The sequence below is a fragment of the Triticum urartu genome, chromosome 2A (genome assembly GCF_056163025.1).
Source record: "Triticum urartu cultivar PI428250 chromosome 2A, HENAU_Tu73, whole genome shotgun sequence".
Classification (NCBI taxonomy): Eukaryota; Viridiplantae; Streptophyta; class Magnoliopsida; order Poales; family Poaceae; genus Triticum; species Triticum urartu.
Genome location: NC_141874.1, coordinates 20157243 through 20229331, shown reverse-complemented (window position 1 = coordinate 20229331; position 72089 = coordinate 20157243). Strand labels below are relative to the sequence as shown.

The 72089-nt window shown below is 41.9% G+C and overlaps 3 protein-coding genes across 3 annotated transcripts; 1 reads left to right on the top strand and 2 right to left on the bottom strand.

Moving 5' to 3' along the window:
- Nucleotides 1-33616: 33616 nt before the first annotated feature.
- LOC147982996 (uncharacterized) lies at nucleotides 33617-35086 on the top strand. The gene is made up of 3 exons (XM_087539413.1): nucleotides 33617-33685; nucleotides 33807-33950; nucleotides 34511-35086. Exons 1-3 carry the CDS (start codon nucleotides 33617-33619, stop codon nucleotides 35084-35086), a joined length of 789 nt encoding a protein of 262 aa, XP_087395539.1.
- Nucleotides 35087-36096: 1010 nt separating this feature from the next.
- Nucleotides 36097-37270, bottom strand: LOC147982995 (uncharacterized). Its single transcript, XM_087539412.1, has 2 exons — nucleotides 36626-37270; nucleotides 36097-36555 (listed from the first exon to the last, which is right to left on the bottom strand). The coding sequence occupies exons 1-2, from the start codon at nucleotides 37268-37270 to the stop codon at nucleotides 36097-36099; spliced, it is 1104 nt and encodes a 367-aa protein (XP_087395538.1).
- A 287-nt stretch (nucleotides 37271-37557) lies between these two features.
- On the bottom strand, nucleotides 37558-40803 carry LOC147982994 (uncharacterized). Its single transcript, XM_087540613.1, has 6 exons — nucleotides 40556-40803; nucleotides 39480-39691; nucleotides 38989-39374; nucleotides 37998-38772; nucleotides 37689-37903; nucleotides 37558-37605 (listed from the first exon to the last, which is right to left on the bottom strand). The coding sequence occupies exons 1-6, from the start codon at nucleotides 40801-40803 to the stop codon at nucleotides 37558-37560; spliced, it is 1884 nt and encodes a 627-aa protein (XP_087396739.1).
- Between the last annotated feature and the right edge of the window lie 31286 nt (nucleotides 40804-72089).

The window sequence follows — 72089 nt, the reverse complement described above, 5'->3', positions numbered from 1 at the left end:
GGAAAACCGTTGCCCAGCTGGGAGAACAGGCGGCGCAATCGATCCCCCCGCTTGTTGTGCCAACAACACGTGACAGTACGTGCGCCCAATATTATTGTGGCCAAACAGTTTATGTTCCCGAGGTGGGCGATGTGGTAATAACCCAGGAGCATATAATGCAGGCTGAAACTCTCAAAATCACTGTTGGACAACTCCTCGAGATCGAGGACATGCCTGTGCTTACAGAGGAGGAAATAAAACGGAAATATGCCCGGGGCCAACCTTTGGTCAAGCCAGAAGAGGTCAAGAAGCTCCCAACAAGAATGTATGAATTGCACCAATGGTACATGGACATTACCAAGAGAGATCCGATCGAGAGTCCCTCGTGGTGCAAGTCAAGAAGGATCATTACTACCATGAGAAACCTGTGACCATTGAGTATTCTGAACTGTTTCAGTTATACAATCAAGACGCACTCGACAAATCTATCGTCAGTTGCTATTGTCTGTAAGTGATTTCTTTCTGTAATTTAAGTCTCAAGCTAGCTGTAGTGATCCTTTTGATCAATCACTACCTATAATTATCCTCACTATATTCTTTTTTGTGGTATTATGTAGGATGAAGATGTATGAAATGAGAAAAGGTGGACGCTATGGCATTGGGTTCATTGACCCAAACACCGTTAATGAATACACATGGAAAATAAACAAGCATCATGAAAAGCAGGTAGAGGACAGCATGCTAGAGTTCTTGAAGCGCCTCAAATACAATGAAGATATACTACTTCCTTACAACTTCCAGTGAGTCACACTTTCTTGTACTACAAATTCTCTGTTTTTGCCTACTAGCTAGCTACATGTTTTTGCTTACATATGCCCGCTTAATTAAGACATGCAAACGTGTGTGCATGCAGATTTCACTAGATCTTGTGTATCATTAAAGTTGACGCCGGAACAGTTCAAATACTGGACTCACTACTCAAAGCAAATAGTGACTATAACATCTTGTTTGGGATAGTCAACAGGTAATTTCAATCATTATTAACTATATATATCGGCCTATTTAGTTCGTCATTTCATGATATGAACTATTTAATAACCCCTTCATTCATTTTCTTTGTCGGCGGGCAGGGCTTGGGCAAGGTTCATCAGCGTCACGGAAGGCGAATGGAAACGACAGCTGAAATGGTTTCGACCCAAGGTAAGTAATTAAGTAGTACTAGCTAGCTAGCTAGCTGCCATCTCTTTAATTATCATGCTTGATTAATTATTATCTGATCAAATTAAATTCCATTCTCGTAATAAAGGCCCTAAAGCAGGCGCAGGGGACTGATCTGTGTGCATTCTGCGTTTGCGAGAACATTCGCATGATGGCGTCCGAAAGGAGCAGATCTCAAAGACAGGAATGGGTACGCTTGTCAGAACACTATTCACAATTTTTACACCATTATCGATATCTAGTCACACAACTAATACACATGCATATTGATCTCTTTCTTAACAGTTCAAAGAGGTGCGGGACAAGCTCCTAGAAATGGAGCGCGTAGAAGCACTTCAAGAGGAAATAGCGGGATTTTTGCTCGACCAGGTCATAAATCCGAAGGGAGAATACTATTACCCGCTACCGCCCCCATCGACCAGGTCGTGAACCACTTCCAATTGTCATCGTGCTCCGAAGGCACCAATTAGGCTAATGCCACTGGCTCCGAAGGCAACATGCATATGTAGGAGAAATTGTATATAGCTATACATGTGTGTATGTGTGAATTAATATGGTGGTTTGTGAGACATTGATGATATATATATGATTGGTTCTACTAGAAATTCTATATATATATATATATGCATAACGTGTACAATGTGTAGTATCGTAAAATACCAGCAAACGAAAAAGAATTAAAATGGAAAACACAAAATTAAATGAAAAAGAAATCATAAAACCAAAAAAACCACAAACATTTTAGTACCGGTTGGTGTTACCAACCGGTACTAAAGGGCTCCCGGCCCCCGGAGCTGGCTTGTGCCACGTGGTTGCCCTTTAGCACCGGTTCATGCTGAACCGGTACTAAAGTGGGGGGACCTTTAGTGACCACACTTTAGTGCCGGCTATGGAACCGGCACTAAAGGGCCTTACGAACCGGTGCTATTGCCCGGTTCTGCACTAGTGCATGGTTCTAAAAGACATATCTACATGATGGTCTTAAGTGTGTGCTTTATTCACACAAAACCATTGGCTCATTATCCTGACATCGATTTCAAGAAAATCGTATGGAGAGCTGATAACCCACAAGTATAGGGGATCACAACAGCTTTCGAGGGTAGAGTATTCAACCCAAATTTATTGATTCGACACAAGGGGAGCCAAAGAATATTCTCAAGTATTAGCAGCTGAGTTGTCAATTCAGCCACACCTGGAAACTTAGTATCTGCAGCAAAGTGTTTAGTAGCAAAGTAATATGATAGTGGTGGTAGCGGCAACAAAAGTAAAGACAGCAAAAGTAATGTTTTTGGTATTTTGTAGTGATTGTAACAGTAGCAACGGGAAAGTAAATAATCGTAAACCAGTATATGGAAAACTCGTAGGCACCGGATCAGTGATGGATAATTATGTCGGATGCGGTTCATCATGTAACAGTCATAACATAGGGTGACACAGAACTAGCTCCAATTCATCAATGTAATGTAGGCATGTATTCCGTATATAGTCATACGTGCTTATGGAAAAGAACTTGCATGACATCTTTTGTCATACCCTCCCGTGGCAGCGGGGTCCTATTGGAAACTTAGGGATATTAAGGCCTCCTTTTAATAGAGAGCCGGAACAAAGCATTAGCACATAGTGAATACACGAACTCCTCAAACTATGGTCATCACCGGGAGTGGTCCCGATTATTGTCACTTCGGGGTTGCCGGATCATAACACATAGTAGGTGACTATAGACTTGCAAGATAGGATCAAGAACTCACATATATTCATGAAAACATAATAGGTTCAGATCTGAAATCATGGCACTCGGGCCCTAGTGACAAGCATTAAGCATAGCAAAGTCATAGCAACATCAATCTCAAAACATAGTGGATACTAGGGATTACATGATAAATCTCATCCAACCCATCACCATCCAGCAAGCCTACGATGGAATTACTCACGCACGGCGGTGAGCATCATGAAATTGGTGATGGAGGATGGTTGATGATGACGACGGTGACGAATCCCCCTCTCCGGAGCCCCGAACGGACTCCAGATCAGCCCTCCCGAGAGGTTTTAGGGCTTGGCGGTGGATCCATATCATAAAACACGATGATATCTTCTCTCTTATTTTTTTTCTCTCCAAAAGCAAATATATAGAGTTGGAGTTGGCGTCGGAGGGCATCCAGGGGGCCCACGAGGTAGGGGGCGCGCCCTAGGGGGAGGCGCCCCCCACCCTCGTGAGAAGGGTGTGGGCCCCCTGGTCTTCATCTTTGGCGAGGATTTTTTATTATTTTTTCTAAGATGTTCCGTGGAGTTTCAGGTCATTCCGAGAATATTTGTTTTCTGCACATGAAACAACACCATGGCAATTCTGCTGAAAACAGCGTCAGTCCGGGTTAGCTCCATTCAAATCATACAAGTTAGAGTCCAAAACAAGGGCAAAAGTGTTTAGAAAAGTAGATACGATGGAGACGTATCAACTCCCCCAAGCTTAAACCCTTGCTTGTCCTCAAGCAATTCAGTTGACAAACTGAAAGAAAGAAAGAAAAACTTTTACAAACTCTGTTTGCTCTTGTTGTTGTAAGTATGTCAAGCCAGCATTCAAGTTTTCAACATAGATCATAACTAAACACATTTGTAATAATTCTCAGGTCTCATAATTACTCATATCAATAGCATAATCAACTAGCAAGTCATAATAATAAATCTCGGATGACAACACTTTCTCAAAACAATCATCATGTGATATAACAAGATGCTATCTCGCTAGCCCTTTCTGAGACCGCAAAACATAAATGCAGAACACCTTTAAAGATCAAGGACTGACTAGACATTGTAATTCATGGTAAAAGAGATCCAATCATAGTCACACCCAACATAGATTAATAGTGACGAATGCAAATGACAGCTGTGCTCTCCAGCTAGTGCTTTTTAATAAGAAGGTGATGACTCAACATAAAAGTAAATGGATAGGCCCTTCGCAGAGGGAAGTAGGGATTTGTAGAGGTGCCAGAGCTCGGTTTTGCAATAGAGATAAATTGTATTTTGAGCGGTATACTTTCATTGTCAACATAACAACCAAGAGATGGCGATATCTCCCATGCTACACACATTATTGGCGGTTCCCAAACAGAATGGTCAACTTTATACTCCCCTCCACCAACAAACATCAATCCATGGCTTGCTCGAAACAACGAGTGCCTCCAACATACATCAGGTCCCGGGGGAGTTCTGTTTGCAATTAATTTTGATTTAGTTTGCATAAAGTATGGGACTGGGCATCCCGGTGACCAGCCATTTTCTCGTGAGTGAGGAGCGGAGTCCACTCCTCTTGAGAATAACCCGCCTAACACGGAAGATAAGGACAGCCTTGGTTGATACATGAGCTATTCGAGCATACAAAACAGAATGTTTATTTGAAGGTTTAGAGTTTGGCACATACAAATTTACTTGGAACGGCAGGTAGATACCGCATATAGGAAGGTATAGTGGACTCATCTGGAATAACTTTGGGGTTTAAGGGATTGGATGCACAAGCAGTATTCCCTCTTAGTACAAGTGAAGGCTAGCACAAGACTGGGAAGCGACCAACTAGAGAGCGACAACAGCCATGTACATGCATTAAAATTAATAAACATTGGATGCAAGCATGAGTAGGATATAATCCACCATGAACATAAATATCGTGAAGGCTATGTTGATTTGTTTCAACTACATGCGTGAACATGTGCCAAGTCAAGTCACTTAAATCATTCAAAGGAGGATACCACCCCATCATACCACATCATAATCATCTCAATAGCATGTTGGCACACAAGGTAAACCATTATAACTCATAGCTAATCAAGCATGGCACAAGCAACTATGATCTCTAATTGTCATTGCAAACATGTTTATTCATAATAAGCTGAATCAAGAACGAGGGACTCATCATATTTACAAAAACAAAAGAGGTCGAGTTCATACCAGCTTTTCTCATCTCAGTCAGTCCATCATATATAATCATAATTGCCTTTCACTTGCATGACCGAACGGTGTGAATAATAATAAGAGTGCACGTGCCTTGGACTAAGTTGGAATCTGCGAGCATTCAATAAACAGGAGAAGACAAGGCAATATGGGCTCTGGGTTAAATCAACAATAATGCATATAAGAGCCACTTCAACAATTTAATCATGGTCTTCTCCTACTGACCCCCAAAGAAAAGAAATAAAACAATTTACACGGAAAAGCTCCCAACAAGCAAAAGAAGAACGGGAAATATTTTTGGGTTTTCTTTTTAATTATTACTACTACAGCAGAAAAATAAACTATTACTAATTTTTTAGTTTTTCTTAAGGTTTAACAAGCACACAAGAAGAAAGCAGGAAAAAGAAAATAAACTAGCATGGATATTACAATGGAAGAGTATGAGCACCGACATCTAGCAATGAGTGGGTGTGAACATAAATGTAATGTCGGTGAGAAATATGTACTCGCCCAAGCTTAGGCTTTTGGCCTAAGTTGGTCTATGGCCAGGGGTAGTCTGGCGGATACCCGTAGGTGTAGCTGGGGTCGTACTGCGACGAAGAATAGTTGGGATCATACTGATGTGCAGCGGTTATCGCCTGCTGAGCTACAGCGTGGAGTCGAGCTGCCTCCGCTCTCCTCTCGTACTCTTCTGCCTCCTCTCTGGTAATAACATATCTCCTTTTTGTCTGTGAATCAAAGAAGGCAGGAGCAGGGAGTGTAATACGGAAAACACGTTGTTTATCAAAAATTAAACGATATAAGAGAGGTGATTCAGGCCTCTCGACAAACTGGTGCGAAGCCATAGAGTTATAATCGAAATATGCAGGAGGCAACTCCGTATCACCCTCATGAATGTCTATCTCAAGAAAATGAGCTAAGCGGGTTGCATAAATTCCTCCAAAGAAATCTCCATTATGTCTATTATGATGCAACCTACGAGCTACAATGGCTCCCATATGATAAGATTGGTCTCCTAACACAGCACTCCTAAGAATGCTAAGATCAGGGACACACATGTGACATGCTTCATCCTTAGCATTTATGCATCTACCGATGAAGAGAGCAAAATAATGTATAGCAGGAAAGTGAATGCTCCCTATAGTAGCCTGTGTTATATCTCTAGATTCCCCTATAGTTATACTAGCAAGAAAGTTTCTAAATTCAGATTTAGGGGGATCCCTAATACTGTCCCATGATGGAAGTTTGCAAGCAAGAGTGAAATCCTCTAGGTCCATGGTATAAGATTTGTCATAAAGATCAAACATGACTGAAGGAGAATTACGTGAAGATGAATACTCAAACCTCCTCACAAATGAACTTGTGAGATCATGATATTGGGGGCATTTGTTAGCCTCAAAATCCTCAAGACTGGCATTGCGCAAATATGCTTTGAATTCTTCTTTAATTCCCGCACGGCCCATAAAATTTTCCGACGGCCATTCGCAAGGCCGTACTGGAGCGTCTCTTGGTGGATCCTCGTCAACATCGCGCATAGCAATCCTGGGTCCTTGCTTCTTAGAGGAACCACCTTGGAACATCTTCCTAAGCATATTGTTTTTCTCTGAAAAATTCTGAAATTTTTAGTAACTTCAAAATAAAAGTAAACCGAACTCAATAAAACTGATAGCAACTACTCTTACAAGTGCCTAGAGCCTATATCAAGTATTAGAACTACTTGGAACCATATAAATTTGACATGCAAGCTCAAGAACATGGTCACCTATGAAGCACAAATTTGCAAAGAATAAAGCACTAGAACGAAAACTAATTGGACCAATGGAGGAGTCACATACCAAGGAACAATCTCCCCAAGCAGTTTTGCGAGAGGTGCTTTGAGCAAGGAGATCAGAAATCACAGCAATAGTGGCTGGAACTCGTGCTTGAGTTGGTTTTTCGGGTTTGTGTGAGACAGAGGAAGAAGATGGGTGCTGGGATAAGTGGAGGAGTGCCACCATGGGCCCACAAGGCAGGGGGCGCGCCCTAGAGGGGGGGCGCCCACCACCCTCGTGGCCAGGTGGCAGCTCCTCCCGCGGTAATTTTTGCACAGTAAATCCTCAAATATTCCCAAAAAAATCATATTAAATTGGCATGGCATTCTGAGGACTTTTATTTTCGGGATATTTTTATATTGCACGGGTAAGTCGGGAAACAGACAGAAAGATACTATTTTTACTTTATTTCTACTAATTAACAGAAAGTATAGAGAGGGTACAGAAGTTTGTGCTTCTAGTTTCATCGATCTCATGCTCATCAAAAAGAATCCACTAACAAGGAAGTCCGGGGCTAACGCCACTCTTAAGTTGGGTGCTTCTTTTGCGAGTAGGAGAAATACTAAAAGTTAAACTATTAGATGTATAGTAGGCTGGTCAAAGATATAGTTCTTGGGAATTATGGTTAAACATGTTAATCACTAATTCTTGGGTATTGTGAGTTAATCACAAAGATACCCGCTCGATTGCATTCTGTTGCGAATCAATGTAAGAGCTACTATGGCCTAAAAATACTAGCCAGAAATGAGGTTAAGGTATACACATGGAACATAGTAAATGTTACTATACCTTCCATCGGTGTATTGCCGTCTGTATTTATTTTCATAATTCATTTAGAGTTTTACAAACTCTAGCCCATTGCATAAGGTATCTTCCAAGAAGGTTGTGTAAATCCAGTAAGTCACCATACGACTTATTATTGTCAATACATATGGTACAACTGACATAGTGAGATCCTTATGCACAAGGATTACTCATACAATGATGATTATCCATGTTTGTGTGTCTGCAATGACGGCACTTGTAATCATCTAAATGACGGAGTTTAAAATGAAGGATTTGGGTAAACCAAAATACCGCTCATTACTACAACTTGATCACCTTCATTCATACATTATGGTATACTATGTTGTCTATATCCAAAATATATTGGAGAAATTCATTGTGGATAAATCTTATCCATCCATAACTCTCATGGTAGTTCATTCTCTAGACGTAGAGAAATATCTATTTAGACCAAGAGATGATGGAAATGAGATATTGGGACTCAACGTTCCATAATGCCATTGGATCCACCAAACACAATTGGTTGGTACTCAAGAATATCTTTCGATATCTCCAAGGCATCAAACATCTTGTCCTAGTTTTCAATTTCACAGGAATGTGAACACCGATATCATTGGATACATCGATCAGATCCCCACTATGTCAGATCGTAGACAAGCTTAGTGTTCCTACTAGGTGTGGTAGCCCTCTCATGAAGAGTCTTCGAAAATGACCTCATGGCTACATCCACCAACCATTATCTCAATGATAATGTTTCTTGTGTTGCCCAGAAGCAAACAGGTTGCATAATAATCAATATCACTATATTGCATATCTTGCAAGTCAAATCATGTGACTGATTTGTTCACCAGGTCTCTACTAACTTCTATGTTCCAGAAATGTGTTCATGGAATTGGTATATGACGACTTCGGGGTATGCAAGAATCAGGGGGAGTATCTTCCTAAATTGTTCCTGTTCAAAGCATCATATTATACTCTTTTTCCCTTCATGAGTTTATTATACATGTTCTCATAAAGGTTTTTAATGAGGTAATATCAACATGAGATCATATGTCATACTTTCTATTTTCCCCACCGGGGTTTTTAGAAAAGTATATACGACATATTTATTGTCCTCTAAATTCTATGAGTTTCTCATATTGAGTTAAAAGAGGCAATAATCATTATATGTTGCATCATTTTTCTCCTTATTTTCCCACTGGGTTTGAAGGAGTTTTAGCAACATATTAAACAATATACTCCTCATTTTTCCCACAGGGTTTTGGGGGAGTCTCTAATGAAGATGATGATATTACACTAACAAGTATAGATTAGGAGTGTTAGGATTTACTTAATCCTATTAATCCATGCTTAAGGAATAGATGGCGGTTGCCATATGGAAACCGACGCCGCCTCCTAGCACCTTCTCGAACAGACACCTTTTCACTTGGTCCAGATGGCTTCTTTCTTCATCAGCGGAAGTACGCTCACGAGCTCCTGGAGCGCGCCGGCATGCTTAATTGCAAGCCCGCCGCTACGCCTGTTGATACGAAGGCCAAGCTTTCTGCCACGGCTGGTTGTCCTGCTTCGGATGCTGCTTTCTATCGGTTTATCGTTGGTGCTCTCCAGTACCTCACTCTGACTCGACCGGAGATCCAGTATGTCATGCAGCAGGTGTGTCTTCATATGCATGCTCCTCGAGACGTTCACTGGGCTGCCGTCAAGCGGATTCTCCGCTATATCTGTGGCACTATGGATCTTGGCGTCACGCTCTTCGCCTCCGCCGACACCGCCCTCACCGCCTACTCCGATGCAGACTGGACGGGCTGCCCCGACACTCGTCGCTCCACCTCGGGCTATTGTGTCTTCCTTGGACCATCACTCACATCATGGTCGTTCAAGCGGCACCCTACGGTCTCTCGCTCCAGTGCTGAGGCTGAGTATCGTGCGGCGGCCAACGTCGCCGCCGAGTGTTCGTGGCTTCGCCAGTTGCTCCAGGAGCTCTCTTGTCCTGTGGATCGTGCTACGGTGGTCTACTACGACAACGTCTCGGCAGTCTACCTCTCCGCCAACCCGGTACGTCATCGTCGGACCAAACATATTGAGTTAGATATCATTTTTGTTCGGGAACAGTTGGCCCTTGGCCATATTCGTGTTCTACACGTCCCTACTTCCCAACAATTTGCCGATATCATGACCAAGGGCTTGCCTACAACGTCGTTTGAGGAGTTCTGATCTAGTCTTTGCGTCAGCAGCGGTGCCGCTTCGACTGCGGGAGGTGTTGAGTATATGTGTTGTGTATTGGGCCCACTTCCTAGTTCCTTGTATAGCTGAGGTCGTGGCTCACCTCTTATACATCATATATACGTGCCTTTGCACATGAGCAATACATCGTGCAATTCACATATTCTACATGTATATGATTAAAAAAAAGAGGAAGGTTATTGGAGCCTGCCCACCTGACCGCCGATCGAGCAGAGTGCCGTGGCACCGAGGGTATCGCCGTCTGAGCAATGCTACACGCACGGATTATTTTTACAGAGTATTACGGAGTCGATTGCTTGGCTGATTTTGATTGGATGAAAATAAACTGACGGGCCCACCCCCACTGAAAATCAGGAGGGGGGAGGGAGATTTGTTTGGAAACAGGCTGTAATGCTCCGTAACAGTCCGTGCGTATAGGATTTTCGTCGCCGTCTTCACCCGAGACAGCTGGTTCGCAATATACCTGGCCAAACCTCGGGCCGGGCCCGGCTTCGGGCCGGGCCTAGCCAAGCCCGAGCCAAAAAACCTGGGCCTGAGCCCGGCCCGGCCATCGGGCCTAGTTTTTGGGCCCAAGCCCGGCCCGAACATGCAAAAGCCCGACGGGCCTCGGGCCGGGCCCCTTCAGAAAACGGCAAAAATGACAGGCCCGGGCCCGGCCCGGCCAGGCCACCGGGCTCAAAATCTAGGCCCGAGCCCGGCCCGGGAGCAGCGTCGGGCCGGGACGGGTCGGGCTTTTTCGGGCCGGGCCGGCCGGGCCGGGCCGGGCTGCCCATGGCCAGGTCTAGTTCGTAATAACTCTACACTTACAGGCAATATGACACGGAAATCAGCTACGGACTCTTCTCCACCAATCTCTTCCCACCTCTGATTTCCAGTGCGGGTCCCAGCCCCTCCTGATTTTCAATGAATGTTTGACAGCTCAGCCCATAGCTATATTCAGTAGAAATCAGGGCGTAAGTGTAGCATTGCTGGGCTGGCCCGTCCCGTCCTAGACTCACTCAGTTGCTGAGTGAAGCCAACAGCCAAGCCAACATTCGTCGTTGTCTCCGTTACCAAGCCTGGCCAGCGGCGAAACTTACACGTTTACTCAATTTGCCGCGAAATGTGGATATCTGCCCGAGACCAGAACAAGGGCACTGAATAATTAGCGTGTAAACTGCTGCTAGCTACAAGTAGGAGCAGAGTATCGCCGATGTAATACATGCTAGCATAGCATGTGTTTGACAGAATCGTCGATTGATTTGGAGTACAGCGCGCGCGTCAAACTTTGTGTTCTTCCTGGGTATTCATTCGTGGGGAAACTGAACAATGGCGGACGCTCTTGCGTGCGTAGCAGCGCGGCCGCCGCCGCCTTCATCTCCCGGCTTCCGCCAGCTCCGCATCCGGTGAGCCCAGATCCGGCACCTCCATCACGCGCACTCTCTTCTACCCAGTTTTCCTCCCCATTCAACCGCCTGTGATGGCTCCCCACGCTCCGACGAGTACAGCGGCCGCCTCGGCCTCTCTGGCACATAGCTGCCGGGATCGGGGAACGAGGCAGCGACCCTCGAACCTCCTGCCGGCGCCGGCCACGCTCCGACGACGCAGGCCGCCCCGGCCCGGCCTCGCTGGATCCTCCAGCCGCAGGGATGGCTCCTGCTGCTGGCGCCGTCCCCGCCCCCGTCCGTCTGCGGTAAACATATTGCAGAGCATAGGCTCACCTCCTCTGTTTTCCCTTGAGTGTGCTATGGCGTTCCTTTCACTTACAAATGTTTTAACCCTCTTTGCATGTTCAGGTTCGGTTCACGATTATAGAGGCAGGTGCTTACAGTGTCATGCAGTACAAGGAAAAAGGGCGTTTATCTGGGCTGTTGCCTGTTGTTCTAATCCTTCCTTTTCCTATGGAGTATTTTTGTGCTAAAGTATATGTCATCACTCATCAGTACACCCTTTTCACTTAGATTTATAACAATTTCAGTTTTAAATCTGCAGGAAATAATTTGTTGTACATGAAGCCATGAGAGAACATTGTTTTTTCTGCAGCAGGTCATTGGTAACCAACCGCACCACCATTTATTTCGATTATCTTTGACAGGCCCGTACTGCACCCATGTGCAGGGTGTTCGACCGAACAGGGCCCCCAATTTAGCAGGGCCCCAATTTTCTAACTAATGACCAGTTTAGCCGTGGCTAATTCTCCCATAAAAAAGCCATGATTAGTCAATTAATCGAGTAAACACTAAGTACGTAGGAATCCACAACAAATTACTCTCAAGACCGTATCTCACGCACGGCTCCTCCTCTTCTCTCTCTGATCTCTTTCTCTTAGTGCGTCTTCCCATGGTCCTATAGCAGCTCCCGATTCTACTCCGGTAGATTAATTCATTCGCATTCTCCCCAAAACAGTCTTCTGATGCAATTTATTCGGTGTCTTCTTCAATCTGTAGTTTTAGTAGTATGGCAGCTCCATCATCGTCCATCTATTTATTCCGGTGTCTTCTTTTCCTAACTCAATTTCTCAAATCTCTCATCTACTACTTTCAATACTCTTGTTGCTTGTCGCTGGACCTGTGAGGGCAAGAGTGCTAGATCACCAATTCATCAAGAAGATCAAGCGGGCTATCAAAGCCACACATGGTGCCGCCACATGGTTCTCTTCCCAAGTTAACGAAAGGCTAATTCATCCCTCTTTGTTTCTATGTTTAGTTTTTAGTGCATGATATTTGCTTCTTAGTTTTTTTTTTCTGATTTCCTCCCGTTCTAGAATTAGAAAATTTGAGTTGCGACATGAAAACACAAGAAAAGGAAAAAAAAATTGAAAAACTCACTCGACATCAAAAAGACGTTCATGATAAGTGTTTAGTAAAAGAGTCGAATGTTTCTTCAGAAAAATCAAGGCTTACATACTAGTAGTGCTCATGAGGTTCCTGGTGATCATAGGATGAGTACTAAAACATGTCAGAAGGATGATATATATAACAAAGTCTATTTTTAGTATAGAAAATCTTGTTATATATATAAACCTGAGAAATAGTATCTTCCAGAATGCACTTATCTACTCCCTCTGTTCATCTGTCTTATATTTAGGAACCGAGGGAGTAACAGAGAAAGAACCTCTTCTGTTGGAATGGCAACACTATCAACCAGGTTTCGCGGTCCGGGGAAAGTGTTTCGATTTTACAAGGATGATGTAATCTGCAAAGTAGTTTGCTCATCCATTCCGTTGTGCGATGAAATAGAGAATCAAGTGATACCACTTGAAGACGTTGCTAAGGAGTTGTATCAAAAGCTATGTATACTCAATGATAATTACAAATCACATTATATTTACGCTTTGGGACATATAAATGAAAACTGCACGGTTTTGTTAACATGCAAGATTGATGTGTTGACTTTACCTTATTCTGATTGTTGTAGCTTGATAGGCCTGCTATGCAAAAGTTTCATCTATCACACACCATTCGTCATTTATATCTATAGTTTCGCTTCATAGGTCTCATCATATCATAGATTCATAGTAATAAACACATGAAATTCAAATTGGCTTTACCAACAGCTACCTACTGGTTGATGCTTACAGGCCGCATCTTATTCTTGAAAATAAGAGGAGCCAAATATCCAAGCTCAAGATTGGCTTTAATTTGTCCAACTTATTTATCTGATGTTGAGCAAGGTTGTGAATTAAGGCTTCTAAGCAGAATTTTGTCAGGGTTGTGCGGTGACATCACAAAACTCCAAGGGTAAACAACTAGAGTGCATCCTTGTTAGTGTTTAGCTTTATAAATGTCATATGCTAATATGTACTTGCGACATGTAACAGTGCAAATATGATGAAGGACTATTCCTCGACAACCCCCTTTTTCTTACTCTATCCTATTTCTACAGTGCAATATCACATACCATAATTGACACTCTTAGATAATCAAGATAACCTCTCGGTTATCAAGCATTGTTGGTAACCCAATAGGATCATAGGCTGATATATAATATGTCTATATTTTTATAAACCCTACTCTACAACCAGTGGCTAAATTACTCATTGCTATCACATAGTTCTTGGAATTGTTATCCAATTTAGCATTATATTTAATTTTTACAACAAAACCCTTAATGTTAGCTAAGAGTTCCGCCGCACCGCGCGGGGTGTCATCTAGTATCAACAAAGAGCAGTAACACACAATTGAAGCCCATCAAATAAGCACCATGTTAAGTTTACACACCTTCCAAAAGGAAAAGTTATACCCAGTAGTGCTGATACAGTTACTACAAAGTCAAGCTGAAACCAAGCACAAACTATGCAATGTTGATAAAATAGAGCATACATATGGGAAAGCGCAATGTGAAATTATCTGTTGCATAGTGCTGACACACACTTCTTTCCGGTGCTACAAAAGTAAACCATCAGCAGAAAGGGAAATAAATCAAGAAATTAATATTTATATAGCTAAATGCACCGATAGGAGCCGACTATTATCAAATAAATTACAATTAACTAAAATACAAGGTGAGGAACTAAAAAATTCAACATCCCTACACTGCTTGTATCAAACTTATATTCCATTAATTGTACAAGCCTGAGCGGAAGGTAATTCTAAACAGAAATTGTAACCACCCCAGCATGCTAAAGGCCATGAGCATGCTTTGTGTTGTGTGATACTAATTCATACACGTGCATAACCCAATTAGTTAAAGACAGCCTACATACCTAATTTCCGACGGAATTCAGATGTCAAACCCATAACAGAACAGTAAAGAACTAAACATGCCGAGTTTCAAAAAAAAGAAAAGAAAGAACTAAACATGCCAGTAGAAGTACCCCTATTAGTGTGACTTCTATATTCTATATAATTCAGGTGGCAATATAGCCAAGGAGGATGTTGGTTGTGAATAATTGGGGTCTAGTCCGGATAAAATCTAGTAATAAGAGAACAATTACACACAAACAGGAAAATCATGATATTAGCATAAATGAGAAGATCAATCAATTTATCATTACAAATGAAATGTTCCAGATCAAAATTGCATTGATTTTCACTAAGAACAAACAAGACAAAGGCAAAATATTCTAGATATTTTCACCAATTTACCCACAAGCTGCTTCATCTCTTCGCAACCTTCACTTTCTCTTGCAACATCGGGTGGGCAGGATGTGAAGGAGGCAGAGGGTGGGCTAGCAACAGAGAAATTACGATGTCCATGACGACGTGGCAGCTGTCGGTGGTGACGGCGTCACTCCTCCTGTCGTTGCCTCAAGGAGGTGGAGCCCGTCCGGTCGCCAGGCGGCGCAACGAAGAGGAGCAGGGGATGGGATAGGCAGAGGGCAGCAACGGGCATGAGAGAGGTGGGGGTAAGGGCTACGGGAAGGGAAGGAGGTCGGTCGTGCAGGAGATGGAGCGGTGGCTGGAAAGGGAGGGAGCGGGAGTTAATTGCACTGAAGTACTACAATTGGGCATTATCTGCGGCTTGGTACCAAGGCGTGCATGGCAACCTCCCCAGCATGGGAAGACTCCTCCATAAGCACTGAGTAGCTGGAGAGTTGTGCGGAGGACAAGCTCATCCCCGCTCGTGCTTTTGATCTTGTTAAATCGCACCAATGTGGTGGCCATATAAGTGTTTAAAATGATCTTCTGGCGAGCGCCCATCATAAACGCGCTTAAAACAGCCGAACCGTCTATCCTTGGTTTTTGCAAGGAGATTATGTGTAAACATGGTGGTATTTTACAACAAAGTCATAGAGTGATGGTTTTCTCCAGAACTATATATAGATGTCAATGTGAATAGCCCCTAATTTTGCCGGACAAATGATGGGCTGCTGGCGTGGATATCCCGACCGTGTGAAGCAAACCCGGACCGAAATGAAACGTCCAAGTCACTGGCCCCCCGGAAGTTGTTGATCTTTGTAAGGTGGATTGTATGGTTGAGTAATACTCTCTCCGTCCGGAAATACTTGTAATCAAAATGGATAAAAGAGGATGTGCATCAGATAAAAGAGGATGTACATCAGATAAAAGAGGATGTATCTAGACGTATTTTAGATTTGAATACATTCTTTTTTATTTATTTTGATGACAAGTATTTTCGGATGCTAGCTTGTTCAATGTCCTCTTCCTTTTTCCACCGGGCTATATCTTGCTTATTGCCATTGGGGGCGCTCACATCGCCGTCCCATCAAACTGGTTTGGGAAGGTTCAATAGAATGGTACATTGGTACGGACAGGTTTTAGAACCTTTCATGTCATTCTTTTTTCTTTTCCATCTTTCTGTCTTACTTTCCTGGTTTTTCATAGATTTTTTTTCCTTTCTTATATCAAGCTCTTTTTAATACACGTTGTACCTTTTTTATCGCATTGAACACTTTTCAATACATGTTACACATGTTTCAAATACACGTTGAACACTTTTTTGAATGGTATGAATTTTTAAAAATTACTCACACATTTTTTCTGCTGTATAAACATTTTTTGAAATACATGTTTGAACATTTTTTGAATATGTGTAAAATACTTGTTCAAATACAAATTGAACATTTTCTTTAAAGATGTGAAACATTTTTGTTAAACTAGGCCAACATGTTTATTATTTTATAAATATTTTTATAAAATGCGTGAACATAAATTTGAATGCCTGAACACTTTTTCAAACTGTCACGAACATATATTTGAAACGTGTGAAAGATTTTCTGATAGTCATGAACGTATTTTTGAATGGTATGAAACTATTTCTAAAAACACGTGGTTTTTTACAACGTATAAACATTGTAATAAATACCACAAATATTTCCTTTGAATAGTATGAGCATTTTCCAAAACTTCCACGAAGAAACTTTTTACAATGCATCAACACTTTTAAGTGCACGATGCACATTTAAAAATAGTATTTGACATACAGATTACCATTTATTCACAATGTAAACAAATGTAATAAATGAATAGGAAAAGGAACGAAACTAATGAACCTAACACTATCAGCGACCACCATACACCCCACTTGAGGCAAGGCCATCGTCATTCTCACACGAACCAAGACATACCCGCGGGCATATCCTATTTGGCACGTAGGTCACCAGATAGCGACCAAGCGCATAACCACGTTTCCTGCTACGTACACTTGCGCCGGCCCAACTAGCTCCTTTCAGGTTTAGGAAGGTTCTATAACTTCGTTAGACCGTCTTGTGTGTGTGTTTTATATTCGATTATTTTTGCTTTTTAATTTTCGTAGACTTATTTTTTGATTTCTGATTTTCCGTCTTTCATGTTTGCTTTTCCTTTTCTTTTTCTTTTTTATTTTCCTTTCTTCTTTTTTCATTTTACGAACATCTTTCAAATTCGTGAGCATTTTTCGAAAGAGTGAACATTTTGGAAAACATGAACATGTTTTTGGAATCACGAATTATTTAAAAAAAAATTATGATTTAAAAAAAATCTTGAAAAAAAAACAAATTCCCAAACCCTTTTCAAAGTCATTGGCATTTTTAGAAAATGTTAACATTTTACAAATTCATGAACATTTCTAAAATTTGTGTACATTTTTTTGAAACTCGTGAATATTGTTTTTAATCAACATTGTTTTTTTGAAATTCATGAACAATTGTTTATTTAAATTTTATGAAATGCATGATTTTTTTGAATTCATGAACATTTTTGTAATCAGCGAAAGTATTGAATCGACGAAATTTTTCTGAAATTCAAAAAGGTTCCCACTCGCGTTGTCCATGTACAACGTGCACCATTTTTCGCTCTTGTCATCCTTGCCCTAGACCTTTTGGTCCTGTTAGTTTGAGCTCGTACTGTTAATTAAATATAATTCATGTCATAATAAGCAAATACAATGTGAAAACCTTATACAATGTGAGTGGAAGCTCATACTATTCACCGTCGTATTTTGATGATGGCGCCAAGGCTGCACCCAGTGCGTATATAATCCTTGGAGATTTGAACAAACCCGGTGCGCTCTAGGTTGAAACAATCGATGCCACGATGAGTGTCCTGACCATATATTAAATAAGAAATACAATTGTTTTCTCTAAGCTCATGTAAGTCATGATTTTCATATGCATATAACATGCTCATGTTTCAAATATTGGTCGATATGTCTATTCATGAGTCATGACAAAAAATATAAGGTCTTAGTAATGAGAGTCGGCTATCCATATTATGCAATTTGTGAATTTGGAGAGAGACCTTGAAGCCATGCCATTCTCCGAATGAATAACTTTGGTTTCCCATCATCCTGGTATAAACTCAAACTTACCTGAAATAGTCGGTAGTAAGTTTATTTTTCCTTTCCATGTTTCCAAATTAATAAATAAAGCATGTGAATATAGATCCGATGTCATATCTGGAGCAGCTCTAGAGCAAACGAATGGTTTGCTATGAGGGATCCCTGCTCGAATGTTTTCGTTTGAAAGGACGCCCCTACCCCCACCCAACCCCGTACACGCGTGCAAGCCCCACGCCAGTTGGGCCCTTTCTGAAGCCTCATGGCACAACACAATTCCCTTTTGCATAGAAAATAAAAAAAATTCATATACAAACACAAAAAACAGGGGGGAAATCACAATGCCATATGTAGTAAGTATTGCCATGGGGTGTACAGTATTTAATTGCCATGTTATATACAAAAGAAATTGCCGACATCTAGCACATTACCAAAAAAAAGAGCATCCATAGTAACATTGCCATGTCAAATGTAGAGAGACAAAACTTGTAGAAAATTTGCCAAAATGTAGAGCAAAATAAAAACACAAAGCAGCATAAGTTTACCATGATAGTTAGGGGGGTATGTTTGAACACAATTTATGTTATCTCAATGCAATACATGAAATTTAAAAATTGACATGAATGAGAAACTAAATATGCTATATCTTAAAAACATAAAATAAAACATACCAATTATGTTTGAATCTAGCTTGCCCTTGTTCGTAAAGATGACATCATTTTTTATGGAAAATAGTATCATGGAACAAATTTGTCATGGGATGTACCAATAAATTTGTAATGATTTACAAAACAGGGTTTACAATGGTTTGTTCAACAAATTTGGCATGTTCCAAAAATAATTGACCATGCTCCAAACGAAAATTAATTTCCTGTGGTACAAAAAATAAATTTGCCATGGCCACATATATAAATTTTCCATGCTAAAGAACAAAAACTATATACAGTGGATTGTTCGATAAATTTACCATGGTCCAAAAAATGAAATTTACAATGGTTTAAAAAAATTAATTTTGCCATGGTTCATAAAGTATATTTTCCATCATACATAAAGTTCCATGGTTCGTAAAGTATATTTTCCATGGTGCAAAGAAAGAAAGTTGCAAGGTGTGTGGAACAAAATTCATATAGTTGCCATGTGAGCATTAAACTATTTTCTAAGATTTGCCATGTTTTGAAGAAAAAAGTGTTTTCAAATTGCATGTGATCATAAGAAATAATTTTTCAAAATTTGCCATGACTAGAGAACAAAATCTTTTCTTGGAAGTTTGAAATATCAAATATTTGCCAATGCAGACTTTGTAAGTAGATGCACTGGTTACCTCTAAGTTTCAGAGTAGGAACAAATCAGGTGGTACACAAGGACGGGGTTGGCTCCTGGGAGCAAATGCTCCTTGATGAATAGTACCTCAAAAAAGTGGTATTTTTTTTCAAAACATTATGAATTTTTTGTGGATGTCCGTGTTAGTGTCGCAAGCGTGCTTGACATTTGTCATGCGAGACGGAGAAGTAGTGTTTTGTCACTAAAAACAAATTTGGGTAACATTTGGTGTTCAATTTGTATTTTTTGCAGCCGCGAATTTTTTTGATCTTTTTGCCTAAAACTTTGCATGTAGAATTTGGATGTGACTATGAATACAAAAAAATGTTGGGATTCTTTTGACATTTGAAAAATCATTTTTTGCGCATAGGAGCATGTCCTCCCAAGAGACAAATTGGATTTCTGCTTGTACACTTACTGATTTTGACAAACATATGTTATTTAGTGGAACCTTGATAGTAGATCAAGCTTTGCGCAACCAAATATTTTTTGAATGCATATGAAGTTCAGCCATACATATATATCTTATACGTTTTTGAAAATGTTTAGTTTGTGTGGTGCGGAAGTGCTTGTGCATTATGATGAAAACCAGAAATTATATATTAGAAACCTCACATAAGTTTCTAAGTAGTAGTAACAAATTAAAGGAAGATCATCTAAAAGAAAAGGATGTTTCCATCACAAACATGGATGGACTCCGACAACCTTATGAGTTGCACAAAAAATAGAGCAAAGGAGAGTGTGACATTAGGGTGGCCCGAAAGCTTCATGAACAAAAAGTATAGCTTTGTCGATGCATTTTGTTGTGCTGACCAGTGTGTGGGAATCATGAAAAATTACTCGAGTACAAATCCGAATCACGCTAATAAATTACATTCTACGAAAGTATAAATTCAAAAAATTCACGCCAAGTTATGAACTGTATGATTTTGATGCAAATTGTTGAGTATGCAACCATCATATTGAATAACTATTGTCCTCTTCATGAACATAAATGGTAAAATGATAAAGAAACTGCTACTAACTACAAGCTAGAGCAGAAGCTGAAATTCAATGACAAACTACTTATTGATACTTCATAAACTCTACAATTCTCTATTTAGTTACAACTAAACTTCATAGTCTTCTATTTTATACACATATGTCAAGTTATTTAGTAGATTTCTATAGTCTAAAACACTCGACCTAGTTCTATAGATATTTAAGGATATTATTTCTATTGAGCACCATAATACATTAAGGGCATCAATGGTCAGACCACATGAAAATTTTCTCCTGTGTCTTGCATGACCCCCCCCCCCCCAAAAAACCGAAACAAATATGCGCACATTCAATTAGTGCGGAGAATACAAAAATGAGCATGTCTTAAAATTCCTTTTTTAGTCCGCGTATGATCAGGAAACGATGGTCTTCCGATCTAGTGTTTCTCTGTTACTTAATTTGAATTTGCTACATCAAAATACACTACTAGGACTTAGTCAAAAAATGAATTAAAACAAAATAAAAATGTTTAGTATAAATATGGATCATCTCCAATCAGCTGAAGCCAAAAACACTTTACCTAGCTCGAGAAGAAGAAGCTCCAATCAGCTTAGTATATTTCTAGTCTAAAACACTCCACCTATTTCTAGAGAAATTGAAGGATATTATTTCTAATGAGCACTATAATACATTAAGGGCATAAATGGTCACATCTCATGGAAAGTTTCTCTTGTGTCTTGCATGACCCCTCCCCCCTCCAAAAAAAACACAAATATGTACACATTAAATTAGTGTGGAGAAACCAAAAATTAGCATGTCTTCAAATCCGTTGTTTTAGTCCGGTATGATCAGAAAATGATGGCCTTCCAATATAATGTTTCTCTATTACTTAATTTGAATTTGCTACATCAAAATACACTATTAGCACTTAGACAAAAAATGAATTAGGATAAATAAAAATGTTTAGTATATATATGTGATCATCTCCAATCAACCGAAGTCAAAAACTCGACCTAGCTCGAGAAGAAGCTCCATAAAGTACGACAAGACGACTAGAAGACTAAGCTTGAAGAACTCACATCTCTTGACGTGAAGTAGATGTCATCCGTTGATAGGCTACATGCAAAACTAGAAGACTAAGCTTGCAGAAACTATGTAGATTCACTGTTGATAATGGAATCTAGATCTATTTTGACTTCTTTGTGTTCGATGTCCTCTCTAATGTATTGATGTGCTTGGTAGAGAAATTAATATTCATCATGTGACATAAAATGTGCTTCAAGTTCCGGCTTGATATGTTGTTGATTTGTTGCTCTGATCTGCTTGAAGATGGTATATTTGGATTATCCAACCTATTAATGAAGATGGTATTGGTCTTTTGTTTTGGTTTCTACCATTTTTCTTTAAAAGTTCACCTTTTGTGGTACTAAATTGTTGATTTTCCCTTCTCCTTATGGGCTTCTTTTTGAAATGCACTTCATTAAGCTTCGTTATGGGCTTAAGAGCACATATGATGACGTTTGAATGTTGTGCCATTACTTGGATTGAGTGCATCTGAACAACTTATAGGAACATGGACAAAGTCCATTAGTTGGATTAATGTCTTCTTTCTGTGTTCATATGCACATGAAAAAAGAATCAAAGAGTTCAAACTCAAGCCAATTTAGAGGAGCCAAAATGGTTTTTCCAGCTGCCCTCTTTCCTTGAGATGCTTTTTTTGTTATGTAACTAAACAGATAGACTATCAACGGATGTTAGATTCTAAGAATATGATCATACTCACATTCAAAAAATCTGGTGGGTTCACCAATTTTTGCAATGTTACAAACAACTATTGAACTCAATTTTGTGTAGATATATGCCATAGATACTTATTGGCAAGTGTAGGGACGTGAAATTATGGTTATGGGAGCAAGTATTAATGGTAGCAATTAAAGGAAAGGGCCTTGGTTTGAAGGTTGGAACAAGTCTATTTGCATCGGAATACATGCATTTGGAAACCAATATCAACCTACCGATATGATTATTAATGGTCTATGAAATCTTGAAATGGTTTATGTTTTTTTTAAAATTCATAGTGATTTTATACAATACACTTGTTTGATATTACTAGTAAGATGCCCGTTGATGGTGTGAAAACTGGCAGACCTTGATACGTCTCCAATGTATCTATAATTTATGAAGTATTCATGCTGTTATTTTATCATTCTTGGGAGTTTTGAAATCATTTTATAGCAACTTTATATCATTTTTTGGGACTAACCGATTGACCCAGTGCCCAGTGCCAGTTGATGTTTTTTTCTTGTTTTTTACATCGCAGAAAATCAATATCAAACGGAGTCCAAACACCACGAAACTTTATGGAGATTTTTTTTGGACCAGAAGGAATCCATTGGGCCAGAGCTGCACCTGGGGGGTGTCCCGAGGGGGGCACAACCTACTAGGGCATGCCAGGGCCCCCTGGCGCGCCCAGGTGGGTTGTGCCCACCTCGGTGGCCTCCCGCACCCCCTCTTTGCACTATAAATTCCCAAATATTCTGAAACCCTTCGGGGTTAACCTAGATCAGAAGTTTCGCCGCCGCAGGGCTCCATAGCCACCGAAAACCAATCTAGACCCATTCCGGCACCCTTCCGGAGGGGGGAATCATCTCCGGTGGCCATCTTCATCATCCCGGCGGCCACCACGATGAGGAGGGAGTAGTCCACCCTCGGGGCTGAGGGTTTGTACCAGTAGCTATGTGATTAATCTCTCCCTCTTTCTCTCTCTCGTGATCTATATCATGGGCTTTGTTAGTATAGTCGGATCATATGATGTTTCTTCCCTCTATACTCTTGTTGTGATGAATTGAATCTTTACCCTTTGAAGTTTTGTCTTGTCAGATTGAATATTCAGAGATGAGAACACATGATATAGGTCTTGCGGTATGAATACTTGTGGTGACAATTGGGGTATCTTATTGATTCACTTGATATATGTTATGGCATTCAACTCACGGATTCCTGCGGTGATATTGGGGCAATCTATGCATAGGGGTTGATGCACATTTTCATTATCTTTTCCCCGAAGGAAACTTTGGGGTCTCCTCATAGTTCTTTGTGTGGATTGAGTATTATGAATATGAATTTTCTTTGGTGTTATTCTAGTATGAACTCTAGGATAGATCGAACGGAAACAATAGTTTTGTGTTATTTTAGTACGAACTCTTGAATAGATCAAACAAAAATAATAGCTTTGAGGTGGCTTCGTACCCTACAAACAATTCCTATCTTTTGTTCTCCACTAATAGGAACTCGGGAGTGATTCTTTATGACACTTTGAGGGATAATCATATGATCCAACTATGTTAGCACTGTTGAGAGATTGCACTAGTGAAAGTACGGACTCTAGGCCTTGTTTTTAAGCATTGAAACACCGTTTTTGTGCCTGTTTACTATTTACTACCTTGCTGTTTTATTTATTCAGATTATAAAAATATATTTCTACCATCCATATTACACTTTTATCACCATCTCTTCGCCGAACTTGTGCACCTATACAATTTTCCATTGTATTGGGTGTGTTGGGGACACAAGAGATTTCTTGTATTTGGTTGCAGGGTCGTTTAAGAGAGACCATCTTCATCCTACAACTCGCACGGATTGTAGCAACCCGACCTCAGATGGTCAAGTCTCTGTGCTTAAGTGTCATCCCTGGATCGGTATTGTTGACACACACAGTACTCGAGGATTTATAACAGAGTTCAATCACACACTTATTACATCGAATGTCTCAAAAGAGAACTTACTACAATAATATGGCTGAAGGCCATCTAAATAAGATAACAGCGGAAGCTTCGAAGGTAGAAGAGTCCATCCAACTCCACGGCAAAACTGAGTGCATGACAACGACCTAGAGCACCTTACTCTTTGATAACCCACAAGCATAGGGGATCGCAACAGTTTTCGAGGGTAGAGTATTCAACCCAAACTTATTGATTCACCACAAGGGGAGCCAAAGAATATTCTCAAGTATTAGCAGCTGAGTTGTCAATTCAAACACACCAGCAAACTTAATATATGCAGCAAAGTATTTAGTAGCAAAGTAATATGATAGTAGTGGTAACGGTAGCAAAAGTAATGTTTTGGTATTTTGTAGTGATGATAGCAATAGCAATGGAAAAGTAAATAAGCGAAGAACAGTATATGGAAAGCTCATAGGCAATGGATCGGTGATAGAGAATTATGCCGGATGCGGTTCATCATGTAACAGTCATAACCTAGGGTGACACAGAACTAGCTCCAATTCATCAATGTAATGTAGGTATGTATTCCGAATATAGTCATACGTGCTTATGGAAAAGAACTTGCATGACATCTTTTGTCCTACCCTCCTGTGGCAGCAGGATCCTAGCGGAAACTAAGGGATATTAAGGCCTCCTTCTAATAGAGTACCGGACCAAAGCATTAACACATAGTGAATACATGAACTCCTCAAACTACGGTCATCACCAGTAAGTATCCCGATTATTGTCACTTCGGGGTTAATGGATCATAACACATAATAGGTGACTATAGACTTGCAAGATAGGATCAAGAACTCTCATATATTGATGAAAACATAATAGGTTCAGATCTGAAATCATGGCACTCGGGACCTAGTGACAAGCATTAAGCATAGCAAAGTCATAGCAACATCAATCTCAGAACATAGTGGATACTAGGGATCAAACCCTAACAAAACTAACTCGATTACATGACAAATCTCATCCAACCCATCACCGTCCAGCAAGCCTACGATGGAATTACTCATGCACGGCGGTGAGCATCATGAAACTGGTGATGGAGGAAGGTTGATGATGACAATGGGGACGGATTCCCCTCTCCGGAGCCCCGAACGGACTCCAGATCAGCCCTCCCGAGAGGTTTTAGGGCTTGGCGGCGGCTCCGTATCGTAAAACGCGATGAATCCTTCTCTGTGATTTTTTTCTCTCCGAAACCAAATATATAGAGTTGGAGTCGAGGTCGGAGGAGCTCCAGGGGGCCCACGAGGTAGGGGGCACGCCCTAGGGGGGCAGGCGCACCCCCCACCCTCGTGGCTAGGGTGTGGGCCCCCTGGTCTTCATCTTTTGCAAGGATTTTTTATTATTTCCAAATAGACGTTCCGTGAAGTTTCAGGTCATTCTGAGAACTTTTGTTTTTGCACATAAATAACACCATGGAAATTCTGCTAAAAATAGCGTCAGTCCGGGTTAGTTCCATTCAAATCCTGCAAGTTAGAGTCGAAAACAACGGCAAAAGTGTTTGGAAAAGTAGATACGACGGAGAAGTATCAACTCCCCCGAGCTTAAACCTTTGCTTGTCCTCAAGCAATTCAGTTGATAAACTGAAAGTGATAAATAAAAACTTTTACAAACTCGGTTTGCTCTTGTTGTTGTAAATATGTAAAGCCAGCATTCAAGTTTTCAGCAAAGATTATGAACTAACCATATTCACAATAACACATAGGTCTCACGTTTACTCATATCAATGGCATAATCAACTAGAGAGCAATAATAATAAATCTCGGATGACAACACTTTCTCAAAACAATCGTAATATGATATAACAAGATGGTATCTCGCTATCCCTTTCTGAGACCGCAAAACATAAATGCAAAGCACCTTTAAAGATCAAGGACTGACCAGACATTGTAATTCATGGTAAAAGCGATCCAGTCCAGTCATACTCAATGTAACTAACAGTAATGAATGCAAATGATAGCGGTGCTCTCCAACTGGTGCTTTTTAATAAGAGGATGATGACTCAACATGAAAGTAAATAGATAGGCCCTTCGCAGAGGAAGCAGGGATTTGTAGAGGTGCCAAAGCTCGGTTTTGAAATAGAGGTGAATAATATTTTGAGCGGTATACTTTCATTGTCAACATAACAACCAAGAGATGGCGATATCTTACATGCTACACACATTATAGGCGGTTCCCAAACAGAATGGTAAAGTTTATACTCCCCCTCCACCAACAAGCATCAATCATGGCTTGCTCGAAACAACGAGTGCCTCCAACTAACAAGAGTCCCAGGGGGAGTTTTGTTTTGCAATTATTTTGATTTAGTTTGCATAAAGCATGGGACTGGGCATCCCGGCGACCAGCCACTTTCTTGTGAGTGAGGAGTGGAGTCCACTCCTCTTGAGAATAACCAGCCTAACATGGAAGATACGGACATCCCTAGTTGATACATGAGCTATTCGGGCATACAAATAGGATATTTATTTGAAGGTTTAGAGTTTGGCACATACATATTTACTTGGAACGGCAGGTAGATACCGTAAATAGGTAGGTATAGTGGACTCATATGGAAAAACTTTGGGGTTTATGGGATTTGGATGCACACGCAGTATTCCCGCTTAGTACAGGTGAAGGATAGCAAAAGACTGGGAAGCGGCCAACTAGAGAGTGACAACGGTCATGAACATGCATTAAAATTAATCAACACTAAATGCAAGCATGAGTAGGATATAATCCACCATGAACATAAATATCGTGAAGGCTATGTTGATTTTGTTTCAACTACATGCGTGAACATGTGCCAAGTCAAGTCACTTAAATCATTCAGAGGAGGATACCACCCTATCATACCACATCACAACCATTTTAATAGCATGTTGGCACGCAAGGTAAATCATTATAAGCTCCTAGCTAATCAAGCATGGCATAAGAAACTATGATCTCTAGTTGTCATTGCAAACATGTTTGTTCATAATAGGCTAAATCAGGAACGATGAACTAATCATATCTACAAAAACAAAAGAGGTCGAGTTCATACCAGCTTTTCTCATCTCAGTCAGTCCATCATATATCATCATAATTTCCTTTCACTCGCACAACCGAACGATGTGGATAATAATAATAGTGCACGTGCATTGGACTAAGCTGGAATCTGCAAGCATTCAATAAACAGGAGAAGACAAGGCAATGTGGGCTCTTTTGTCAGATCAACAATAATGCATATAAGAGCCACTTCAACAATGTGATTATGGTCTTCTCCTATCGCCCCCCAAAGAAGAGAAAAGAAATAAAACTATTTACACGGGAAAGCTCCCAACAAGTAAAAGAAGAACAGGAAATATTTTTGGGTTTTCTTTTTAATTACTACTACAAGCATGGAAAGTAAACTAATTAAAAGCTACAACTAATTTTTTTTGGTTTTTCTTAAGTTTATTAAACACACAAGAAGAAAGCATGAAAAGGAAAATAAACTAGCATGGATGATATAATGAAAAAGTATGAGCACCGACATCTAGCAATGAGTGTGTGACCATGAATGTAATGTCGGTGGGAAATACGTACTCCCCCAAGCTTAGGCTTTTGGCCTAAGTTGGTCTATGGCCACGGCTGGCCTGGCGGATATCCATAGTAATAGTTGGGGTCATACTGAGATGCAGCGGCTATCGCCTCCTGAGCTGCAGCGTGGCGACGAGTGGCCTCCGCCCTCCTCTCGTACTCATCTGCCTCCTCTCTGGTAATAGCATATCTTCCTTTTGCCTGATAATCAAAGAAGGCAGGAGCAGGGAGAGTAATACGGACAGCGAGGTGTCTGTCAAAGATTAAGCGATACTGGAGAGGTGATTCATTCCTCTCAACAAACTGGTGGTGAACCATAGCCTCATAATCCAAATAAGCAGGAGGCAACTCAATATCATCTTCACGTATGGCTATACCAGGAAAATTAGCTATGCGGGTTGCATAAATTCCACCAAAGAAATCTCCATTAAATCTATTAAGGTGCAACCTACGTGCAACAATGGCTCTCAAATTATAAGATTTATCTCCTAACACAACACTCCTAAGAATACTGAGGTCAGGGACACACATGTGACATGCCTCATCTTTATCATTAATGCATCTACCTATGAAGAGAGGAAAATAATGTATAGAAGGAAAGTGGATGCTCCCTATGGTAGCTTGTGTTATATCTCTAGATTCCCCCACAGTTATACTAGCAAGAAAATCTCTAAATTCAGATTTGCGAGGTTCCCTGACACTACCCCATTGTGGAAGTTTGCAAGAAGTGGTAAAATCCTAAGTCCATAGTGTAAGAATTTCCATAAAGATCAAACAGGACAGTTGGAGAATTACGTGAAGATGAAAATTCAAACCTCCTCACAAAGGAACTAGTGAGATAGTGTACTGGCGGCACTTTTCTTCCTCGAAGCTCACAAGATCAGCGTTACGCAAATATGCGTTAAATTCTTCCTTAATTCCCGCTCGATCCATAAAGTTTTCCAAAGGCCATTCACAAGGACGCACTGGAGCGTTTCTTGGTGGCTCATCATCAGCATCACGCATTGCAAGCCTAGGCTCTTGTTTCCTTGAAGAGCCACATTGGTACATTTTCCTAAACATATTTCTTCCTCTGAAAAATTTCTGAAATTTTTAGTAACTTCAAAATAAAAGTGAACCAAACTCAATAAAATTGATAGCATCTACTCCTACAAGTGCCTAGAGCCTATACCATGCATCAAAACTGCTTTTGACCAAATAAATTTGACATGCAAGCTCAAGAACAGGGTCACCTAAACAGCAAAAATTTGCAATGAAGAAAGCACTAGAACAAAAACTGATTGGACCAATGGAGGAGTCACATACCAAGGAACAATCTCCCCAAGCAGTTTTGTGAGAGGTGCTTTGAGCAAACAGATCGAAAATGGCAGCAAAATGAGCTAGAACTTGTGCTTGAGCTGGATATTCGTGTTTGTGGGAGGAAGAAGAAGTGTGTGGGTGCAGAAATAAGTGGAGGGGGCCACCATGGGCCCACGAGTCAGGGGGCGCGCCCCTGACCCTCGTGGCCAGGTGCCAGCTCCCCCTGTTGTGTTCTCAGTGCCAAATATTCTCAAATATTCCAGAAAAAATCAGATTTAAATTTCAGGGCATTTGGAGAACTTTTATTTTCGGGGTATTTTTATATTGCACGGATAATTCAGGTAACAGACGGAAAATACTTATTTTTATTTTATTTAATATAAATAACAGAAAGTAAAAGGAAGGTACAGAGAGTTGTGCATTCTAGTTTCATCCATCTCATGCTCATCAAAAGGAATCCACTAACAAGGTTGATCAAGTTGTGTTAACGAACTCATTCCGAATAACATGTAACCGGAGAAATTTCGAATAACACTATGTTACCTCAACGGGGATGTGCACATCCCCAATAATAAGAATATCATATTTCTTCATGACAGTAGGAAGAGGGAATTCCAAACCTCCAAATATAATCGATGGAATTTTTCCAATAGAGTTGATACTATGAACTTGAGGTTGTTTCCTCGGAAAGTGTACCGTATGCTCATTACCATTAACATGAAAAGTGATTTTGCCTTTAGTGCAATCAATAACAGCCCCTGCAGTATTCAAAAAGGGTCTTCCAAGATTAATAGACATACTATCGTCCTCGGGGATATCAAGAATAACAAAGTCCATTAAAATAGTAACGTTTGCAACTACAACAGGCACATCCTCACAAATACCGATAGGTATAGCAGTTGATTTATCAGCCATTTGCAAAGATATTTCTGTAGGTGCCAACTTATTCAAATCAAGTCTACGATATAAAGAGAGAGGCATAACGCTAACACCGGCTCCAAGATCACATAAAGCAGTTTTAACATAGTTTCTTTTAATGGAGCCTGGTATAGTGGGTACTCCTGGATCTCCTAGTTTCTTAGGTATTCCACCCTTAAAAGTATAATTAGCAAGCATGGTGGAAATTTCAGCTTCCAGTATTTTTCTTTTATTAGTAACAATTTCTTTCATGTACTTAGCATAAGGATTCATTTAAGCATATCAGTTAATCGCATACACAAAAAGATAGGTCTAATCATTTCAGCAAAGCGCTCAAAATCCTCATCATCCTTTTTCTTGGATGGTTTGGGAGGAAAAGGCATGGGTTTTTGAACCCAAGGTTCTCTTTCTTTAACATGTTTCCTAGCAACAAAGTCTTTCTTATCATAACGTTGATTCTTTGATTGTGGGTTATCAAGATCAACAGCAGGTTCAATTTCTATATCATTATCATTACTAGGTTGAGCATCATCATGAACATTATTGTTAACATTATCACAAGTTTCAGGTTCATTACCAGATTGAGTTTCAGCATCAGAAATAGAAATATCATTTGGATTCTCAGGTGGTTCAGCAATAGGTTCACTAGAAGCATGCAAAGTCCTATCATTTTTCTTTTTCTTCCTATTAGAAGTACTAGGCGCATCTATATTATTTCTCTGGGAATGTTGCTCAATTCTCTTAGGGTGGCCTTCAGGATACAAGGGTTCCTGAGTCATTCTACCAGTTCTAGTAGCCACTCTAATAGCATAATCATTTTTCTTACTATTTAATTCATTGAGCAAATCATTTTGAGCCTTAAGTACTTGTTCTACTTGAGTGGTAACCATCAAAGCATGTTTAGTAATAAGTTTAAGTTCACCTTTGACTTTAGCCATATAATCACCCAAGTATTCAAGCATATCAGCACTGCGTTTTAATTATCTACCAAAATAAGCATTGAATTCTTCTTGCTTAACCATAAATTTATCAAACTCATCTAAGCATTGGCTAGCAAACTTAGTAAATGGGATTTCAGCTTTATCATATCTATAGAGAGAATTTACCTTTACTACCTGTGTCGGGTTATCAAGACCATGTATTTCTTCAATAGGTGAGGGATTAAGATCGTATGTTTCTTCAACAAGCGGTAAATTAAGACTGTGTATTTCTTCAATAGGAGGTAAATTCTTAACATCTTCAGCTTTAATACCTTTTTCTTTCATAGATTTCTTTGCCTCTTGCATATCTTCAGGACCGAGAAATAGAACACCTCTCTTCTTCGGAGTTGGTTTAGGAATAGGCTCAGGAAGTGTCCAATTATTTTCACTAGTCGTCAACCCGTGCACTTGCACGAGCTAGGGTGCTAATTGTTATGTTTTTTATCAGTCTTTACTAAAAATTGCAATGACATAATATTTTGAGAACATGTCCTACTGGAATGATGGAAATGATGATCTCACCAAACCTACACACTTGAAGCCGAATCAGTTCGCTTCACGAATAATATTAGATGAACCATTTTGCCACATGGATTTTTTCATAAGCAAATGGTTTTCCTTATTAAACAATATCTTGATGAGAAACAGCAATGTAACTTCTTAATAGTAGGACAAAGGCAGTGCCCGTATCCGTCCCCGTAATTTCTCAAGACACGCCATTTGTTCACTTGGCATTGCATGATGCATCAGTATTGCTGCATCTCGACTCTTTGCCGCTGCTAAAGAACTCCTGCATTGTGTTGTCATCACACACCAGCCTGACAAACATGTCACCTCCCGTCATCACATTATGATAGTATGCATAAAATGATAGTAGTGATCTAGTGATTGAACAACCATCTAATCGTGATTCACAGGCCCATCTAATTTCTTAGCTACACCCAAAATAACCTTTTATAGTGATTTTCATGTGACATTGTTCCTCTTTCATTCATGTGTAATTTGTGATGAAAATAATGATACATACGAATTGCTCGGAAAAAAGACTAAAATAACAAAATGTAGTATAAATCCATTGTGTTGTACATGCTTTTATGCTGAAACTAATGTTCCAGAACTGCGTTCTACTTACTTCGTGCAATATCTAAGCAATAAAGGGATAAGTCAAGAAAAGAGATAAATCAAACTCGATGATAAATTGGTAGAAATTTTCATCTCTTCCATAGATGCGGGTTAGAAGACCAAATAGTTAATTGATCAAAAGCACGTCACGCCATCCAAAGGAATACTAAATGATCAAACTACTAATTAAATCTAAGGCTTTTCACTCTTCTATCCAGAATTTTTCTAGTGGTTAACATACATCGAGCATCTTTTTTTAGCATAACATACATTGAGCATCTTTGGTGAGTTCAACTGAACAAAAATTTGGGCTGAATGAAATCTTAATGTTCATCTATCTATCTTGTGTGCTGACATTGTAGGGTCATTAATCTTAACATGTTAAATTTGTGTCCTTTTTTACAGAGTCACCTTCCATGTGGCTCCTTGGCAATCATTGTGTTGAACTATTATATCTTGTAGTGGGTGTAGCAGTCACTATTTGATATCACAATCAGTAAGTATGATTTCCAGTTTAATAATTTCATGGCATGCTAAGTTTAAATGCTCTAGCATTTACTTTTTGAGTCTTGATCCCATGGTTAATTGTACTAACAACTCAAAGTGTTACCATTATTTTAATGAAAAGGACAACACTTCATGATTTTAGTAAGAAAAACAAAATAAATCAGTACATCAATTGTGTTCTTGTATGTCACCTAGCACAATCTACTGTTCTCAATATTTAAAGCTTCCAAAGCTAAAAGACGAAATTTTCAAAAGGAAGCTTCTCTAAACTGGTGTAAGCAATGATGCTGCTTGTCGAGAAATCTCGGCAGTGATCCCATGCTAAGAATGAGCTTAGTTTTGGACCAACCATCCTACTGCTTCTTTCTGGGCCGTGTACCACATGATATGTAGATAGATCAATGTTATGAACATCCATTTGGTGCCTATGAGACACCTCACAACTGGTCAAACAACAACATGCAGCTGGGCGTCTCACTGAAGAACAGACTCTTGTCCATCTAGGTGAAAGCCAAGGCATGGACAGAATAATCCTGGAAGCAAAACAATCATTCAATTTAGAAACCCGATAGAAAATAGATTATAATATATTAATATTCAGGGGATAGACTATGAGGAGAAGAACAAATCTGACAAACAAGAGTCAATTGCAAGAAACCACCACATTTGTGGCTAGGTTTGCAGGAAACTACCAAGTCGTTAATCTATTGCAAAAAACACCATAAAATCTCTTAACCCGTTGCAAAAAGCACTGAACAGCCGTTTAGCCTCGTTTGATCTCTTTTCCGACAGGTGGGCCCCGAAAACGCGGACGTGGCTCGACGGACAGGCAAACGGCGCCGTTAGGAACAAAACGGTCAAGACGCCGCGCCGGTCGGTCCTGTCGGACCTCGCCAGACAGATCCCCCGCGCCCCCTCTCTCTCTCGCCCCTCTCCTCTGTCTCCTCTCTCTGGCTCTGGTCGCCGTCGGTGAGAAGCCAGCTCGCCGCCGTCCGCCATGGTTTCGTGGAGCGACGACAGCGAGGAATCGGGCTACCAGTACTCTTCAGGCGGCTCCCCTATCAAGGTCAGTGATGTGTACTCGTAGCTAGGGATCTCTGAGCTGGGGTTTCGGTTTGGGGATTTTGTTTTTGCTGCTCATTTTGAACCCGTGAGATGGATTTTGTGCGTTTCTTTTGTTGATGTAGATCCCGGCTACAATCGAGGACCCGAACTACTCTGGTGTTGACGATGAGGTGATGGTGATGTGTGAGCATGGCCAGCCAGCAAAGAGGCATGTTTGCTTCTCAGGCATTAGCACTGGGAGGAGGTTCCTTGCCTGTGGACTTGATGTGAGTGCTAGCAAAAATCTGTAGTTTGCTTATTTTGTTAAGAAACTACAAATTGTTCATAAGCACTGTTCATTGTTCATATTCACTGTTCATTGTTCATGTTCACTGTTCACCTAGTAGTTTAGTTAAAGGTACTGTCATGTACCATACCATAGTGAGTGAGTGAAATAAATGAATTGTTCATACATATAAATGAACAACACCACAGTGATATAAATGAAGTAAATGAATTAAATTGTGCTGTTAAAAAATAAGTACATAGATATAAAATTAAGGTATCCATAGTGACTGAGTGAAGTAAATTGTGTTGTTAAAAAGTATCACAGTGCATTGTTGATAGATATAAATGAAGTAAATGAATTAAGGTATAAATGAATTGAATTGTGCTGTGTTAAATGAATTAAGGTATAAATGAAGTAAATTTAGTGTAGTATGCTATTAAAAATTCAGATATAAATGCAGAATTGTGCATGTGCAGTATACAATATTTGTTTTGAATTGGACTGAATAGAAATGAAGTGAAAAAGGAAGTAAATGCATTTGTACTTGTTGTTTTGCAGGAAGCAAGCAGCTGTGGTGTTGTTCAGTGGGTAGATGAGGAGTGGCCAGAGCATCTGCAGAATGCTCTTCACAAACTATGGCTTTTGTATGAGGATTGCCAGCGTGCTAATAGGATGGCATGTCTAGAACATGCATCACTTGTCCACAATCTCACATCACAGAAGAACAAGCTACAGGAGACTTATGAGAAGCTTGTTGAGGATGTGAACAACCTACTTGATACCCAGGATACCCAGGATACCCAAGACAATATTCCCAATGAAAATGAAGTCCAACAAGGTGAACATGAGGAGATCACTCCTCCTCCTCCTTTGGACAACAATATTTCATCTTTGAAGGAACAGCTGGGTGCAATGGATGCTGAGAACAAAGAACTGAAGCAAAAGGTTGACCAGTTGAGGAGCATTCAGGTTGGCCAAGGTAATGTGATTAGGAATCTGAAGTTTGCTCATTTGAAGGAGAAGGAAAAGTTGAGCACTGAGAGGAGGAATTTGGAGTTTCACATTGCTGATCTTGTCAAAGCTAGTGACAAGAACAAGAGAAAGCTGAAGGACATCAAGGGTATTTGTGAATAGTGATTTGTAATCTGACCATGTGGGTCATTATCTTAAGTTTCAAGCATTGAACTATGGCTTGTAATATGTGAACTAGTGGCAGTTTGCAGTATTTGAAGTATGGTGTAGCCTTGAACTATGTCTTATAAGCTTTGAACTATGGTGTCATGATGTTAACTATGTTGTTGACTAGAGTTGTTAAGTATGATGTTAACTATGGTGTCATGATGTTAACTATGTTAGTGACTAGAGTTGTTAAGCATGATCTTAACTATGTTAGTGACTAGAGTTGTTAAGTATGATGTTAAATATGTCATTGATGTTAACTATGGCACCCTAGATGATGGAATGAGGATATGTTGGATATCGTCGACGTCGAGGCACCGTAGATGATCAAATTAGGTTATCTTGGATGTCGTCGACGTCGAGGCACCGTAGATGATCAAATTAGGTTATCTTGGATGCCGTCGACGTCGAGGCACCGTAGATGATCAAATTAGGTTATCTTGGATGCCGTCGATGTCGAGGCACCCTAGATGATCAAATTAGGTTATCTTGGATGTCGTCGACGTCGAGGCACCCTAGATGATCAAATTAGGTTATCTTGGATGCCGTCGACGTCGAGGCACCCTAGATGATCAAATTAGGTTATCTTGGATGCCGTCGACGTCGAGGCACCCTAGATGATCAAATTAGGTTATCTTGGATCACAGTAGTAGCCACATTCATCACACTTATTAGCAAACAATAAGAAAATAAGGAGCCACAACTAACCAGAAGCAACACCAAGTTTGGAACATCAACAGCTAACCAGAAGCAACACAAGTTTTCATCACAGCCCAACAATTCCACTAGGTACCTTACATGAAAGTACTCATGACAACCAGAATAAAGATGTTTTGAACATCAACAGCTAACCAGAAGCAACACAAGTTTTCATCACAGCCCAACCAGAATAAAGTACTCATGACAAGTTTAGAACATCACAACCAAAATGCAGATGTTTTGAACATCATCAGCTCAACACAACTTCACCTGCTCCCTTGAGAACAGTTGAACCACTCAGACATCTTAAAGGATGGCTTCCTCACTCTTCCACTACCTGCAACTCTTGGGGGGATGAACTTGTTTCTTCCTCTTGGCCCAGCAGCAGTAGAGGAACTTGGACCAACAGCAGCAGTAGAAGAACTTGGACCAGCACCAGCAGTAGAAGTTGCAGTCCTTGTAGTTTTAGCTTTCTTTGTTGCCCTTGTAGCAGGAGGAGCAGCAGCTGCAGCAGGAGCAGAAGGAGCTCTCCTTGGTGTACTGGGAGCTGAAGCAGTAGCAGAAGGAGCTCTCCTTGGTGCACTGGGAGCTGAAGCAGGAGCAGAAGGAGCTCTCCTTGCTACCCTTGGAGCCCTTGGAGCTGGTGGTGCTGGAGCTGCAGTTTGAGCAGCAGTAGGAGCAGAAGGAGCAGATACAGTTCTGGGTGTAGCATCTCTCCTATTTTCCTGAAATTACAGCATACAAATGTTAGAAACTGGTATGTGAAATTGTACAAAAACCTACTACAATAGTTACCTGGTTCTGGTTCATTCTCATAGCTAGGGCTGGTTTCAGAGCCTGCTTGCAACTAGTGTATCTATGCCTAGTCCTATTGCAATTGCTACAAGTGATAGTTGCCATCCTAGATGTATCCTTTGGAGCTGGCTTTTCAAACTTGCTCTTTCTCCTCTTTGTCTCTTTGTTTCCTGGCTTTTCTTTGAACACTGGTGGTTCAATGTTAGGGGTTCTAGTCTTTGGCCACAAATCAGGCCCAGACACAGGGAAAACTATTGGACTATAAGCTGCCTTATACATTGGTTTCTTGAAGAAATCATGAACAAAATCTTCTGGCACAAGTTTTGCCTTGTTGATTGCAGAAACAACATGATTGCAAGGTACTCCACACATGTCCCACTTCCTACAACCACATGTATGATGCAACAAGTTAACTGCATATGTGCTTTCTCCACTTGTCACCTGGAAGAGATCAGGTCCAGCTTTGATAGACTGACAAAACCTAGAATGATGTTTTGCTTCCTCTAGCTTCTCAGCATATGTTGGGCATATCTGCCACTTAGCAGTCTCAGTCTTTGTCCTATTTGCATTGAACTTCACTAACAACTTTGTCCTGATCCCATCTACCATGGTTCTAATGGGTTTGGCTCTCACATCAAGTATCATCTTGTTAAAAACTTCACTTATATTGTTAACTACCAAGTCAGTTTTGCAATTGTTGTCCATGGCATGCCTAGCCCATGTATGTTTTGGTATCCTAGATAGCCATTTCCAAGCTGGCTCACACTCCTTTTTCATGCCTTCCATTGCTGTTACATAACCATGCTCAGTATAGGAATAACTTGCCTAATACATGTATTTCTTCAACTCTTCCCCTCTAAAACCAGCTGTTTGAAAGTTCTGATAAATATGTCTAAGGCAGAATCTTTGTTTGCAATTGGGGAATACATTGTTTATGGCTGTAAGAAGGCCCTGTTTGAATGAACTACAGTTTGAGAATACTACAACAATGCCATGTTGAAATTAATAAACAAAGACAATTAATAAGCAATGCAAGCAATGATTGGAGTAGAGATAGTAGTACCTTTTGCCTGTCAGATATAATAGTGTAGTACCCAAACTTGCCTGACTCACCACCAATGGCATATTTTAATTGAGTAAGAAACCAAGACCAGCTTGCTGTGTTTTCCTTGTCCACTATTGCAAAAGCAATGGGAAATATGTTATTGTTTCCATCTCTTCCAGTGGCAGCCAAGATTTTCTGCCCTGTGGTCAACTTTATGAAGCAACCATCCACACCTATCATACAAGATCACAAGTAGATTACCAACAAATTATTGGGTGTGCACATATAAATGTAGAGTCACTAGTTAATTAGTAGGTGTGCACATACCTATGAATGGTCTGCAACCATTAAGGAAACCCTCTTTGCAAGCATTGAGGCAGATGAACAAGCCATGGAATCTTGGGTTTTTGCTTGGATGTAGTTTCAGATGCTTTGTTGTGACAATGCATCTACTTCCTGGATTGGTTTCTAGCACAGCTTCTAGGTAATCCCTTATCCTATGATATTGTGCCTTGTGATCTCCTAGGACTACATTTTTGGCTAGCTTTCTTGCCCTATAGGCCATATGTATAGATACCTCTATTCCATGCTTTTGCTTCAAGTTTGAAATTATAGTCTGGACAGGTGTGTTGGGGTCTGTCCTCAACTGTTGCTCACATTCATGTGCCAACCACTTAGCAGTAACTTTTGTGCTCTCTCCTACTACTGGGCAGCTGTGGTGCAAGTTCAGTTTCTTTATACAGAATGTCTTCTCATGTGCTATCTGAGAAGCTGCAATGAAAAATGGACAATTCTCAAATTTGCAGACAGCTATAATCCTGTCTGGACAGTTCCTGTGGAAGGCATGGTTCCTATTTTGTGAGATGTGAAAATTAAGAAGTGCCCTCCTGAACTGGGTCACATCTAGGAAACAAAGCTTCTTCATAAATTGCTCTTCTGGGTTCTCCCTTTGCTCATCATACCAAACTCTGGGCTTCTTCTTTTTAGCCCTGCTCTTCCTATCAGCTGGAAGCTTCACACATGGTATTTGAGCCCCATCATTATCCTCATGACTTAGGTCACCAGGGTTGCTCTCCTCATCAGATGAAGGAAACCAATCTTCCTCAATAATCTCATCCAAACTAGAATGAGATCTTGTAGTTGGCCCCTTTCTTTTACTTTCTCTGCTACTTCCTCCTATGCTGCTCCCTTCCTCCTCCTCCTCCTCCTCTGGTGCCTTCTCCTCCTCCTCCTCCTCCTCATCTGCTTCATATGGCTCATCCACATCAGTGTCCCCTTCAATATGATGAAGTGGATCATCTCTATGCTTCTTCATTGCCTCAAGCCTAGCAATTATATCCTCATCTGCTAGTAAATCTGTGTCACTGTCACTATCAGTGAAATCTTCAGCCATTAGCTCTGAAAGTTTTCTTTTAGCTGCCTTGTATTTCTCTTTTTCTTTCCCCCTTTTCCTGAACTTCTCAATCTCTTCATTCCTCTTCTGCTCCATCAGTTGCTTAATTTTCTCTTGATCTGGGTCTTGCTCCATGAAATACTCATGCCTCTCTTCACCAATCTCCATTGCAAATTCTGGTACTGGTGCACACTTCTGCTTCAAAAATGAACTCTCCTGTGTGTTAATGACCTGCACTGGCACTGGTTGTGGCTTTGTTGGGCTAGGAAACAGTACTCCTGCTGTATCTATCTCATACACCACTGGCACACCTATTTCAGATAATGGAACCTACTCCTCACAAACTGGTCCAATGTTCAAATCACTAGGTCTTGGAGCATCACTTTTGATGACTGTTATGTTCACCACCTTCTGACCTTTGATAACTAGGTCATCCAACATTTCCTCCACCTTATCATCATCTGTCAGTTCTTCCATACCTGAAACCCCAAGACCTGGATCTCTGACATAATACATAAAGTCTGTCATCCCATAACCTTCAAGCTCTATAAGTGCAATCAGATTGTAAAATGTGATATCATCCACATTTAGGCTTCTTTCAAGATTATCTCTGTCATGGAAATGGAATCTGACTTCCCACACTTCATCATTCAGTTCAAGTAAAGCAATTCAGTTCAAGTAAACAATTCAGTTAAAAATACAGTTTAAGTTAAAAATTCAGTTAAGAGTTAAAGATTCAGTTATATATTCAGTTAGTACAAACAATTTAGTTAATGTTTCACTTAAAGATTTAACTAAAGTTTCAGTTAAAATACAGTTTAAGTTAAAATTACAGTTTCAGTTAAAATACAGTTTAAGTTAAAATTACAGTTTCAGTTAAAATACAGTTTAAGTTAAAATTACAGTTTTAGTTAAAAATTCAGTTAAAAGTTAAATATTCAGTTAGTACAAACAATTCAGTTAATGTTTCACTTAAAGATTTAACTAAAGTTTCAGTTAAAAATACAGTTTAAGTTAAAATTACAGTTTCAGTTAAAATACAGTTTAAGTTAAAATTACAGTTTCAGTTAAAAATTCAGTTAAAAGTTAAATATTTAGTTAGTACAAACAATTCAGTTAATGTTTCACTTAAAGATTTAACTAAAGTTTCAGTTAAAATACAGTTTAAGTATAGGATTCAGTTATAAATTCAGTAACATTTTCATTTAAATATTCAGTTGTAAATTCAGTAATTGAGTAGGTTGAAATTGAGTTTAACATTCAGTAATTTCATGTAATTGAGTAGGTTCAAATTCAGTTTAACATTCAGTAATTTCAGTTAATGTTTAGGTGCCTACTACATACACTTAGAACCCTAGAACTACATAAACACTTCACTTACATGTTTGACCACATAAACAACCTACAACAATAATCCTATAACACTAGAATCACAAACACTTAGAACCCTAACCCTAGAAACCAAATCCGGGTACAGAAAGAGAAAACTTACGAGACACCGCCGAAGGAGGATGCGTAGTGATGGCTCCCCTCTGGATCTTCCTTCACGGCCTTGGCGAACGCCCTCGCCGCCGCGTACTCAACACAGTAAGACGGTGACGGCGGCTGTGGAAGAGGCGGAGCCTGAGATGGGTTTGAACTGCCGCAAACCTCTGTTGGATCTGCAGGAGCACCACTGCCACCAGATGCATCGCCAGCACCACCGCCACCGCCATCATCACCGCCACGCGAGGTGGCCATCACCGGCGGCGAGCAAGGGCGAGAGAGGAGAGGGGAGCGGGGCGAGAGAGAGGACAGGGGCACGGGGGGGAGGGGGGACTGTCTGACAAGGACCGACCGGCGCGGCGTCTTGACCGTTTTGTTCCTAACGGCGCCGTTTGCCTGTCCGTCGAGCCACGTCCGCGTTTTCGGGGCCCACCTGTCAGAAAAGAGATCAAACGAGGCTAAACGGCTGTTCAGTGCTTTTTGCAACGGGTTAAGAGATTTTATGGTGTTTTTTGCAACAGATTAACGACTTGGTAATTTCCTGCAAACCTAGCCACAAATGTGGTGGTTTCTTGCAATTGACTCGACAAACAAACCGAAATACGGGACGTGTGCCCACGAGCCATTTAGGAATAGAATCTGAAAAAAAGAAACCAGATCCAAGTATATAATATGATAAAGCTAACTGATCTGGCTGATCGTTCCTTGTAAATAGCCAATATCCTAATTCATCAAGTATTGTTGGCAAGTAGAAAACAAAAAACTAACCACATGCTGCAGGATCTATAATTTCTAGTTCAATTTTTTTCAGTACTTGTGGAGTCGCAAACATAGGTAATCTTCTTGCAGGTATATATAGTAGATGTACACCACTTAAATATATAATGTCTCCTGCGGGGTTCAGAATATCTGAAAAAAGAAAAAAAATGAATCAAGCGTATAAATATCTAGAGATTGAGAGATCAGAAGAAATTTATGGTCCTACGAAAGGAGAATACATACGTATCAATGTGATATTGTATAGCTCTTGCCGTTGTACTGTTTGTGTGCCTCAAGTCTTGCAGCTCGCCTCACGCCTCATATTAGCAGACCGCTCCAAGGTGCCGAGGAGCAGCAACACCACCAGCTCTCCCTGTCGAGGAGCAGTACCGCCGGGGCTTCAAGCACTGGAGCACCCTATAACTGGTTGATGACCACCACCGTGATATTATAAACTAACCACGTGCTGCAACAACTATAAATTTCTAGTGTTGTCACAAATATAGTAATCTTCTTGTAGTTATACATAGTACATGTACACCACTTAAATATATAATGTGTCCTGCAGGGTCCAAAATATCTGAAAAAATAAAGTATGAATCAAACGTATAAATATCTAGAGATTGAGCGATCAGAAGAAATTGATGGTCATATGGAAAGGAAAATATATACGTACCAATGTGATATTATATACCTCTTGCCATTGCGTTGTTTATGTGCCTGAAATCTTGCAGCTCGCCTCATGCCTCCTATTAGCAGACCACTCAAAGGTGCCGTGAAGTCTTGCAGCTCGCCTCACGCCTTCTATTAGCAGACCGCTCAAAGGTGCCGAGGAGCAGCAGCACCATCAGCTCTCCATGTCGAGGAACAGTACCGCCGGGCCTTCGAGGCCTGGAGCAACCTATAACCGGTCGATGACCGCCTTATAAAATAAAACATGACAAAAATACCTCAACTCGGATGCAAACAGTATATACACACATGTTTCTTTTATTACATTATATTAATATTTCTTCAATGCACGCATGGTATGCCTAATCAAGAAAGATCGTGTGCAGACCGGAGATTCAACATATACCTACACCAAGAGTTATTCATACGGGCAACAGGATTTTTGTTGCATACTGGTATGGCGCCATACACATGCCAGCGATAAGAAGCAACGGAGCAGTTGGTATTGGACTCGGCACCGCCAATATTGGACTCGCAATAAACCCAGTCTGGTGGATGAACAATTTTCTTTCGCATGGGCCAAGATGCATTGGTAGATAACTATACGTGATCAGCTGTGCCACTGTAATAGTAAGAATCGTTCAAGTAAATAGGCATGTGACAAATCAGCATAGAGAAATCAGCACGTGTGATAAGAGAGAGAGTAACTAATCCATTAGATCTTGGTCAAACTCGCTAGGGACTAAAAATTTGAACGAAATTGCATATGAAGCCAGGAGCTATCATGACTGTTGTCTCCTTTGCTCCAAATCACACAAATAAGCAATACCTGTACATGTAGTGCCATGAAAACAACTCAGAATTATAAGGTTTCATCCAATCAAACCACTTTTGAGCGTCAACACTGGGGCCGCTAGTGCTAGTTGAAAGAACAATGGAGGGATAGTCGATGGAGTACCGTACCTTGTGATGGGTGGATCAAATGGAGAGCCAGCGATGTAGGCTTCAAACTGGAAGGCGCCGTTCCTTGGTCGTGCTCTAGCCGGAGGAGGGAAGAACGATCAACTACCATCGATCGGAGGTCTTGGACAGTAGAAACCATGGAAGGAAACGGAGGCTGCTAGGTTAGATCTAAACCTGTAACATAACAATTTGAGAGATTTGGGTCTGTCGAGAGATATACGTAAGAGTTTTATCCCTTTTGGAGAGTTATTGGTCAGAGATGGTTAGAGTTGGGTCATGGAAGAGACATGCGTACGTGACAATTTTGGAGAGATTGGGAAATTCTGGTCGTGAGGGTATCCATGATTTTTTTTATTGGGAGATATCTAGGAGATTCTTTTTTCTTTTTTAAGAGATACATGAGAGATTGGATCTGAACCATAGTTCTGGCCGTGAGGGACATATCAATGAGATTTTTTTCTTTTTTGAGAGATACATGAGTTTTTCTTTTTTGGGAGATAGTACATGAGAGATTGGATCTGGACGTAATATGGGCCATGAGGGACATATCAATGATTTTTTTTTCTTTTTTGAGAGATACATGAGAGATTGGATCTGAACCGTAATAACTCGGTCCCACCAGATTAACGGCTCATAAAATCTAATTAATATGGGAATTTCTAGGAAGTCAAGAATTAGTATAGGGATAGATTTGTCAACATATTATTTAATAGAATTTCAGCTTCATCCGGTGTTCTTTCCCTGAAAACAGAACCAGCACAACTATCCAGGTAATCTCTGGAAGCATCGGTTAGTCCATTATAAAAGATATCAAGTATTTCATTTTTCTTAAGAGAATGATAAGGCAAAGCATTAAGTAATTGGAGAAGCCTCCCCCAAACTTGTGGGAGACTCTCTTCTTCAATTTGCACAAAATTATATATATTCCTCAAAGCAGCTTGTTTCTTATGAGTAGGCAAATATTTAGCAGAGAAGTAATAAATCATATCCTGGGGACTACGCACACAATCAGGATTCAGAGAATTAAACCATATCTTAGCATCACCCTTTAATGAGAACGAAAATATTTTAAGGATATAAAAGTAGCGAGTTCTCTTGTCATTAGTGAATAGGGTGGCTATATCGTTTAATTTAGTAAGATGTGCCACAACAGTTTCAGATTCATAGCCATGAAAAGGATCAGATTCAACCAAAGTAATTATATCAGGATCAACAGATAATTCATAATCCTTATCAGTAACACAGATAGGTGAAGTAGCAAAAGCAAGGTCAGGTTTCATTCTAGCATTTAGAGATTGCTACTTCCATTTAGCTAATAACCTCTTGAGTTCGTATCTATCTTTGCAAGCTAAAATAGCTAAAGAAGCTTCTTTTTCAAAAACATAACCCTCAGGAATAACAGGCGATTCATTATTAGGGGGAGAGTCTTCATCATCACTTTCATTAATATTATCATATTCAATATTTTCATTCTCTCTAACCCTAGCAAGTTGTTCATCAAGAAATTCACCAAGTGCATAGTAGTATCAAGCATAGAAGTAGTTTCATCATAAGTATCATGCAGAAGTGGCATCATCAATAATATGCGACATATCAGAATGAATAGCAGAAGCAGGTTTAGGTGTCGCAAGCTTACTCAAAACAGAAGGTGAATCAAGTGCAGAGTTAGATGGCAGTTCCTTGCCTCCCCTCGTAGTTGAGGGATAAATCTTGGTTTTTGGATCTCTCAAGTTCTTCATAATGATAAGCAGATATAAATCCCAAGTGACTCAAAGAATAGAGTTGTGCTCCCCGGCAACGGCGCCAGAAAATAGTCTTGATAACCCACAAGTATAGGGGATCGCAACAGTTTTCGAGGGTAGAGTATTCAACCCAAATTTATTGATTCGACACAAGGGGAGCCAAAGAATATTCTCAAGTATTAGCAGCTGAGTTGTCAATTCAACCACACCTGGAAACTTAATATCTGTAGCAAAGTATTTAGTAGCAAAGTAATATGATAGTAGTGGTAACGGTAGCAAAAGTAATGTTTTTGGTATTTTGTAGTGATGATAGCAATGGCAACGGAAAAGTAAATAAGTGAAGAACAGTATATGGAAAGCTCGTAGGCAATGGATCGGTGATAGAGAATTATGCCGGATGCGGTTCATCATGTAACAGTCATAACCTAGGGTGACACATAACTAGCTCCAATTCATCAATGTAATGTAGGTATGTATTCCGAATATAGTCATACATGCTTATGGAAAAGAACTTGCATGACATCTTTTGTCCTACTCTCCCGTGGCAGCGGGGTCTGCTACCTCTTGAGCACCGCGTTGGATTTCCCCAAAGAGGAGAGGATGATGCAGCAAAGTAGCGTAAGTATTGCCCTCAGTTTTTGAGAACCAAGGTATCAATCTAGTAGGAGGCTACGCGCGAGTCCCTCGTACCTACACAAAAACAATAGCTCAACGCAACCAATGTGCTTAGGGGTTGTCAATCCCTTCATGGTCACTTACGAAAGTGAGATCTGATAGAGATGATAAATAATATTTTTGGTATTTTTTGGTATAGAGATGCAAAGTGAAAAGTAAAAGGCAAAGTAAAAAAGCAAAGCAATAATAAAGTGATGGAGATTGATATGATAAGAATAGACCCGGGGGCCGTAGGTTTCACTAGTGGATTCTCTCAAGAGCATAAGTACTCTACGGTGGGTGAACAAATTACTGTTGAGCAATTGACAGAATTGAGCATAGTTATGAGAATATCTAGGTATGATCATGTATATAGGCATCACGTCCGAGACAAGTAGACCGACTCCTGCCTGCATCTACTACTATTACTCCACTCATCGACTGCTATCCAGCATGCATCTAGAGTATTAAGTTAAAAACAGAGTAACGCCTTAAGCAACATGACATGATGTAGAGGGATAGTTTCATGCAACATGATAAAAACCCCATCTTGTTATCCTCGATGGCAACAATACAATACGTGCCTTGCTGCCCCTTCTGTCACTGGGAAAGGACACCGCAAGATTGAACCCAAAGCTAAGCACTTCTCCCATGGCAAGAAAAACCAATCTAGTAGGCCAAACCAAACTGATAATTCGAAGAGACTTGCAAAGATAACCAATCATACGTAAAATAATTCAGAGAAGATTCAAATATTATTCATAGATAGACTTGATCATAAACCCACAATTCATCGGTCTTAACAAACACACCGCAAAAAGAAGATTACATTGAATAGATCTCCACGAGAGAGGGGGAGAACATTGTATTGAGATCCAAAAAGAGAGAAGAAGCCATCTAGCTAATAACTATGGACCCGAAGGTCTATGGTAAACTACTCACACATCATCGGAGAGGCTATGGTGTTGATGTAGAAGCTCTCCGTGATCGAATCCCCCTCCGGCAGATCGCTGATACGTCCATTTTGCATCATGCTTTTATATCGATATTTGTTGCATTATGGGCTGTTATTACACATTATGTCACAATACTTATGCCTATTCTCTCTTATTTTACAAGGTTTATGATACGTCCATTTTGCATCATGCTTTTATATCGATATTTATTGCATTATTGGCTGTTACTACATGTTATGTCACAATACTTATGCCTATTCTCTCTTATTTTACAAGGTTTACATAAGGAGGGAGAATGCCGGCAGCTGGAATTCTGGGCTGGAAAAGGAGCAAATATTAGAGACCTATTCTGCACAACTCCAAAAGTCCTGAAACTCCATGGAACATCTAGTTAAAAATAATGAAAAATCCTTGCCAAAGATGAAGACCAGGGGGCCCACACCCTGTCCACGAGGGTGCCCCCCCTAGGGTGCGCCCCCTACCTCGTGGGCCCCCTGTTGGCCATCTGAGGTAAACTACTTACACTTCATCGGAGAGGCTTGGATGATGATGTAGAAGCCCTCCGTGATCAATTCCCCTTCCGGCGGAGCTCCGGAACAGGCCTCAAGATGGGATCTCATGGATACAGAAAGTTGCGGTGGTTGAATTAGGTTTTTGGCTCCGTATCTGATCATTTGGGGGTACGTAGGTATATATAGGAGGAAGGATTACGTCGGTGGAGCTTCGAGGGGCCCACGAGGCAGGGGTGCACGCCCTAGGGGGGCGCCCTCCACCCTCGTGACCGCCTCGTGGCTTTCTTGACGGAGGGTCCAAGTCTCCTGGATCTTATCTGATGAGAAAATCACGTTCCCGAAGGTTTCATTCCGTTTGGACCCCATTTGATATTCTGGTTCTCCGAAACACTGAAATAGGCAAAAAAACAGCAATTCTGGGCTGGGCCTCTGGTTAATAGGTTAGTCCCAAAAATAATATAAAAGTGGAAAATAAAGCCCAATATAGTCCAACATAGTAGATAATACAGCATGGAGGAAACAAAAATTATAGATACGTTGGAGACGTATCAAGCATCCCCAAGCTTAATTCCTACTCGTCCTCGAGTAGGTAAATGATAAAAAGAGAATTTTTGATGCGGAGTGCTACTTGGCATAATTTCAATGTAACTCTTCTTAATTGTGGTATGAATATTCAGATCCAAAAGATTCAAGACAAAAGTTCATGTTGACATAAAAATAATAATACTTCAAGCATACTAACAAAGCAATTATGTCTGCTCAAAATAACATGGCCAAACAAAGCTATCCCTACAAAATCATATAGTATTGCTATGCTCTATCTTCACCACACAAAGTATTTAAATCATGCACAACCCCGATGACAAGCCAAGCAATTGTTTCATACTTTTGACATTTTCAAAACCTTTTCGATCTTCACGCAATACATGAGCGTGAGCCATGGATATAGCACTATGTGGAATAGAATGGTGGTCGCGGAGAAGACAAAAAGAGGGGAAGATAGTCTCACATTAACTAGGCGTATCAACGGGCTATGGAGATGCCCATCAATAGATATCAATGTGAGTGAGTAGGGGTTGCCATGCAACGGATGCACTAGAGCTATAAGTATATGAAAGCTCAACAAAAGAAACTAAGTGGGTGTGCATCCAACTTGCTTGCCCCCGAAGACCTAGGGCATTTTGAGGAAGCCCATCATTGGAATATACAAGCCAAGTTCTATAATGAAAAATTCCCACTAGTATATGAAAGTGACAAAATAAGAGACTCTCTATCATGAAGATCATGGTGCTACTTTGAAGCACAAGTGTGGTAAAAGGATAGTAACATTGTCCCTTCTCTCTTTTTCTCTCATTTTTTTGTTTGGGCCTTTTCTTTTTTATGGCCTCTTTTTTTCGTCCAGAGTCTCATTCCGACTTGTGGGGGAATCATAGTGTAACACCCCGGATATGATTTACCTAATATGTAATCCAACTCTTTCCGTTTCCGGCGCTAAGTTATTTTATATTCTCGGGTTTGGGTTTTTGTCTCCGTGTGTTGTTGTCGTTGTCATGCATCTCATATCATGTCATCATGTGCATTGCATTTGCATACATGTTTGTCTCATGCATCCGAGCATTTTCCCCGTTGTCCGTTTTGCAATCCGACGCTCCGTTCTCCTCCGGTGGTCATTTCTACCTTCTTTTCGTGTGTGGGGATTAAACATTTCCGGATTGGGCCAATACTTGCCAAGTGGCCTTGGTTTACTACCGGTAGACCGCCTGTCAAGTTTCGTACCATTTGGACTTCGTTTGATGCTCCAACGGTTAACCGAGGGACCGAAAAGGCCTCCTGTGTGTTGCAGCCCAACACCCTTCCAATTTGGCCCAAAACCCACCAAAACCCTCTCCATCATCTAGAGCGTTCGATCACGATCGCGTGGCCGAAAACCGCACCTCATTTGGACACTCCTAGCTCCCTCTATGCCTATAAATACACCCCCCTCCGAAATTCTCGTTTCCCCTCTCCCGAAACCCTAGATCCACCTCCACCCGCCGCCGCCGGACAAAAACCCGCAGGCCGGACATCGTCCGCTTCCCCGCCGGACACTCCGGGAATGCCATGTGGCGCCCGAGGCGCCCACATCGCCGCCGACCGCATCGGCCCGCGCGGTCCGGTGCAGGCCCCCGCGGCCCAGCCGCTCGGCGCCCGCCTCCTCTCGCCGACCGCCCGCCTCAGCTCCCGTGCCGCCGCCCGGAGACCCGCGCCGACCACCGCCGCCATCGCCGCCGACTCGCCGCGCGCCGCCGCCCGGCCCTGTCGCGCCGCCCCATCGTCGCGGCCACCCCCGGATCCGGCGCCCCCAAGCCCTCTCTGGCCTTCTACGTCGTCTCCGGCCACCGCGGCTCTCAACTCCGGCGAAGACTCCGGTGGCCTCGTTTTCCGTGCGGCTGGATCTGGATCTGAGTTACCCCTCGGTTGACTTTTTCTCAGAAAACCCTAGATATTTGGCCATGTTCATCCTGCTGTAACTTTGCATCCGTAGATCCATTTTGGGCATATAGCATATCAAAATGTTCATCTCAGAGAGTACATCATTTCATCTCATTGCATCATTTTCATTTGAGCTCATATTGATGCCCGAAATGCTGTTGGAAGAGTGCTATTTGAGTTAATTGTTAGATCTGCTGCTCCAAATAGCTATTTGTCATTTTTGCCATGTTTATTGTGTGCATGATATGCCCCTGAGCTCTACATGTGTTTTGTTATATGCCATGCCGTCTTTCCAGAGGTGCAATCTATGTATTTTTGTGATGTGTGTGGTGACTAGCACAAGCTTGCAAAATGGTGCATTCGTTAATGCTGATTTCAGGGACTTAGCAATTCCACTAAGTCCTTGATCTGTTTTTATCAATATGCCATATGTTCATGTTGTTTCCTAGTGATCCGTGCCTCTTTTGAGGATGATCAATAAGGATGATTTGTTAATCTTGTAGTGCTCTATCCATCCATGTCTTTGTTTGCAATTATGGAGCACCCTAGATTGAGTCAATCGAGCTCTACTTTTGCTATTTCGTGAATCTGGGCAGATTGTCTACTTGTTAGCGATTTTGCCGAGGATGTTGTAGTTGATCCGTGCATGCCATGTTGTTGTTCTTGCCATGTCTAGATTTTATAATGTGTATTCTTAATGGGTGTATGCTTTGATTATCATGAAATGCTCTGTAGTGAGTGCATCGAGCTCGTAAACATGCCTACTTGATATCTGTTTTGCATGCTCCAATTTTTCACTAAGTCTGAGAATCTGATTATGTTTTTGCCATGTTCACATGCTTGCAATTGTATTTTCTGATCCCTTTTGGCTCAAGGTCACTAAGGAGCTTTTGTTAACCTCTTTGAGTAGCTCCATGCCATGCCTTGCTTTGCCATGTTAAGTTCCTGTAGCATATAGTTTTCATGCTCCAAAGTGTGCTACCTGATCTGAAAGTCCAGACAAGTGTTAATTTCACTAAGTCTGAAACCTGTTTACCAATTGCACTTTTTCCATGCTTGTTTGAACCTGTTAATGGATGAATTGGCCGTAGCTCAGTGTTCATCTTTTGTTAAGCATCATGAATGGATCCCTGGCATGTATTTTGTTGTCATGTTTGGGTGCTGTAGCATGTTCATCTTGTTGCATTTAGATGGCTACTTGCTGTCTATCACAGACCGTTGTCATATTTAAATTGCTTGCCATTTCCAAACCGTGCATCCGATTCCGGCGTTCTTTATATCGATTTCAACCGAAATCACCTCACCTTTCCAGTGGCACACTTGGATTTCCAAGCTGAGGCCAGGTTCATTCATTCCTTGTCAAATCTTGCATATGCATCACATAACACATCCCGCATAGCATACCATGTTTGTATCACGTTGTTTGAGCTTTGCACGTGGTTGATTGTGTCCTTTTTGCTTGTTCGTCTTGTTTGGGTAGAGCCGGGAGACGAGTTCGCTAACGAGGAGCCCGTTGAGTTTGCTTTCGAGGATCCAGTCAACTCTGACAACTTTGCAGGCAAGATGATCATACCCTCGAAATCACTTCTATCTTTGCTTTGCTAGATGCTCGCTCTTTTGCTATGCCTATGCTATGATGCCTACCACTTGCTTATCATGCCTCCCAAATTGCCATGTCAAACCTCTAACCCACCATGTCCTAGCAAACCGTTGATTGGCTATGTTACCGCTTTGCTCAGCCCTTCTTATAGCGTTGCTAGTTGCAGGTGAAGATTGGAGACCGTTCCTTGTTGGAACATTATTTTCTTGTTGGGATATCATTATATTGCCTTGTTATCTTAATGCATCTATATACTTGGTTAAGGGTGGAAGGATCGGCCTTTTGCCTAGTGTTTTGTTCCACTCTTGCCGCCCTAGTTTCCGTCATATCGGTGTTATGTTCCCGGATTTTGCATTCCTTACGCGGTTGGGTAATAATGGGAACCCCTTGATAGTTCGCCTTGAATAAAGCTCTTCCAGCAATGCCCAACCTTGGTTTTACCATTTGCCACCTAGCCTCTTTTTCCCTTGGGTTTCCGAAGCGCAAGGGTCATCTTATTTAAACCCCCCGGGCCAGTGCTCCTCTGAGTGTTGGTCCACCTCGTCAGCCGCCGGTGGCCACCAGGGGCAACTCTGGGCTGGCCTACCGGAAGTTTAGACAATCTGAGTGTGCCCTGAGAACGAGATATGTGCAGCTCCTATCGGGATTTGTCGGCACATTCGGGCGGTGTTTCTGGATTGGTTTTAACTTGTCGAAGTGTCTTGTAGAACCGGGATACCGAGTCTGATCGGAATGTCTCGGGAGAAGGTATATCCTTCGTTGACCGTGAGAGCTTGTCATGGGCTAAGTTGGGACTCCCCTGCAGGGATTTGAACTTTCGAAAGCCGTGCCCGCGATTATGGGCGGATGGGAATTTGTTAATGTCCGGTTGTAGATAACTTGAACCTTAACTTAATTAAAATGAATCAACTGTGTGAGTTACCATGATGGTCTCTTCTCGGCGGAGTCCGGGAAGTGAACACGGTGTTGGAGTAATGCTTGCCGCAGGTTGTTCTCTAGTTATTCGTTCGTGATTTGCCTTCTCTTCACGCTCTCTTTTGCGAACAGGTTAGCCACCATATATGCTAGTCGCTTGCTGCAGCTCCACATATTACCTTGCCTTACCCGTAAGCTTAAATAGTCTTGATCGCGAGGGTGCGAGATTGCTGAGTCCCTGTGGCTCACAGATTACTTCCAAACCAGATGCAGGGCCTGATGACTCCGTTCCAGATGACGCGCTTGAGCTCAAGTGGGAGTTCGACGAGGACTCACGCCGTTACTATGTGTATTTCCCTGATGATCAGTAGTGGTGCCCAGTTGGGACGATCGGGACCGTGTCGCATGTTGGGTTGATCTTTTATTTTGGCGCCGTAGTCGGGCCATGAGTGATTGCATGATGTAATGATATTTATGTACTTTGTTTGACGTGGAGAGTGTAAGCCAAGTATGTACCTTACCCTTTTATTATCTATTTACATGGGATGTTGTGAAGATTACCTTACTTGCGACATTGCTTTCAATGCGGTTATGCCTCTAAGTCGTGCCTCGACACGTAGGAGATATAGCTGCATCGAGGGTGTTACAAGTTGGTAATCAGAGCCTTCCCCGACCTTAGGAGCCCCCACTGCTTGATCGTTTTTAGCCGCTGTTGTTGAGTCTAGAAAAATGTTTTGAGTCATTTAGGAATTATATATCGGAGAGTTTAGGAATTCTTTTTACTCCCCAGTCTCCTCATCGCTCTGGTAAGGCTTCCTGACGTAGAGTTTTAACTCTTCTCTTCTCAAATTTCACAAAAAAAAAATTTAGGATCACACGGGTATCTTGGAATCGTTCCGATGGTTTTGTGACGAGAACATTGTTCTTGGTGCCTCCTGTCATTTAGGGGTTGTGGCAGTGTCCCGGGGAGTTGAGCTCCGAGGTGTTGTCGTCACAATTTTATCGTTGCAGTTCTGGAATACCTGAGTTTAGTACGCCGACATCGAAAATCTCTTTTATGCAGTTGTTGGTGAGATAACCTCGACGCCACCCAGTACTGGGGCGGGAGTTCGGGAGTATTGCCATAACTTGTATAATGGATGCTTTTCGAAGGTTGAGGTAGATGGTTTCCGAAGTTTTTCTCGGTTATGTGTTGAAGGATGGATACAACTGGATGTAGGATTTGCTAGATTTGGGTGAGATATTATGCTTCCCATGTATCCCCAACACCTGATTGCATAACCGGAAAGGTTCGGGAGTTTCATAGGTGGGAATTCTTGTAGCTCTAGTTCTTCTTCCACGGATATTTGGTTTGAGATTGGGATTTCTTACCGAGTATTCGTTCTTGTTCCGTACCTTGTTGATTTATTCTTCTACCTAAATTCTAAGTGGCTTCTCAATTTATGGATATGTGACCATTTCAAGTGGAATGCATTCGTTCTTATGTTCGGATGTGAAGACTATATGTTGCAATTTCATCCCGCTTGATTCAGCTTCAATTTTATCTATCGATGTGCTAACGGATGTCACCCTCTTCAGGATGGCTCTCGCTAAGAGCAGCAATCAGAATCAGAATCAGGATCCACCACCACATCCACCTCCTCCGGTGGCATGGCAAGCTGTATGGCTGCTACCAATGCAAACACGCAGTTGATCATGCAAATTCTTCAAGAGCGCAATCAAGTGAACCAAGCGAAACAAGGCAACCAGGGCAACAATCAGAATCACTTTGCTACACTCAAACAGTTCCTTGCAAACCAGCCAAAGACCTTCAGCAATTGTGTTGAGGCAACTGATGTTGACGATTGGCTCGTGGACTTGTGCAAGCATTTCGAGTGCAGTAGCGTCAGGCCTGAGGACTTTGTCAAGTTTGCTTCCTTCCAACTCAAAGACCAAGCTGCAGAATGGTTCCAGCAGTACAAAGATTCCAGAGGAGGCCGTGTGATTACCTGGGATGATTTCCGTCAAGACTTCAAAGCTCATCATATTCCTCAGAGCGTGGTTGAAAGCAAGCGTGAGGAATTCTGCAACCTGAAGCAAGGCTCTTTGTCTGTCTATGACTACAACAAGTTGTTTCAGAAGCTCGCCCGCTTTGCTAAGCAGGATGTCCCTGACGAGAAGAGCATGATATACCAGTTCAGGGGTGGTCTCAGAGAAGAAATCCAGCTAGCTCTTGTTCTCTTTGAGCCCTTGAGGTACGATGAGTTCTACAACATGGCATTGAAGCAAGAGGCTGCTCAACTGAAGTGTGATGCTTCCAAGAAGCGAGTCAGAGATGCTACTCCTTCTTCCTCTACTCAAGTGTCCAAGCAGCAGAAGTATTGGCTTCCTCCTCCTCCGTTCCGTCAGCCTTATCAGAAGAGCAAAGGTGGCAGTGGATCTTCCCACCCACCCAACCCTGGCTTTCAGAACAAGACTTCGTCTCAAGCTCCAAGATCGAGTGCTCCGTATCACCGTCTGCTTTCAGAGGTCACATGCAACAAGTGCCAACAGAAGGGTCACTATGCCAACAAATGCTTCAATCAGAGGCGTCTCCCTCCTCCTCCTCCTGTGAGATCGGCAAGTACAGCTGTGGTCAAGCATAACCCCAAGTACGCCAAGGTCAACATGGTGAATGCAGCTCAGGCAGAGGACTCGTCAGATGTCATCATGGGTAACCTTCCTGTTAACGATGTTCCTGCTAAAGTTCTTTTTGACACTGGTGCATCGCATTGTTTCATCTCGAGACCTTTTGCATCTAAGCATGGGTGGTGTGCTCAAGTTATGCATAAACCGTTAGCAGTTGTCTCTCCGGGTAGATGTTTGCTCACAAACTACGAGATTCCGGATATTTCTATCATGATGGGTGATTTCAAGTTTCTGGCTTCTCCAATGATCCTTGGTAACTCGGATATTGATCTTATTCTCGGGATGGATTGGCTTTCTGAGCACAAGGCTCAGCTTGATTGTGCAGCCAGGCAGATTCAATTGACTCATTCGTCTGAGGATGTAATTGTCTTTGCCGCTCGGGATAATAAAATCCGTCTGTTTTCTCTAAATGAGAAGGGTGAACTGGATGCCATCTCGCAAATTCCAGTCGTTTGTGAATATCAAGACGTCTTTCCAGAAGAGCTTCCAGGAATGCCTCCGCACCGACCAGTTGAATTCGTCATCGATCTTGAGCCTGGCACGGAACCGGTTTGCAAGCGTCCTTACAAGCTCGGACCTGAAGAGTTGAAGGAGCTGAAGAAGCAACTCGATATTCAAGAGCGAATGGGTCTCATCTGACCTAGTTCCTCTCTGTGGGGTTGTGGAGTACTCTTTGTGAAGAAGAAGGATGGAACGGACCGACTTTGTGTTGACTACTGTCCATTGAACAAGAAGACTATCAAGAACAAATACCCACTTCCCAACATCAACGAGTTGTTCGAACAACTCAAAGGTGCCCAAGTATTCTCCAAGCTTGATCTCCGTATGGGTTATCACCAGATTCGAATCCGTGAGCAAGATATTCCCAAGACGGCTTTCAGGACAAGCTATGGTTCGTATGAATACACTGTCATGTCTTTTGGCCTCGTCAACGCTCCTCGGACTTTATCTCGCATGATGAACTTCATCTTCAGCGCCTACACAAATGACTTCGTTTTGGTCTATCTCGACGACATTCTGGTCCTTTCGAAGAACAAGGAAGATCACGCCAAGCACTTGCGTTTGGTGCTCGATAAGCTCAAGGAACACCAGTTCTACGCCAAGTTCTCAAAGTGCGAGTTTTGGCTCGATGAGGTTCTTTATCTTGGGCATATCATCTCTGCCAAGGGCATTGCGGTGAATCCTGAGAAGGTGTCTGCAATTGTGAATTGGGAACCACCTCAGAACGTGAAGCAGCTCCATAGCTTCCTCGGTCTCGCAAGCTACTGTCGAAGGTTCGTTGAGAACTTTTCAAAGATCGCGAAGCCTCTCTCAAATCTTCTCCAGAAGCACGTCAAGTACGTTTGGTCTCCGGAATGTGACATCACTTTCAACTCTTTGAAAGAGAAATTGGTCACTGCTCCAGTTCTGACTCCTCCTGATGAATCCAAACCGTTCGAGGTCTTCTGCGATGCCTCTCTCCAAGGTCTTGGTGCAGTATTGATGCAAGAGAAGAAAGTTGTGGCTTATACCTCTCGCCATTTGAAGCCCAACGAGAAGAACTACCCCACTCATGACCTCGAGTTGGCGGCAGTTGTGCATGCTCTTTTGACTTGGAGACATCTCTTATTGGGAAGAAAAGTGGACATCTTCACTGACCACAAGAGTCTCAAGTACATCTTCACTCAGCCTAATCTCAACCTCAGGCAGACTCGATGGGTCGAAATGATTCAAGAGTATAATCCAAGTATCGAGTATACTCCAGGCAAGGCCAATGTGATTGCTGACGCTTTGAGCAGGAAGGCTTATTGCAACAGCCTGATTCTCAAGCCTTATCAGCCCGAGCTTTGTGAAGCTTTTCGCAAACTTAATCTGCAAGTTGTTCCTCAAGGTTTCCTCGCCAACCTTCAAGTCGCTCCTACCTTGGAAGAACAGATTCGCGAGGCTCAGCTTCTTGATACTATGGTGAAGAAGGTGAAGATTGGGATTGCCAAGAGTCAACCCAAGTACAAGTGCTACCGCCTTGATGACAAGGATACTCTCTTCTTCGAGGATCGTATTGTTGTGCCCAAAGGTGATCTTCGTAAGGTTATCATGAACGAGGCTCACAATTCACTCCTCTCCATCCACCCTGGGAGCACGAAGATGTATCAGGACCTCAAGCAGACTTATTGGTGGACTCGAATGAAGCGCGAGATTGCTCAGTTCGTGAATGAGTGTGATGTCTGCAGAAGAGTGAAGGCAGAACACCAAAGGCCAGCTGGTCTCCTCCAACCTCTTGCCATTCCAGAATGGAAGTTTGACCACATTGAGATGGACTTCGTGATTGGGTTTCCAAAGTCCAAGCGTGGCAATGATGCTATATTCGTTGTCATCGACAAACTCACTAAAGTGGCTCACTTTCTGCCTATCAAAGAGTCTATCACTGCAGCTCAATTGGCGGAGCTTTATACCTCTTAGATTGTCTCACTGCACGGTATTCCACAGGTGATCTCTTCAGACCATGGCAGCATCTTTACCTCCAAGTTTTGGGATTCTTTTCAGAAGGCCATGGGCACCAACATCCGCTTCAGCACAGCTTTCCATCCTCAAACTAGCGGTCAAGTCGAGCGTGTCAATCAGATTCTTGAAGATATGCTTAGGGCTTGTGTGATCTCCTTCAGCATGAAGTGGGAAGATTGTCTTCCATATGCTGAATTCTCCTACAACAACAGTTTTCAAGCAAGTTCGGGTAAGGCCCCATTCGAAATTCTGTATGGCAGGAAGTGCCGTACCCCTCTCAACTGGTCTGAAACCGGTGAATGTCAACTTTTGGGAAATGAATTAATCACAGAGGCAGAGGAAATGTGTAAAGTCATTCGAGATAACCTCAAAGCAGCGCAATCCCGCTAGAAGAGCTACTATGATAGTAAGCACCGTGATTTGGCTTTCGAGATCGGAGATCATGTTTACCTCCGCGTCTCTCCAACGAAAGGTACTCGTCGCTTCGGTATCAAAGGGAAGCTTGCCCCTAGATACGTGGGACCTTTCAAGATCGTCAGCAAGAGAGGCGATCTCGCCTATCAACTCGAGCTTCCTTCAAACTTTACAAATGTGCATGACGTGTTCCATGTCTCTCAGCTCCGCAAGTGCTTCAAGACCCCTGACCGCACCGTCAACTTCGAAGACATTGCGCTCCAAGAAGATCTCTCTTATCGTGAGCACCCCATGGCTATTCTTGAAGAGACTGAACGCAAGACTCGCAATAAGTCAATCAAAGTCCTCAAAGTCAAGTGGTCACACCATTCCGACCGTGAAGCCACCTGGGAACGCGAGGATCACCTCCGTTCTGAGTACCCGGCGTTCTTCCAGTCCTAGATCTCGGGACGAGATCCTTTCGTAGTGGTGGAGTGTTGTAACACCCCGGATATGATTTACCTAATATGTAATCCAACTCTTGCCGTTTCCGGCGCTAAGTTATTTTATTTTCTCGGGTTCGGGTTTTTGTCTCCGTGTGTTGTTGTCGTTGTCATGCATCTCATATCATGTCATCATGTGCATTGCATTTGCATACGTGTTCGTCTCATGCATCCGAGCATTTTCCCCGCTGTCCCTTTTGCATTCCGGCGCTCCGTTCTCCTCCGGTGGCCATTTCTACCTTCTTTTCGTGTGTGGGGATTAAACATTTCTGGATTGGACCGAGACTTGCCAAGCGGCCTTGGTTTACTACCGGTAGACCGCCTGTCAAGTTTCGTACCATTTGGACTTCGTTTGATGCTCCAACGGTTAACCGAGGGACCGAAAAGGCCTCGTGTGTGTTGCAGCCCAACACCCTTCCAATTTGGCCCAAAACCCACCAAAACCCTCTCCATCATCTAGAGCGTTCGATCACGATCGCGTGGCCGAAAACCGCACCTCATTTGGACACTCCTAGCTCCCTCTATGCCTATAAATACACCCCCCTCCGAAATTCTCGTTTCCCCTCTCCCAAAACCCTAGATCGACCTCCACCCGCCACCGCCGGACAAAAACCCGCAGGCCGGACATTGTCCGCTTCCCCGCCGGCCACTCCGGGAATGCCACGTGGCGCCCGAGGCGCCCACATCACCGCCGACCGCACCGGCCCGGGGCAGGCCCCCGCGGCCCAACCGCTCGGCGCCCGCCTCCTCTCACCGCCCCGCCGCCTCAGCTCCAGCGGCGCCGCCCGGAGACCCGCGCTGACCACCGCCGCCATCGCCGCCGACTCACCGCGCGCCGCCGCCCGGAGCTCCGGCGCCGCCCGGCCCTGCCGCGCCGCCCCATCCTCGTGGCCACCCCCGGATCCGGCGCCCCCAAGACCTCTCCGGCCTTCTACGTCGTCTTCGGCCACCGCGGCCCTCAACTCCGGCGAAGACTCCGGCGGCCTCGTTTTCCGTGCGGCTGGATCTGGATCTGAGTTACCCCTCGGTTGACTTTTTCTATAACTTTGCATCAGTAGATCCGTTTTGGGCATATAGCATATCAAAATGTTCGTCTTAGAGAGTACATAATTTCATCTCATTGCATCATTTTCATTTGAGATAATCTTGATGCCTGAAATGCTGTTGGAAGAGTGCTATTTGAGTTAATTGTCAGATCTGCTGCTCCAAATAGCTATTTATCATTTTTGCCGTGTTTATTGTGTGCATGATATGCCCCTGAGCTCTACATGTGTTTTGTTATATGCCATGCCATCTTTCCAGAGGTGCAATCTATGTATTTTTGTGATGTGTGTCGTGACTAGCACAAGCTTGCAAAGTGGTGCATTCGTTAATGCTGATTTCAGGGATTTAGCAATTCCACTAAGTCCTTGACCTGTTTTTATCAATATGTCATATGTTCATGTTGTTTCCTAGTGATCCATCCCTCTTTTGAGGATGACTAGTAAGGATCATTTGTTAATATTGTAGTGCTCTATCCATCCATGTCTTTTTTTTCAATTATGGAGCACCCTAGCTTGAGTCAATCGAGCTCTACTTTTGCTATTTCGTGAATCTGGGTAGATTGTCTACTTGTTAGCGATTTTGCCGAGGATGTTGTAGTTGATCCGTGCATGCTATGTTGTTGTTCTTGCCATGTCTAGCTTTTATAATTTGTATTTTTAATGGGTGTATGCTTAGATTGTCATGACATGCTCTGTAGTGAGTGCATCGAGCTCGTAAACATGCCTACTTGATATCTGTTTTGCATGCTCCAGTTTTTCACTAAGTCTGAGAATCTGATTATGTTTTTGCCATGTTCACATGCTTGCAATTGTATTTTCTGATCCCTTTTGGCTCAAGGTCACTAAGGGACTTTTGTTAATCTCTTTGAGTATCTCCATGCCATGCCTTTCTTTGCCATGTTAAGTTTCTGTAGCATATAGTTTTCATGCTCCAAAGTGTGCTACCTGATCTGAAAGTCCAGACAAGTGTTAATTTCACTAAGTCTGAAACCTGTTTACCAATTGCACTTTTGCCATGCTTGTTTGAACCTGTTAATGGATGAATTGGCCGTAGCTCAGTGTTCATCTTTTGTTAAGCGTCATGAATGGATCCCTGGCATGTATTTTGTTGTCATGTTTGGGTGATGTAGCATGTTCATCTTGTTGCATTTCGATGGCTACTTGCTGTCTATCGCAGACCGTTGTCATATTTAAATTGCTTGCCATTTCCAAACCGTGCATCCGATTCCGGCGTTCTTTATATCGATTTCAACCGAAATCACCTCACCTTTCCAGTGACACACTTGGATTTCCAAGCTGAGGCCAGGTTCATTCATTCCTTGTCAAATCTTGCATATGCATCACATAACGCATCCCGCATAGCATACCATGTTTGCATCATGTTGTTTGAGCTTTGCACGTGGTTGATTGTGTCCTTTTTGCTTGTTCGTCTTGTTTGGGTAGATCCGGGAGACGAGTTCGCTAACGAGGAGCCCGTTGAGTTTGCTTTCGAGGATCCAGTCAACTCTGACAACTTTGCAGGCAAGATGATCATATCCTCGAAATCACTTCTATCTTTGCTTTGCTAGATGCTCGCTCTTTTGCTATGCCTATGCTACGATGCCTACCACTTGCTTATCATGCCTCCCAAATTGCCATGTCAAACCTCTAACCCACCATGTCCTAGCAAACCGTTGATTGGCTATGTTACTGCTTTGCTCAGCCCTTCTTATAGCGTTGCTAGTTGCAGGTGAAGATTGGAGACCGTTCCTTGTTGGAACATTATTTTCTTGTTGGGATATCATTATATTGCCTTGTTATCTTAATGCATCTATATACTTGGTTAAGGGTGGAAGCCTCGGCCTTTTGCCTAGTGTTTTGTTCCACTCTTGCCGCCCTAGTTTTCGTCATATCGGTGTTATGTTCCCGGATTTTGCGTTCCTTACGCGGTTGGGTAATAATGGGAACCCCTTGACAGTTCGCCTTGAATAAAGCTCTTCCAGCAATGCCCAACCTTGGTTTTACCATTTGCCACCTAGCCTCTTTTTCCTTTGGGTTTCCAGAGCCCAAGGGTCATCTTATTTAAACCCCCCCGGGCCAGTGCTCCTCTGAGTGTTGGTCCACCTCGTCAGCCGCCGGTGGCCACCAGGGGCAACCCTGGGCTGGCCTATCGGAAGTTTAGACAATCTGAGTGTGTCCTGAGAACGAGATATGTGCAGCTCCTATCGGGATTTGTCGGCACATTCGGGCGTGTTGCTGGATTGGTTTTAACTTGTCGAAGTGTCTTGTAGAACCGGGATACCGAGTCTGATCGGAATGTCTCAAGAGAAGGTATATCCTTCGTTGACTGTGAGAGCTTGTCATGGGCTAAGTTGGGACTCCCCTGAAGGGATTTGAACTTTCGAAAGCCGTGCCCGCGGTTATGGGCAGATGGGAATTTGTTAATGTCCGGTTGTAGATAACTTGAACCTTAACTTAATTAAAATGAATCAACTGTGTGAGTTACCGTGATGGTCTCTTCTCGGCGAAGTCCGGGAAGTTAACACGGTGTTGGAGTAATGCTTGCCGCAGGTTGTTCTCTAGTTATTCGTTCGTGCTTTGCCTTCTCTTCTCGCTCTCTTTTGTGAACAGGTTAGCCACCATATATGCTAGTCGCTTGCTGCAGCTCCACATATTACCTTGCCTTACCCATAAGCTTAAATAGTCTTGATCGCGAGGGTGCGAGATTGCTGAGTCCCTGTGGCTCACAGATTACTTCCAAACCAGATGTAGGGCCTGATGACTCCGTTCCAGATGACGCGCTTGAGCTCAAGTGGGAGTTCGACAAGGACTCACGCCGTTACTATGTGTCTTTCCCTGAAGATCAGTAGTGGTGCCCAGTTGGGACGATCGGGACCGTGTCGCATGTTGGGTTGATCTTTTATTTTGGCGCCATAGTCGGGCCATGAGTGATTGGATGATGTAATGATATTTATGTACTTTGTTTGACGTGGCGAGTGTAAGCCACCTATGTACCTTCCCCTTTTATTATCTATTTACATGGGATGTTGTGAAGATTACCTTACTTGCGACATTGCTTTCAATGCGGTTATGCCTCTAAGTCGTGCTTCGACACGTAGGAGATATAGCCGCATCGAGGGCGTTACACATACTCTCCATCATCCTTTCCTCACTTGGGACAATGCTTTAAAAATGATGATCATCACACTTTTTATTTTTCTTACAACTCAACAATTACAACTCAATACTTAGAACAAAATATGACTCTATATGAATGCCTCCGGCAGTGTACCGGGATATGCAATGAATCAAGATCAACATGTATGAAAGAATTATGAATGGTGGCTTTGCCACAAATACGATGTCAACTACATGATCATGCTAGCAATATGACAATGATGGAGCGTGTCATAATAAATGGAACGGTGGAAAGTTGCATGGCAATATATCTCGGAATGGCTATGGAAATTCCATGATAGGTAGGTATGGTGGCTGTTTTGAGGAAGGTATATGGTGGGTGTATGATACCGGCGAAAGGTGCGCGGTATTAGAGAGGCTAGCAATGGTGGAAGGAAGGAAAGTGTGTATAATCCATGGACTCAACATTAGTCATAAAGAACTCATATACTTATTGCAAAAATCTAGAAGTTATCAAAGAAAAGTATTACGCGCATGCTCCTAGGGGGATAGATTGGTAGGAAAAGACCATCGCTCATCCCCGACCGCCACTCATAAGGAAGACAATCAATAAATAAATCATGCTCCGACTTCATCACATAACGGTTCACCATACGTGCATGCTACGGGAATCACAAACTTTAACACAAGTATTTCTCAATTTCAACTAGCATGACTCTAATATCACCATCTTCATATCTCAAAACAATTATCAAGCATCAATCTTTTCTTAGTATGCAACGCACTCAAAAGAAAGTTCTACAAATCTTGAATACCAAGCATATTATTATTAAGCAAATTTCCATGCTATTAAAGACTCTCAAAATAATCTAAGTGAAGCATGAGAGATCAATAGTTTCTATAAAACAAATCCACCATCGTGCTCTAAAATATATAAGTGAAGCACTAGAGCAAAACTATAAATCTCAAAAGATATAAGTGAAGCACATAGAGTATTCTAACAAATTCCAAATTATGTATGGCTCTCTCAAAAGGTGTGTGCAGCAAGGATGATTGTGGCACACTAACAAACAAAGACACAAATAACACAAGATTCTCCAAGCAAAACACATATCATGTGGTGAATAAAAATATAGCTCCAAGTAAAATTACCAATGGAAGTACACGAAAGAGGGGATGCCTTCCGGGGTATCCCCAAGCTTTGACTTTTTGGTGTCCTTGCATTATCTTGGGGGTTCCATGGGCATCCCCAAGCTTAGGCTCTTGCCACTCTTTGTTCCATAATCCATCAAATCTTTACCCAAAATTTGAAAACTTCAAAACACAAAACTTAAAGTAGAAAATCTCGTGAGCTTCGTTAGCGAAAGAAAATAAAAGATCACTTCAAGGTACTGTAATGAACTCATTCTTTATTTATATGGGTGTTATAACTACTGTATTCCAACTTATCTATGTTTTATGAACTATTTTACTAGCCATAGATTCATCGAAATAAGCAAACAACACACGAAAAACAGAATCTGTCAAAAACAGAACAGTCTGTAGTAATCTGTAGCTAGCGCAAGATCTGGAACCCCAAACATTCTAAAATAAATTGCTGGACGAGGGTAATTTATCTATTAATCATCTTCAAAAAGAATTAACTAAATAGCACTTTCCAAATAAAAATTACAGCAGTTCTCGTGAGCGCTAAAGTTTCTGTTTTTTACTGCAAGTTCAAGAAGACTTTCCCCAAGTCTTCCCAACGGTTCTACTTGGCACAAACACTAATTAAACACAAAAAACACAACCAAAACAGAGGCTAGATAAATTATTTATTACTAAACAGGAGCAAAAATCAAGGGATAAAATAAAATTGGGTTGCCTCCCAACAAGCGTTATCGTTTAACGCCCTTAGCTAGGCATAACAAGCAAGAATAGATCTGGGTATTGCCATCTTTGGTAGGCAATCCATAAGTGGCTCTCATGATAGATTCATATGGTAATTTTATTTTATTTCTAGGAAAGTGTTCCATGCCCTTTTTTAATGGAAATTGAAATCTAATATTCCCTTCCTTCATATCAATAATTGCACCAACCGTTCTAAGGAAAGGTCTACCGAGAATAATAGGGCAAGAAGGATTGCAATCTATATCAAGAACGATAAAATCTACGGGCACATAATTCCTATTTGCAACAATAAGAACATCATTAATTCTTCCCATAGGTTTCTTAATAGTGCAATCCGCAAGATGCAAGTTTAGAGAGCAATCGTCAAAATCACGGAAATCTAGCAAATCACACAAAGTTTTGGGAAAAGTAGAGACACTAGCACCCAAATCACACAAAGCATAAAACTCATAATCTTTAATTTTAATTTTAATAGTTGGTTCCCACTCATCATAAAGTTTTCTAGGGATAGAAAGTTTCAACTCAAGTTTTTCTTCATAAGATTGCATCAAGGCATCAATGATATGTTCGGTAAAGGCTTTATTTTGACTATATGCATCAGGAGAATTTAGCACGGATTGCAACAAGGAAATACAATAAATTAAAGAGCAATTTTCATAATTAAATTCCTTGAAATCCAATATAGTGGGTTTAGCAACATCTAGAGTTTTATTTCTTTCAATCCCACTTTTATCAATTTCATCATCAAGATCTAAATGCTCCGAATTTTTAGAACGCCTTCTAGGTAAAGGTGGATCATATTCAGTCCCATCATTATCAAGATTGATATTGCAAAACAAAGATTTAATAGGGGACACATCAATAACTTTTAGATCTTCATCTTTATTTTCATAGGAATTGGAAGAACACGTTTTAATAAAGGCATCTTTCATAGCACGCGTCCTAGCGGTTCTTTCCTTGCACTCATCAATGGAAATTCTCATGGCTTTGAGAGACTAATTGATATCATGCTTAGGAGGAATAGATCTAAGCTTTAAAGAATGAACCTCAAGAGAAATTCTATCAACGTTCCTAGCCAAATCATCAACTTTAAGCAATTTCTCTTCAAGCAAAGTATTAAAATTCTTTTGTGAATTCATAAACTCTTTAACACTACTCTCAAATTTAGAGGGCATCTTATTAAAATTTCCATAAGAGTTGTTGTAGGAATTTCCATAATTATTAGAAGGATTACTAGGATAAGGCCTAGGATTAAAATGCCCTCTATACGCGTTGTTACCAAAATTATTCCTACCAACAAAATTCACATCCATAGATTCATTATTATTCTCAATCAAAGTAGACAAAGGCATATTATTAGGATCAGAAGAAACACTCTTAGTAGAAAATAATTTCATAATTTCATCCATCTTTCCACTCAAAACATTAATTTCTTCTATCGCATGCACTTTTTTATTAGTGGATCTTTCAGTGTGCCATTGAGAATAATTAACCATAATATTATCTAGGAGTTTAGTAGCATCTCCTAAAGTGATTTCCATAAAAGTGCCTCCCGCGGCCGAATCTAAAAGATTTCTAGAAGCAAAATTCAATCTGGCATAAAAAATTTGTATAATCATCCACAAATTCAAACCATGAGTAGGGCAATTACGTATCATTAATTTCATTCTCTCCCAAGCTTGTGCAACATGTTCATGGTCAAGTTGCTTAAAATTCATAATATCGTTTCTAAGAGAGATGATCTTAGCAGGAGGAAAATACTTAGAGATAAAAGCATCTTTGCACTTGTTCCATGAATCAATACTATTTTTAGGCAAAGATGAAAACCAAGCTTTAGCACGATCTCTAAGTGAAAAAGGAAATAGCTTCAATTTAACAATATCATTATCGACATCTTTCTTCTTTTGCATATCACATAAATCTACGAAGCTATTAAGATGGGTAGCGGCATCTTCACTAGGAAGGCCAAAAACGGATCTTTCATGACAAGATTCAGCAAAGGAGCATTAATTTCACAAGATTCAGCATCGGTAAAAGGAGCAATCGGAGTGCTAAGGAAATCATTATTGTTGGTATTGGTGAAGTCACACAATTTGGTATTATCTTGAGCCATCGCGACAAGCAAGCAAACTAACACACAAGCAAACATAAAGCAAATGGGCAAAAAGAGGCAAATAGAGAGGGAGGATAGAGAGAGAGAGATAGAGGGAAAATAAAACGGCAAGGGTGAAGTGGGGGAGAGGAAAATGAGAGGAAAATGGCAAATAATGTACTACGGGAGATAGGGATTGTGATGGGTACTTGGTATGTTGCTTTTGCGCAGACTCCCCGGCAACGGCACAAGAAATTCTTCTTGCTACCTCTTGAGCACTGCGTTGGATTTCCCCGAAGAGGAGAGGATGATGTAGCAAAGTAGCATAAGTATTTCCCTCAGTTTTTGAGAACAAAGGTATCAATCCAGTAGGAGGCTACGCGCGAGTCCCTCGTACCTACACAAAAACAATAGCTCAACGCAACCAACGCGCTTAGGGATTGTCAATCCCTTCACGGTCACTTACGAAAGTGAGATCTGATAGAGATGATAAATAATATTTTTGGTATTTTTGGTATAGAGATGAAAAGTGAAAAGTAAAATGAAAAGTAAAAGGCAAAGCAATAATAAAGTGATGGAGATTGATATGATAAGAATAGACCCGGGGGCCATAGGTTTCACTAGTGGCTTCTCTCAAGAGCATAAGTACTCTACGGTGGGTGAACAAATTACTGTTGAGCAAGTGACTGAATTGGGCATAGTTATGAGAATATCTAGGTATGATCATGTATATAGGCATCACGTCCGAGAAAAGTAGACCGACTCCTGCCTGCATCTACTACTATTACTCCACTCATCGACCGCTATCCAGCATGCATCTAGAGTATTAAGTTAAAAACAGAGTAATGCCTTAAGCAAGATGACATGATGTAGAGGGATAGTTTCATGCAACATGATGAAAAACCCATCTTGTTATCCTCGATGGCAACAATACAATACGTGCCTTGCTGCCCCTTCGGTCACTGGGAAAGGAGACCGCAAGATTGAACCCAAAGCTAAGCACTTCTCCCATGGCAAGAAAAACCAATCTAGTAGGCCAAACCAAACTGATAATTCGAAGAGACTTGCAAATATAACCAATCATACATAAAAGAATTCAGAGAAGATTCAAATATTATTCATTGATGGACTTGATCATAAACCCACAATTCATCGGTCTCAACAAACACACCGCAAAAAGAAGATTACATCGAATAGATCTCCCCGAGAGAGGGGGAGAACATTGTATTGAGATCCAAAAAGAGAGAAGAAGCCATCTATCTACTAACTATGGACACGTAGGTCTGAGGTAAACTACTCACACTTCATCGGAGAGGCTTGGATGATGATGTAGAAGCCCTCCGTGATCGATTCCCCTTCCGGTGGAGCTCCGGAACAGGCCCCAAGATGGGATCTCGCGGATACAGAAAGTTGCGGCGGTGGAATTAGGTTTTTGGCTCCGTATCTGATCGTTTGGGGGTACGTAGGTATATATAGGAGGAAGCAGTACGTCGGTGGAGCTTTGAGGGGCCCACGAGGCAGGTGGCGTGCCCTAGGGGGGCGCGCCCTCCAACCTCGTGACCGCCTCGTAGCTTTCTTGATGGAGGGTCCAAGTCTCCTGGATCTTATCTGATGAGAAAATCACGTTCCCGAAGGTTTCATTCCGTTTGGACTCCGTTTGATATTCTGTTTCTCCGAAACATTGAAATAGGCAAAAACACCAATTCTGGGCTGGGCCTCCGGTTAATAGGTTAGTCCCAAAAATAATATAAAAGTGGAAAATAAAGCCCAATATAGTCCAAAATAGTAGATAATATAGCATGGAGCAATAAAAAATTATAGATACGTTGGAGACGTATCAGGGTCCTAGCAGAAACTAAGGGATATTAAGGCCTCCTTTTAATAGAGTACCGGACCAAAGCATTAACACATAGTGAATACATGAACTCCTCAAACTATGGTCATCACCGGTAAGTATCCCGATTATTGTCACTTCGTGGTTAACGGATCATAACACATAATAGGTGACTATAGATTTGCAAGATAGGATCAAGAACTCTCATATATTGATGAAAACATAATAGGTTCAGATCTGAAATCATGGCAATCGGGCCCTAGTGACAAGCATTAAGCATAGCAAAGTCATAGCAACATCAATCTCAGAACATAGTGGATACTAGGGATCAAACCCTAACAAAACTAACTCAATTACATGATAAATCTCATCCAACCCATCACCGTCCAGCAAGCCTACGATGGAATTACTCATGCACGGCGGTGAGCATCATGAAATTGGTGATGGAGGAAGGTTGATGATGACGATGGCGACGGATTCCCCTCTCTGGAGCCCCGAACGGACTCCAGATCATCCCTCCCGGGAGGTTTTAGGGCTTGGCGGCGGCTCCGTATCGTAAAACGCGATGAATCCTTCTCTCTGATTTTTTTTCTCTCTGAAACCAAATATATAGAGTTGGGGTCGAGGTCGGAGGAGCTCCAGGGGGCCCACGAGGTAGGGGGGGCACGCCCTAGGGGGGCAGGCGCGCCCCCACCCTCGTGGCTAGGGTGTGGGCCCCTGGTCTTCATCTTTTGCAAGGATTTTTTATTATTTCCAAATAGACGTTCCATGAAGTTTCAGGTCATTCCGAGAACTTTTGTTTCTGCACATAAATAACAACGTGGCAATTCTGCTAAAAACAGTGTCAGTCCGGGTTAGTTCCATTCAAATCGTGCAAGTTAGAGTCCAAAACAAGGGCAAAAGTGTTTGGAAAAGTAGATACAACGGAGAAGTATCACTCTTCGTCTGAAAACTCTGCAACATAATATGTTGCAGCCTGTGTAGGTCAGCACATGGAATATGCTGGCAAGATAACACTATAGAGCAATGAGCAAATAACAACTATCACTACATGCATATATGGCTGGTGGAGGCTCTATGGTTATCATTTTGCATAAAGCTAGTTTTTTTCCTACAACAACGGAATATGTTTTATTTAACTACAAAGTTGGTTGAAAACATTGAGAAGGTAACCCCAACTCAATCCCAATTAAAAGTTAATAACCCGTCAAAATTAATTAAGTAGAGTGATGAGATCGACATAATAATTCAAGTATCAGATAATCAGGATGTCCATAACGGGGGGCACGGCTAACCATGATTAGTTTATACACTCTGCAGAGGTTTGCACACTTTTCCCCACAAGACTGGATCTCCTCCCTTGGGTTTCTCGCACTACATGATGTTTGATAAACGGATGATCGAGACACAGTCTTTCCGAAGCGTTAGCTCGTTATGACGGGTAGACAGTACCACCTACATCCCCTACATCTGCTAGTCTACCACTGTAAGAGGTCACACGACGTACTCAACTATGCCACAGCCCATAATGTCTTGTGGATGCACACGGAAGTTTCCAACATGAATAACATAATGATCCCTTTGAGCCTGGGTGGTGAACCGTAGGAAAATCACACGGATACACCGGGATCTCCTTGGAAAACACTGGATTCCCACGTGCCCACAAACCAATCCACCCAGATGTGTATTAAAGTAGCCACCTTAAGTTAAACCTTAGTTAACAATAATCTCTCACATCTTTCATGAATTCTCTCAAACAAACCACGTCTACGAGCATAGCATAGCAGTATAAGCATACGTAGTAAATACCTAGGGTTTGAAAGTAAGACAATAGGTTCTACCTCATCAACTACTTCCCAATACCCACATGTTAATCAAATCCTACTCATGCAATGTTTGAGGGTTGAAACTAATGCATAAAAATTGGGTAATAAAGGGATATGATCATAGTGTTACTTTCCTTGCTGACGATCGGAAAACCCTAGTGATTCATAGTAGCACGCTTCGCACTCCGAAAACTCTATCGTGAATAAACAATAGCATACATAAGCACTCAACCATAATAGGCAAAGGTAAAACCCAAAAGAAAAGATCCAAACTGAAAGTACAAGCGAAGAGCTTTGATTTACAAAAAGAATCAATCGAATCGGAGTTACGAAACCCAAACCACGATCAAAAGAAGTTCAAATTCAAATATGCTTGAAACCAAATTTTAAATTTTCAAAATCATGTTCAAGTTGATTATCTGGACAGAGGGGAACAAGACGAAGATTTCCGCGTTGGTTGAAGATCAGGGACTAATATGTGATAAAAGTATTTATGAATAGGTCCCTGACCGAAAATAAAACTAAAAAGAAACACCTAACGAACGAATGTGACAGCCTGGGTTTTGCCCTTTCTTATTTCCTTGATTTTTCATTTGAAATTTTTTGAAACTTGGAGTTTCTGAATCTTTCATATGGACTTCAACAATTGGGCATCCTTGGCTTTCACCCAAGTGCTTCACTTCCCTCCTAAATCATCATTTCACTTCTGACCCACCCCAAAAATAATCTTTGGAAAAACCCTAAGTCAGATCTGTTTGCTTCAAAGCAACCCCAATTTTTATGGCTCAGCAAAATCTGAGATAATTCAAAAATATTTTGTGAACCCTAGTTCATCTTCCTGAGAAAAAATATTTCATCACTTTTAGGAATATTTTTGCTACAGAAAATCTTTTCTATTCTGGACAGAAATGGTGGTTTCTACAACAACTACCATTTTACTTGCTCCATTTGACCTAAACTTTCTTGTGCATCTTTACCTTAGTAACTTATCACTAGCCTCCAAAGCACAGCTTCAAACTCCAAGCCATTTGACCACAGTAACATCACAAAGTTACTGACCAGAAACTTACTTGGTGTGTGAAAACTAATCTACTGCACCTGGAAACAAACCAAGTCGTGGTAACACTCAAAACTACCATGAACAACATGCCAGACATTGAGTTTGTGCTTAGATCGACCTGATGTCATAGTTCACGCGGTGACCGCGTTCGTCCAGGCGTGCTGGCATGCAGCCGACGTGCTCTGCGACGCGCCCGAGCCTTTGTTGCTCGCGTGCTTGCTTCCCCGCCTGCCCAACCATGCCAAACCTCGCCACCATCATTGTCTCAATGTTCTTAACTCCTCCCTGGCGCTCGCCGATGCCGGAGCTCGCCGTAGCAAGCACGGGCAAGGTCCGGCCAGCCCAACAGTGCGGAGCGCACTGTACTTGTCGCCATCCTCTTGATCCTGTGCTCGTCTCCGCCCGCCCACAGTAGCCACGTGACCTCCGTCGCCTTCTCCCCCTCTCACTGACGCCGCTCGTCGTCGGGCGCCGTGGACAGGTGTCCACCGGCGGAGCCCGAAGCACCCTCGCCGCTCGCCTACATATAGAGCCCTCCCCAGCCTCCTCGGGCACCATCCAGCACTCACACACACCCCCATGATTGAGTAGGAAGCCGGAGCCCGGCCAGGCAGGCCTCTGGCTGCCGTCCCCGAGCTCGAGCTCGCCGGCGATCCCCTCTGGTCGCCGCAGTAGCTCCAGCCCCTCCCAGGCCTGGGCGACCCCTCCAGGGCCTCCGCCTCTCTCAGGTGAGGCCGTCTCGCCCGCTTGGAGCCCCTGGAGTGGCCTCTGCTCACCGTCTTCCTCAACTCCGATGACCTCCATAGCCTGCCTCCGCTTGCGAGGTCGATTCCGATGCCGTCCGACCGCCCTAGCTACGCTCCGGGTACGGGCAGGTGCGCCTCAACTCCCTCTTGCCATCCCTCCCTCTCATTTGGGCCAAGGATCCCTCGTCGCTGGCAAAAGCTCCGGCGAAGCCGCGACCCCCTCTGTTTCTTTCTCCCCTTTCCCCCACCTGAGTAGCGGGGCCCGCTAGTCAGCCACTCAGTACGCGCGTGAAGCGATACGAGTGGTGGCGCCCCTGGGCTTTACGCCTTCGACGTCACCTCCTAGTATATTTCTTTATTTCAAATTCATTTGAATTTACAGAACACTTCAAACAGTCATAACTCTTCAACCATAAGTCCAAATGAATTGATTCTTTTTGCATTGTGTTCTTTGATTAGAAATCTAGCAGCTCACCAAAGATGAGATTTTTTTGAGCTGTCTAGAATTTTTGGTGATCTTCAAAAGTATTCTTGACATTTTATTTTTGCATTTAAAATTATTTTCAGAAGGTGAGGCTTGTCTTGAGGATCACCAAGAGGCTTGTGAACCTCATCTGCACTAAGGCAAGCCACAGCAACATTCT

Bases quoted from the DNA above. Each gene is read 5' to 3' on its own strand.
- LOC147982996 (XM_087539413.1), top strand. From the start codon at position 33,617: ATGGTTTCGTGGAGCGACGACAGCGAGGAATCGGGCTACCAGTACTCT. The intron at 33,686-33,806 runs GTCAGTGATGTG...TTGTTGATGTAG, and splicing joins CAGGCGGCTCCCCTATCAAG to ATCCCGGCTACAATCGAGGA. The intron at 33,951-34,510 runs GTGAGTGCTAGC...GTTGTTTTGCAG, and splicing joins TCCTTGCCTGTGGACTTGAT to GAAGCAAGCAGCTGTGGTGT.
- LOC147982994 (XM_087540613.1), bottom strand. From the start codon at position 40,803: ATGGCCACCTCGCGTGGCGGTGATGATGGCGGTGGCGGTGGTGCTGGC. The intron at 38,773-38,988 runs GCAATGAAGAAG...GAGATTATTGAG, and splicing joins ATATAATTGCTAGGCTTGAG to GAAGATTGGTTTCCTTCATC. The intron at 37,606-37,688 runs GTACTACTATCT...GCATTGTTGTAG, and splicing joins TTATATCTGACAGGCAAAAG to TATTCTCAAACTGTAGTTCA.
- LOC147982995 (XM_087539412.1), bottom strand. From the start codon at position 37,270: ATGATACTTGATGTGAGAGCCAAACCCATTAGAACCATGGTAGATGGG. The intron at 36,556-36,625 runs GTAACTATTGTA...CTGTAATTTCAG, and splicing joins TGAGAATGAACCAGAACCAG to GAAAATAGGAGAGATGCTAC.